The 72,089-nt window shown below is 37.5% G+C and overlaps 2 protein-coding genes across 2 annotated transcripts; both read right to left on the reverse strand.

The window, feature by feature from the left end:
- Positions 1 to 9,780: 9,780 nt before the first annotated feature.
- LOC106074312 (fibulin-1-like) lies at positions 9,781 to 16,007 on the reverse strand. The gene is made up of 2 exons (XM_056008755.1): positions 15,731 to 16,007; positions 9,781 to 13,132 (listed from the first exon to the last, which is right to left on the reverse strand). Exons 1-2 carry the CDS (start codon positions 15,789 to 15,791, stop codon positions 11,826 to 11,828), a joined length of 1,368 nt encoding a protein of 455 aa, XP_055864730.1. The 5' UTR covers positions 15,792 to 16,007; the 3' UTR covers positions 9,781 to 11,825.
- Positions 16,008 to 24,437: 8,430 nt separating this feature from the next.
- LOC106060778 (uncharacterized) lies at positions 24,438 to 36,691 on the reverse strand. The gene is made up of 6 exons (XM_056009003.1): positions 36,545 to 36,691; positions 34,692 to 34,767; positions 32,518 to 32,673; positions 31,441 to 31,575; positions 28,843 to 28,983; positions 24,438 to 25,533 (listed from the first exon to the last, which is right to left on the reverse strand). The coding sequence occupies exons 2-6, from the start codon at positions 34,720 to 34,722 to the stop codon at positions 25,457 to 25,459; spliced, it is 540 nt and encodes a 179-aa protein (XP_055864978.1). The 5' UTR covers positions 34,723 to 34,767; positions 36,545 to 36,691; the 3' UTR covers positions 24,438 to 25,456.
- Between the last annotated feature and the right edge of the window lie 35,398 nt (positions 36,692 to 72,089).

The raw sequence follows: 72,089 nt of genomic DNA on the forward strand, positions 1-72,089 counted from the left end.
TAAATAAATAAATATTAAAAATAAAATTTTGTTATGGAATATTTGATTAGACAAAAATTTCAAGATTTTTGTAAATTGACTTGGTCATCATATTCTGGATTGCGCTGCAGCCGACTCCACGATCACGCTGGAAAACCTGGATGTATTTTTTGAAACTATTTCCTTTATAGAAATGTGTTTTTATGAAATATTCTTTGTATTAGTAATATAAAATAATATGTTATGTGTTTTCTTTGAAATAAAAAAAAAATCAAATTATTAATTAATTGACCCAAAATAGTAGTACCATAAATTTAATAAATAAAAACATAGCCCCTACATATTAAAGGGTATACATTTTCTAATCCAAAATAAAATTTAAAAAAAAAAAATTATTAATTAATTGACCCAAAATAGTAGCACCATAAATTTAATAAATAAAAACATAGCCCCTACATATTAAAGGGTATACATTTTCTAATCCAAAATGAAATATAAAAAAATAAAAAATTATTAATTAATTGACCCAAAATAGTAGTACCATAAATTTAATAAATAAAGACATAGCCCCTACATATTAAAGGGTGTACATTTTCTAATCCAAAATGATATAAAAAAATTTATTAATTAATTGACCCAAAATAGTAGTACCATAAATTTAATAAATAAAAACATAGCCCCTACATATTAAAGGATATACATTTTCTAATCCAAAATGAAATTTAAAAAAATAAAAAATTATTAATTAATTGACCCAAAATAGTAGTACCATAAATTTAATAAATAAAAACATAGCCCCTACATATTAAAGGGTATACATTTTCTAATCCAAAATGAAATTTAAAAAAAAATTATTAATTAATTGACCCAAAATAGTAGTACCATAAATTTAATAAATAAAAACATAGCCCCTACACATTAAAGGGTATACATTTTCTAATCCAAAATGACTTTGACTTTAACAAACTCCTCCCTCAAATCTTAATGGTACAAGACGACAATTCGTAACCTAAAAATTTCACATAGGAAAATTTTTTTTTATAAATCAGGGATGGGCAAATTACGGTACGCGTTCCACATGCGGCCCGCCAGAGTGTTTTATGCGGCCTGCGGACACCTACAGAAATCAGGTGTACCCATAAATTATATATATAAAAATGCACATATTAAAAAAAAAGATAATTTTAAATATCAAAATAAATTATTGAAACTACTGATATGGATCATGTATGATGAAAAGGCTAAAGAAACATCGACTCCACATGTCATTCCAAGACAGGGGTTCTCAACCTGTGAGTCGCGACCCCCTTGGGGGTCGATTGACGATTTGCGAGGGGTCGCCTAAGACCATTGAAAATATGTATTGTTATTGTCTATTTTCTATTGATGTATGTGTGTGTGTTTTGGGGGGGGGGGGGGGTCGCGGCAGAGTGTGGGATTGTAAAAAGGGGTCGCCAAGCATAAAAGGTTGAGAACCGCTGTTCTAAAACGTTTAAAAGGTACACTCTTATTTGCATTATTTAGAGACATTCAGACATAGATATAAACTCAGGCCAGTACGTTGAAAGTTGAAAGTGTTGGATTAGTTTGGAACAAGATGTTTAGAATAACAATGAAGCCCGTGCTTTTGAACTGAGAAAAAAACTGTTTCTTTTTATAACAATAAACTCTAAACGGGAAAGTTTGCATAAAGCTGTATCAAATGTCTAACATATTATTCCACCACCACCCCAGTGATCAAACTCATAACAACTAGAGGCCCTAACTACAGGCACTTCCTAGATGTAATTGTAGGTTTTGGAAACTAAACATTCCGATGTTCGGTACCACAGTAGTACCCGCTGTCTTAATGTGGACAAGGTATAGAGAAGACTATGAGACCTCAAGGAAGAAATTGTTATGTGACGTAGCATAGAGCTATTGGTCTAAACAGCCCACATGTTGTGACGTTACCAGTCAGTGTTCAGGCCTTCTATAACTATTAGGGCTCGCCCTAAAAAATATCTAAATGTACTCCTGATAATAATGGAGGATAATTCCTTCTCTTAGTTGAACACGAAGAGAGAAGATGTTTCATGAATACATATTTAATGTTAAGTAGTAAATTGTAATAAAGATTACTGCCCTTAGTTCAGAAAACAAACATTTTAAAAAATCTATGCTCGGTGGCTGAACGGTAAAGCGCATAGGGGTTCTGAACCGGAGGTCCCGGGTTCGAATCCTTGTGAAGACTGGGATTTTTATTTCGGGATCCTTGGGCGCATCTGAAGGAGCTATGATTCTGACACTAGTTGGGGAAAAGTAGAGGCGGTTGGTCGTTGTGCTGGCCACATGACACCTTTGTTAACCGTAGACCACAGAATCAGATGACCTTGACATCATTTGCCCTATCGACCGCAAGGTCTGAAAGGGGAATTTTTTTACTTATGCTCAAACTTCGATAACAATAGTCAAGAGAAATTTGCAAAACAAACAAGCAGCGCAGTCTGCGACATTCGACTCCCCCAATCCACCGTCACTCTCCGACCAACACATTATTTTTTTTAGTAAGTTTAACTACGGTTAAACTATCCCTTCCACGGTCTCCCCCCCCCCCCAAAAAAAAAAGGGCTTAGGCAGAGGGGGGGGGGAGCTAGAGGCTGGATGCTACACAATTTAAAATACTGTGTCCAAAATCCCCTGCAATCTGTAAGAAAAATGTCCCGTTTATTTCCCCCTCCCCCTTCCATAATTTAGCCCCATCCTCTAGTTTTTTTTTTTCTTAAATAAAATTAAGAGATACAATAAAATACTTCCTTAGTCTATCCGTCTAAGCTCATTAGGAATTTAAAAAAAAAAGTCTTCGTCTAACCTTCTTTATAGCCCTTTGCAGTGCCGGATTTAAGGGAGGGCAAGTAAGGCTAGAGCCCCAGGGGCTTCCACAAGAAAGGGGCCTCCACAAAAGAGATTTAAAAAAAAAATATATCCGACTTTTGAGGGGTCAGAAACGGTTTACGAGCAGGATGTCATGTTGCCAGCAAGTGCCTTTACTTTCCCCAACGGCGAACTAAAAATCCCGAAATTTAAAATCCCAGACAAAATCCCAGTCTTCACCGAGTTTCGACCCAGGGCCCCAGGTTCGGAAGCCAAGCGCTTAACCGCTTCACAACCGCGCCCTCATTCACTCTAATATATACATCTTTAAAACTAAAATATGCTTATTAAATAATTTTTTAACGGAAAGTAATATATAAAATGTACAAGCGCTTTAGTTCTTTATTCTAAATGCTTTTAGACATAAGTAGTTTCATTCATAAGAGGATCTTTATTAACTCCTTCTCTCCTAACAGACGATACCAACGTTGATTCCACCAGAATGTGGTAAATAATTACGGAGAGAATGAGTTAAAGTATTTAAAATTTTGTAAGGGCCGTCACAAAAATTCTGCCCCGAGTTTCCACCTACTTAAATTAATATAAAACAAATACTAAACTACGCCAGTAAGAGAGATCCAAAGTATCCATAAGAGAATCATGCCAACTAACTCTGGATTGATGAGTTACGATTAAGAAAACCTTAATATCACTGTTAATTTAGTGAATTTTGTGAAATGTTTTTCACAACAGCCATGATCGAAAGTGAAGAGAGATAACATTAACTTCAGGTAAAGATTCTGTCAATAGTGTGAGTCTGCTACGAAAAGATTTAAAGCCTACTCTGAGGCAGAAAATGTGTTATTTTTTCAATTCCTTTGTCATCAATCAATCTGTAATTGTTGTGGGGTTGTGTTTTATAACTTTTGTCGGCCCCTGTTTCTCGCAATATTATCGCGGTAGTCTCCCTTGCTATATACATTACTTAAATCCAGTCTTATAGCTCCTAGACGTAGTGACTGCGAAACCACCCTAGTCTCGCTACCAGCAACGACTCTTTGTCGCGCAGTGACACCACCGCCACTCCAGAGGTAATTCCATCATAGGCGTGTTATGTAAAAAAAAAAAAAAATAACACTAGCACAAGAATAAATATACAGGCGATATTTGTGTGTGTGTGTGTGTGTGCGTGCGCGTGTGTGTGTGTATGCGCGTGTGTGTGTATGCGCGTGTGTGTGTATGCGTATATATGTGTGTGTGCGCGCGCGTGTGAGTGAGTGTGTGTGTGTGCGTGTGCGTGTGTGTTTACTAATTGTCACCTTGACAAATCTGATCTGTAGAGGTCCTCAGTAAAGAAGAGAGTTCTATAAATAGAGTAGTTAAGTATCCTGGAAGAATTACCTACTTGTTACTGACACGTCTTCAATTAGACTTCATACATGAGAAATATTAACGTCAATGGCACTTAATGTAGATCCAGTGGCGTAGCTAGGAATTTTTCCATCGTTTGGGGGGCCCAGGGGCTTGACCTTATTGGGGGCCCCTGCATTTTGCATAATATTTATTTTTTTATGTAAAAAAAACCCACTCTTTTGGGGGCCCCTCTCAAGTTGGAGCCCTGGGGGGGGGGGTAAATTCTCCCCCACCCTCCTCCCCCCACCCTAACTACGCCACTGTGTAGATTAACATATTGTTTAGGGTTTCTATGGAACTCACCAGATATCCGGTCACTGGAAGAACACTCCTGTATTGTAATCCAAATTAGTGAATGGGGTAATCTAAAGAAAGACTTAACACTAGAACAATAATCCAACGAATTCACATTTAGTCCAACAACTCCTCAAATCTCATGATGCGTTATCAAGCGGGAAGAAACATTCCCAGACAGTTCACGTGTGTCTGCACGAGTTATTCACGTGTTGGACGTAATTATCTTCTCTTTTGAAATGACGTCTGTAATTTATAAGATTTTAATTTTAAAAAAAAATCATTTCAGTACACTGACAAATCTGCATGTAGCTAGTAAAACCAAAAAACAATAAAGAAATGTATGATGTGGGACACAGCAGGTTGACAATATCACTTACAGCAGGGGTTCTCAACCTGTGGGTCGCGACCCCCTTGGGGGGTCGATTGACGATTTGCCAGGGGTCGCTTAAGACCATCGAAAATATGGATTGTTATTAACTACTCTTCTATTGCTGTATGTGTGTGTGTGTGTGGGAAGGGGGGGTCGCGTCATAGTGGTGGATTGTAAAAAAGGGGTCGCCGAGCTTAAATGGTTGAGAACCGCTGACTTACAGGATACAATTCTGGTGACAGTGAAGACAAACCATAACGACCACGTGACACCCAATATTCAGAACCAAACACTATTCATTTACCAGAGAACCGGGTATTCCAATTGTATAACCATAAGAGCTATGTGCTTGACAACTTTAATATGGCCATAAAGGCACGCGCATGCGCAGCCACAGAACATAAAAGCTCATTGGGGTGTGAAAGCGGAGGTCGAAACCGAAACATGTTTAACTTTTGGTGTCAGAAAGAAAATGAGGAAAATGTCGACAACTTTGCCTCTTATTGTAAAACTAGTCGACCTGCGGCATAGCATACGCCTCTATTTAGTGACGGGTGAATACAGAGAAGATTACTTGTTCTCTCCCCCCCCCCCCCTCCCCCTTTGCGCTCACTGTTGCCGCGTTACGTGGGGTAATTCTTGCCCGACTTCCAGAAAGAAAAGAGTTATCTTTCCATGACTATTTCATCGACAAATTTCCTTTGTTTTTCCTTTTTGATTTGCCTTACAATATGGGATAGAGGTTCAGCGGTGTCAATTATTGTAGCAGATCAGGGCGATTAACATCCACCTTTTTGTCAGTCAAAATAGCCGTATCCCATTATTATCATTATTATTATTATTATGTTAGAAACGAATGAGTAGTCATTCTTTGGCACTGCCAGGGTCGAGTTTCGTTACAAAAAAAAAACACAATTTATTTAAGTCCCTTTATCAGCTTCCACTAAAAATAATTTCTGGTGATGCGGCAGGTGTACAGCAGTACTGCCCTCTGTCAGGCAATGAGAATCTTCTTAGGTCTTGAAGGTATTTGTGATGTAGTTGTCATTATCAGGGCCGGCCTTAGGGCACTGCAACCTATGCTGCCTCAGTAGGCCCCGCACTTTCATAGGCCCCACGCTAACCCTAGTTGTAAATTATTATATTAAACCATTTTAACTTATAACAGGGTTTCCTTCGTCTCCTGATTTTTCCTGGAGCTCCTGGAAATCTCTTAAATTGCAAAGTATACGAAAAAGGTCATGAAAATCTCCTGAAATTATTAAAATATACTCAAAACTCAAAACATGTTCTGGAAAAATAGACGAAATTGTAATTTTGGGGTGTCATTCAATATGGAAAACGCCAATACTACTCACGATAAAAACGGCGTTGTCAGCTTTCATTTAATTAAAATAATAGGGCGAATTTTAACCAGAAAAGTTCCAATACTTAATTTACTGTAATAGTCAATGGTGTTTAAATATAGATCTAAATCTATCTCAATCAAAAAAATTTTAAAGCGATATTTTGTAGTGGATTGTAAATCTAAAAGTCAGATCTGAATGTTTATCAGCTTTATGTTGGAGATCTACCTTCTATTGTAGATGGCTCGTAAAGTTAATTTGATCGTGATTTTGTACTTAGACGAATTTATTTTCTAACAAAAAATCTTAATTTTCACTTATTAACCTTATCCCTACCCAGACTAGGCTCCGCGCAATCCGTTTCGCATAGGGCCCCACAACCTGTAGAACCGGCCCTGGTCATTATCACCTCGGTTGATATAAAGTAGGTATATTGTTAATTTAGATAGCTTCCGTAAAGGCTTAATCTCTAAGCCTAGGTTCCCATAGTTTCGTTGTTTTTCCAACTCAGTTTTTCTAAAATTTTGATATAAATTGTATCGTTTTTTTAATCAATGAACAGCAGATTATTATTATTATTATGTTATTATTATTATTATTATTATTGAAATTATTATTATTATTATAATTATTATTATTATTACTATTATTATAATCATTATAATAGAAATGAACTACTTCTCATTCCCTGTCACTGTAACGGCCGAGGTTCGTTAAAGGGAAACAAAATTCATTGCGTTATTTTATTTATTTTGAATGGCTTTTATATAACGCATCTTTCATGCGTATAGTAGGCTATTATTATTATATTAATAACTCACAGTCTATATATGGGCATGTACAGAATCAGATTCGTCAAATGTAAAATGAAACAACATTCATTGAGGTCTGAACAGTAAAAAAAAAAAAAAGTAAAGTTGCCCCTTTCAGACCTTGCGATCTATGGGGCAGATGATGTTAAAGGTCATCTATTTCAACGGTTGACGTGCAGGGTCTCATGTGGTCAGCACAACGACCAACCACCTTTACTTTCCCCGACTAAAGTCAAGTACCCATTAGAGTTGGGTGGACTCAGGGACGCCCTAAAAATCCGAAATTCAAAATCACAGCCTTCACCGAGATTCGAACCTAGGACCAGAAGTTCTGAAAACAAGCGCTTAACCACTCAGCCACCATAGCCTTAACAGCGTTCACTTTAACATTTTTGCTGACGATGTAGCAGGTCCGCAGCTGTAAAGCTGTAAATCTGTAAAGCTGTAAATCTGTAAAGTTATCTGACTGGTAACGAGAATCTTCCTATGTTAAGGGCCTCGAAGATGTCTTAAAGGTCAGTGGTCATCACTTCACCTACACCTATCCCTTATTCTAATCAACCGTTGGGGCGCCACACAAGATCTGTTGACCGTCTTTCTCCATTTCTCTCTGACTTTTGCCTTGGATAGCTGGCCGGTCCATTCTTTTGTGTTGTCAGCCCATCGCTATCTCTGTCTGCCTCTTCTTCTTCGTAAGTAGTCACAAGTTCTCGAGCGAACAAGATTTCATTGGAAGTCTTTCAGATACTTAAGTCTGCGGAATGCACGTTTACCACATTTTTCTAATCTTTAACCCTTAAGATGCGTGTGGTAGTTTAGCCTCTAAGCATGAACATTGTTACTTCAATTTTCATGTCTTCATTGTAAAACAGATCAGCACTTTAAGGGTTAATAAGAGAACACTTCTGTGTTTATTTTAGGGGCTCAGTAAACACAGCTGAAAGATCGAGTTAAAAATCAATTTAAAAATTTTCTAATCTCCGTCACGATCCGAACGCGAGCCCATCAGTGTTTAAAGGGAAACGCCGATGGTTTTTCAAATTTGAGTTATTGACATATTTGAATTCTGCGTAAAAAGTTGTAATAGTATACATTTTACCATTTTCTATTTAAATGATTATAAAAATTTATATTTAATAAATTAGACAGTAAATTCTTGACATATAAAAAAAAAACGGGGTTCTATGAGATTTTGTTTTAAGCTAGTTCATACGTCACTTCCCTAAACAATACTGAAAGAGAAACTAGATTTAACCAATCTTATCGCTTCATTCTTACAGGCTCTTGGGCATAGTGACGGCCTATTCAAGAGCTATGGTACAGTTATATATACATGTATAGATAGATTTAAAGGCATTAGGATAACCAACTCGAGAAATAAAGTAACATTTTCATCTAAGCCTCTCTCTCTGTCCCAAGAAGTAAATAGATCGTGTGTCTGACTGATTCGAACAAGCTGGTCAGTGTAAGGCTAGTCTAGACTACGTGTAGTCGGTCATGACAAGACAACCAAGCGATAGTGTTTGTTGTGTGTTGAGTGGTCAGGCGAGAAGATACACACTGCCGTGGTTAGTCAAGCATGTAAATCTCCTTTAACACGCATTTTTTTTCTTTGCTTACAAGATCCTAGATCTAACTGCTTAGACCAAGATATATTTCTTTTACGAGAATGTAAACTTTGCTGTATGGTCTCCCGTTATACAATAAGTCAAAAGATTAAATTAGTAGGCTAGTGTGACGTCACATAGAAACCCGGTGAAAGTCTGACTGTTTTGGATGCGCAGGAAAATTACGTCAGAAAAACATCAATTACTAAGTTATTATTGCAAATGAAAAAAAAAGAATAATATATTCATTATCTGTAAATCAAAACACATATTATATCAAAAATTGTCAAAACTATCGGAATTTCCTTTTAAGAAAAGTAGTTTCTGACCCTTTGCCACATATACCCGTAGCTTGGTTTTGTATCATTGTTACACGGAAAATAAAAACGAGTCCTTAAAAAAGTACTGACGATTTGAGTATGTATTTGGCATTTAGTTGTACAATACAAATCATGCATTATATATAGGTCTAACAGTTTTTAAACGAGTTGAACTCATTAAAAAGTCAGCGCAGAACAAGCCAAACGAAACAATGTATTGTCATTTTTAATGACTATTTCAGTCTGGAATTGACAGAAGCTATTGATTAGATTTATTGATTTTAATTTTTAACCTAAGAATATTTTTGGGTCATATCTGTTCTTCCTATCTTTTTCAGTATCTAAATAGCATTCACACTCTTTCTCTCTCTCTCTCTCTCTCTCTCTCTCTCTCTCTCTCTCTCTCTCTCTCTCTCTCTCTCTTTCTCTTTCTCTGGTCTCTCTTTTTCTATATATTTTTTCTCTAACAATGTTAAAATATTGACTTTCTTAGAATCAAAACCTTCTATTTTTATAAGAACTTGAATAGCTCAGTGGCTAACGCGTCGGCTTCGAGCTCAAATTCAGACTCTTGCAGATTTTTCCAGAAAAGTGGTTGAGCCATAGTGCACAGGACATGCTATGTGCACTAAACAAACAAACAAACAAACAAAAAGATCAAGCATTTACGAAATTGCACAAATTTATTATTTTTGTAGATCTAAAAAAAATATTTAAAAATTACATTATTGATTTAAAAAAACGATGTTATTTCAATCAATATAAAAGTTTCTTTTTAATACATTGTACTTATTTTAATATTTATGCATCTCAGTTGTTGGAATTAACACTGGGTTTACAACCCAACTGCCTATCGACATATACTGATTACTTACTAAAACAGGGGTTCTCAACCTGTGGATCGCGACCCCTTGTGGGTCGAATGACGATTTGCCAAGGGTCGCCTAAGACCATTGAAAATATGAATACATATGGTATTCTGCTATTATGTTGCGTCTTCCTTTTTTTATAGTCACATAAGTATGCAACATAAAAAAGGTGAATACAAAATAGAATACTAAATAGTGAAATTATGAAAGGCACCATTACTTAGGGTTGTTATTTTTACGTTTAGGGGTTGCCGCATAGTGGAGAATCACAAAAAGGGTTCGCTGACCTATAAAGGTTGAGAACCGCTGTACTAAAAGAAGACTTAAAGACTATCAGTAAGACGACACGTACTAACGAATATCACAAGAGAAGCAACTCTGTCTCTAACATCTCACGTCAACGTAAGAGCTTGAGAAGTTAAAATCTTTTGTTTTTTAAGGTCGAGATAAAAATACAGAGTTTTTTGGTAATTTAAAATAAAGGTCAGTGATTTAGTCTATATTTAACTTTGCCTCAGATAATTAAACAAAAGTATGGTAATACTAATACAATGCAATTTCAAAGCTTGGAAACCTCAGAAACAACTCAGGACAGCTCTTGTAAAGCTCAGCCTATACCTTTACCTATCCCTAAATCTGTTGGACCGTTATGACACCATGCATGATTTGTCGACCGTCTTTCTCCATTCCTCTCTGTCTTTTGCATTGAATAGGACCTCTTTCAATGGCCGGCCCGTCCATTCTTTTATATTGTCTTCCCATCGCTATCTCTGTCTGCCTCTTCTTCTTTTTCCTGGTACTGTTCTCTGAAGGAAGGTCTTTGCGAGCCTCGAGGACCTTGTAATATGGCCATTGGTTTTTAGATTGCGTTTTTTTTTTTTTTTTTACGATAGTTAGCAGGTCATCATAGGGTCCGATTGCTGCACTAACCCTATCTCTTGGTTTGCGATGCGGTCTTTAAATGTAAAGCCCAACAACAATAGCAAAAAAAAAAAAAAAGTTTTTTCAATGGATACTTGCACATATAGAACCAGAGAGAGATAAGAAGGCTGACACACTCGCCAGGTGTTGGAGAATAAATACGCAATTAGACATCTCACTGTATCGGAAAGAAATAAAGAAACTAATAGTGAATAGAATAGTCGAGATATTGACAAGCTCTCATCCGAATCACAAGTAAGACGAAACCTATTATGAACGATCCAGACTCGAACCAACGTCTAGTTGTTCACATCAGAAATGGACAACAGAATGAGACAACCAGGGCCGGCCTTAGGCCACTGTAACGTATATGGCCGCAGTGGGCACCGCACTTTCATTGGCCCCGCGCTAATTCTATTTGTAAATCATTGAATTAAACCATTATAAATTATAAATAATGACAAGGTTTACAAGGCCTCATGATTTTTCAGGGCCTCCTTAAAATCTACGAAAAAGTCCAATCTCCTGAAAGTATTTAAATCTCCTGAAAACTTGTAAAAAACTCTTCACAATATAGACTAAATTGTCATTTTGGAGTGCCAATCGTAAGCGCGACTAAAAAAATGGTATAGTAAGCTTTCATTTAATAACATTTATAACAAAGACGAATGTATTTTCTAATACGAAATCTTAATTTTGACATTTTGCTTATCCTTACCCCAGACTGGGCCCACGCAATACATTTTTCACAAGGCCCCGCAATAGTTAGGGCCGGCTTTGGAGAATGCCGACTATGTCCTTTTAAATCTGCATTCTTTATCAAGAAGCTTGATCAAGACAATGGTCCCAAAAGACACCTAAATAAGAAAAATTATATAAAAACTGCCTGATTTGGAAACCACTGCGCAATTATTTTCAGATGTGGGTCTAGTCATGTTAACCCACCTACATAATAATGAAATGACAAGAGATTAGACCTAATGTTATTATGAAGCCCACACGGTTCACGTAGAGAGGCTTTTGGATAGGGATTAGATTCTAATGCATAAAAAAGGTATAAAAAAGTGACGAAACAGCCAAAATAACCAATACAACCCAAAAGTATCCAAACAGGACCTTGCGAGAGACCTTTTTTGAGCAAGCTCGGGTTTTTCTCAAGGCAGCTCTGATCGTCTTGGTCTTGTTCACCGCTTTGTCTTTAATGGGGTTGGAACCCATGCACGTGGTGGCGTTGCTTGGACCGCATTCTCCATTAACATGGCAGCTCTTGTTGTCTATTGTGTTCAAGCTGTAGCCAGCTCTGCAGCTGCATTCGTAGGAGCCCTTGGTGTTGTGGCAGTCGTGGTCGCAGAGAGGATGACCCCGTGAGCAAGCCAAGCAAGTCGGGTCGACTTTGATCATCACTGAACTACATTCTCGGCTGCATCTGACCTCAGCTTCTTTGCATTCATCGATATCGTCACACGAGGTACGGTCCGTGAGATTCAGGCGGTAACCATGATGACACACGCAGATAAAGGATCCTCCAACGTTAGTGCAGTTGTGTTCACATGTGACGTTCTTACACTCGTCAACGTCATTGCAGGAGAAGTGGTCAGTGTCCAGGCGGTAGCCAGGGTAGCAACCACAAAAGTAGCCACCCTTTGTGTTGTTGCAGCTCTGAGAACAGTTATGAGCCCCTTCATCGCACTCGTTGACATCATTACATGTAACGTTGTCTGAAGATAATCTATATCCGTCATCGCACCAGCATTTGTAGCTGCCTTCGGTGTTGTTGCAACCCTGCGTACATTTGGATACATTGAGCTGACACTCGTCGACATCGACACAAGATAAGTTAGTGGTGTCAGCGGCGTACCCTTCCAAACATTCTCCACAGTTCAACGGCAAGCAGTTGGTACCGCCAGCAGGACACTCTGGGGGAGCCTTACACAGGAAATCCGTTGCCTCTAAGCAATCTCTGTAAACCAAACTCTCCAACGAGGAATTCTGCATAGCTGCACAGCACTCCGGCTTTAACCAATTCAAAGACATATTAGGAGCCAATATTTGAGCATCTAAATTGACGCTCTTTTTCCAGTAAAGCCTCTGCAACTTGGACACGTCCAGACCTTGATGACAATTAATCCTGATGATGAAATATTCATTTCTCTTGTAGGTTAGCAGCTCATTCAGTACTCTTTTATATTCCGCATCGTCGTCAAAGAATGCCAATTCAGTTGCGAATCTGGCACAAAGATTCTGGGCATCTCGCTTGTTGGCAGTGGCTTGTGATAGGCAGTAGATACTATCGTTAATGTGTAGCTTGGTGTATTTCAAAAGTGGCGTGGTGTTTAAAATCTGGCCTGTGAAAAACGAAACAAAAACATGTAAAATGATTAAGTTTTAATGTTGTTTGTGGTTTTTTTGTTGTTTTTTTTTTTGGGGGGGGGGGGGGGGGTTCGATTCCTGCCATTAGCTCAAAATTTCGTCAATCTTAAATCAACAAGAATAACATTTAAAATACTTAAAAAAAAAAAAGACAATACCTCCTTTATGCAAACTTATAGAGCCATTGTTTTTCTCTTTAAAAATTCACCATTTTATAACCCCGCTACTTGGACGCTGACTGCAGAGCTAGAGAGGAGGATCCTAGCAATGGAATTGAGATGCTACAGAAGCAGGGCCGGCCCTAACTATTGCGAATCAAATTGCGCGGGGCCCAGTCTGGGCGGGGAAAAGCATAATGTCAAAATTAAGATTTATTAAATTAGAAATAGCAATCATCTTTGCAATAGATTTTATTAAACGGAAGCTGACGATGACTTTTTTTTTTTATTATTGCGTTTGGGATGGTACCTCAAAATGACAATTTTGTCCATTTTTCAGGAGATTTTTAGGAGTTTTCATGAGATTTCCAGGACTTTTTCGTACAATTTGCAATTTCAGGAGATTTCCATTAGGTCCTGGAAAATGAAGAGGCCGCGGAAACAATGTAATCATATATAATTAATAATAGTTTCTGTAATGAAACAACAAATACTAGTCTACCAATACCATGGCTTTTATCGACCAAATTAGACCACAGTAAACAGTGAATGAATCCAGCGCGTCTCGCATACCACTGATGCAGTACTATACACACACACTGGACATGAAACACACACACTGGGCATGATCTTCTGACACGCTGGACGCACGCAGAAAATCAACTCAGTTACACTACAGTTTCATAATTTACTATTAGAATTAGCGCGGGGCCAACTGCGGCCGCATAGGTTGCAGTGGCCTAAGGCTAGAAGGATCCTAGGTATCATATTCAAATACCGCATCACAAACCAAGAGATTAGAGACAGGGTTACTGCAGCGATTGGACCCCATGATGACCTTCAAACTATAGTATAAAAGGCAAGTTAAAATCTATGGCCATATTACATGATCTTTGGGCTAACAAAGACTTTCCTTCGGGGAACAGTACCAGGAGAAAGAAGAGGCAGACAGAGAAAGCCATGGGAAGACAACATAAAAGAATGGACGGGCCTGATAATGAAAGAGGTTCTTATGCAAAAAACAGAGAGGAATGGAGAAAGACGGTCGACGAGTCTTGCATGGTGCCCCAACGGTCCAAAAGACTAAGGGATCGTAAAGATAAAGGCTACCTTTTGTTGTTCGCTTAAGAATGTTTGCATACATTTCGTTAGCTACCTCTGTTTCTTTGTTACAGTTGGCTTTTATTCGACAACATTGTCAAAAAATTGAAAATAATAAGTAACCCATTAGCCCTTAAAGCAGGGGTTCTCAACCTGTGAATCGCGACCCCTTTGGGGGTGGATTGACGTTATGCCAGGGGTCGCCTAAGACCATCGAAAATATGGATTGTATTTGTCTACTCTTCTATTCCTGTGTGTGTGTGTAGGGGGGGGTGTCGCGGCAAAGTGAGGAATTGTAAAAAGGGGTCGCCGAGCTTAAAAGGTTGAGAACCGCTGCCTTAAAGCTTTACAGGAATTTTTTTTTCCCATTAATTATCAATCTCTATGAGTTAAACCATAACATTTCTGCAGGACTAAAAAGTGCGCAAAAAAACATAAATATAACTCATAAATATAACTCAAAAATATAACTCATAAAAACGCAGAGCCGCGGTGGATGAGTGGTAAAGCGCTTGGCTTCCGAATCGAGGTGTCCCGGGTTCGAATCCGGGTGAAAACTGGGATTTTGAATTTAGGGATCTTTATGGCACCTTTGAACCCACTCAGATCTGGGTATTTGACAAGCCGGTTGGTAGTTGTGATGGCCACATGGCACCCTCGTTAACCTTAGGCCACAGAAAAAGAGGACCTTTACATCCTCAGCTCCATAGATCATTAGGTCTGTAAGTGGAAACTTTTACTTCATTACAACCTTGCTAATCAACACTTCCCTTTCTGTACTCCGGATTCACCAAAAGCTTGCTATTTAAGGATTTGCATCCATCAGGGCCGGCCTTAGATAATCGGAGGCCCTAGGCGAAGTGAATTTGATGGCCCCAAGTGAAAGAAATAGAAAAATAATAATAAACATCGAAAAATAATTTCACAATTTATTTTAAACCAAGTGACTCAAACTACAATACTTGGGACGAGTGTCCCTAATTCTTCACTAAAAAATTGTTTAGCGCCCTCTGTGAGGCCCCAGGCGGCTGCCTAGTTTGCCTATGCTTAAAGCCGGCCCTGCCTTCATGTATGGAAAATCTCTTTTGAGAACATCATATCCGCCGTATTAAACTTGCTATTTCTTTTGTTAAACTTTGAACAGAAAATAAACTCTAGATAGGTTTTAACTCTTTCTCTCCGTAATTATTTACCACATTCTGGTGAAATCAACGCTGGTATCGTCAGTTAGGAGAGAAGGAGTTAAGTCATTATAATATGAATATATAACAGTTAAATAATCTATGTCACCTCACACTGAATAATTGATTTTACCTTCAGTCCGAAAAAGCACTTGAATCATCAAAATCAAAACTCCAAAAATATTCATCATCATTGTTACTGAAATTAAGTTGAATATGTGATGCCAGATTTCCAAATGAAATGGAAAGTTTTGTAATGAGCAAATCCTGGAATGTCATTTAAAATAGAAGCTTCATTCCAAGTGGACAATAACTTTCTGTATGTCGGGATAAAACATCCCAAAACAAAAACAAAATAACGTGTGTAGTTCCGTCAAAAAACTGTCTGTCCTTTTTAAATAGCAGATAGATCTACACATTACAATACAATAGGTGAGTCTGTGCAGTGATAGGGAAACACTGACTAGCCTTTGTCACCATGCAGCAAGCTTATGAAGTCCTAATTCATTAAATATTTAAATGTTTTCCTAAGCTTTGTTAGCGAATGGTAGCAGATCTAAGGGGATCTGATGTTTGTTTGTTTTTGTGACCATAGCAACGCAGTGGATTCTCCTTGTCTTACAGAGTCTTATGGAAAATGACAATGGAGATTTGAAAGCGAAAAAAAAATTAACTTTTTATGTGTGACGTTATTTTTTGAAAATTACCATCACACATACTTAACATTCAGTTATTATTCAAAGAAGTCTATCAAAGGTTGGAATTTCCTGCTATGGTACTTCCCAAATAGACACAATGTTTAATATTAGCGGTACTAAGACATCAGGAGACAACCACGAGAAAAAAATCAGGTGAGAAGCCCCTTAGGAGGTAGGAGTATCAGCTGTGACATTCCCTTCTGAAATGCGAAGCATTCCTTTGGACCTCATCAGCAAGGTCGTGGGAGGTACCATGACACATTGGCTACCCATGAGCCCTTTATCTAAAGCCCAGAAATGCACACTGAAGAGGAACCTCTGGTGCTGCCGCAAAGCGGCTAAAACACCTCGGGAGGCAACAGTATTCTGCCCCCATCTCAAGAAGAAATCTAAACCAGTGACTCATCTAAGCACATCCAGTGTCTTCCGAGACAGTTGGAGCCATATATGAAAATGTCTGGTTCTGAGACTGATTTATTTGAAGGAGGTTAGTGCATCACTTCTGTTTTATATTGCCGCTGAGGCCAAATTTTTTTTTTGGCAAGCGTTGGCAAAGAAGCGTCTTGTTTTAAACCTGGTGGTGTCACGTATGGGGGTAGTGCTGTGTGTGTTTTGGCCTACCCAAATCGCCCCTGTCCAGTGCAGGACGAGCGGTCAACCGTGACCAGTGACAGTACATGCCAGTTCAGCAAAGACCAGTGTTGTAAATCTTACCCACGCAAGTCACGGCGAATTTTATCAACAAGAGGTCAAGCGACGTTCCATCTGGTTCTAGAAGGCCTATGGACCCTATATAAGAGCGAGTGTTTCAGAGTCAAGACACTTCACATTACCTCGCAATGTGACCATTAGGAGGCGCAGTGTGTGAAGTCAGTCAAGAGCAAAGACTAGGTTTTTGCCAACTGTACAGTAATCGCGATGTATTTGAAATTAAACTGTTACTGATACTTTGGGGCCCCGAGTTGTGAGGTTCCTTAAGTTCGTTGTGTCGTGTGGTGCAGCTTGAAGAGAGCCTGGATAGTGCAGAACGTGACAGTATTGACAAAACTGAAAGTCTACAGTGCTGTAGTCCTCTCTATGCCCTTCTATATGCTTTAGAGTCCTGGACATTATATTACCGCCTCATCATTCTATATGCTTCAGAGTCCTGGACATTATATTACCGCCTCATCATTCTATATGCTTCAGAGTCCTGGACATTATATTACTGCCTCGTCATTCTATATGCTTCAGAGTCCTGGACATTATATTACCGCCTCATCATTCTATATGCTTCAGAGTCCTGGACATTATATTACCGACTCATCATTCTATGTGCTTCAGAGCCTCATCAAAAGCTTAACTCCTACTTACTACGCTGTCTAAAAAAATTCATTAGGTGAATTGGTTTGACCACATACCAAATGTTGAAATCCTTTAGATGAATAGTATCCACGCCACAGCAAAAAGATCCCAATTATGACGGGCGGAGCATATTAAAATCTCCTCCCCAAACGACTTTTTAAAATGGGAAACTGTGTGTCGGAAAGCGTTCTTTCGGAGAGGAGGGGTGGGGGGGGGGAGTCAAAACTATTGCTACAAAGACACCCTTAAGAGCTCCACCATGGAGAGTGAGACTGACTTTCTGAACGCTAGCTCTCGATAGCTTCGTGAGTGTCGTGAAATATGTGGAAAGAAGAGTGGTCAGCATGATAGAGCGAAGGGGAAACAAAAAGAGGGCTGAGAACAGGAGAACAGGAAAAGATTTATCTGCAGCTGACCCAAATCATCCATGCCAGGATGGCTGCCTGGTCGTGCGGTTTGCGCGCTGGACTGTCGTTCAGATTTATCGATGGTCCAGGGTTCAAACCCTGCCCGCTCCCATCCCCCGTCGTCCTGCGGGAGGTTTGGACTAGGAAGTAATTATCTTCAACTCTGAAGGAACATCCCAAACATGTAAAACAAAACATTTTACAAAACATGTCATATATGAGGCCTGTTTTTTTTTAAAGCGAGGATTGGACTTTACAGTCATTCTCGAGTTCATAGAATATGAGAAATGTATTTATAGGGAATTAGCAACCACGAATGAGGAGCTACACTAGTGTTCAAAGCAATGACTTTTAGCATTAACACTAAGCAGCTTTGACCTAACCAATTTGGGGAAAAAATACATCTTTGACATAAACATCTTATCTTATCTTATCATTCACGGCTGGGAAGCACTAGCTCTCAATCACTCCAGGCGTGAAGCTGTGAGTCTCGGAGTCTCTAGATTTGAAGCAAGAAAGGTGGCCAGGGTCAAAATGCGCCGAACCAACAAAAAGCTGAGAGAAAATGCAGGACTATCTGAAACTGACAAAACCTACCCATGCCACGTATGCGGCCGGCTTTTTAAAGCGAGGATTGGACTTTACAGCCATCTTCGAGTCCATAGGAAATGAGAAATGTGCTCATCTTCGATAACGAAGGGGGCGCTATATATCTTATTTTCTAATTTAAAAAAAAATAAATTACAGACTTTCCTTTAAAAGTAAAGACTTAAACGTATCCTACTTTGATATAACTCATCTCTGACAAAACACATCTTCGACGTTATGTTTCAAATAACATCTAAAATATTGCCAACAAAAATTAGGAGATCTGTGATGCGTTGATACATAAGTCAGTCAGTGGTATTTTACAAATCTATATTTAGAAGGGCCCTCATTGACAGACTGACTGACTGACCTATCTCCCACTTGCCTTGGGATAACAATAACAAACATCTTCAACAGCAACAAGCAACTCCAAAATCGGCTACAAACACCGCAAACACCAGCAACAAACACCTTCAACGGCAGCAACAAGCAACGCCAAAATCAGCTACAAGCATCGCCAACAGCAGCAACAAACACCTTCAACAGCAGCAACAAGCAACGCCGCTACAAACACTGCCAACAGCAGCAACAAACACCTTTAACAGCAGCAACAAGCAACGCCGCTACAAACACCGCCAACAGCAGCAACAAACACCTTCAACAGCAGCAACAAGCAACGCCACTACAAACACCTTAACCAGCACAGCAAACCACTTGCACGACAAAAAAGCCAAACGCAAAAAATAAATACATAAATAAATAAAAAAACAACGGCAGTATAGTATTCTAATACCTATCACAATTGGACAAAGAAATGTCCCAGACGAAAGTGGTTCTTCAACAAAAGCTTTGTTGTTGAACAAGGAGCTGCTACCAAAGGGAAGGCTCTAGATCTAGATAAAGAAAAATAAGATAGTTACTGAAATTAACAAGCTTGTATTGTAATTAATGCAACGAACTGAGACTTGCTGAGTGAATACGAAGGAAATGAAAGGACGAGAGACACATTATTCTGCATGTAAGAGAGGGTTCAATAGTCCAGCTTCTTAAAAGTGGCGTTATTTTTTTCTCGTAGGTTTTTTGTTTTGTTGTTGTCTCTGTTAAGGGTTGTAGCTTCTTCTTTGATTCTCTCTCACTCTCTCTATATCTCTCCCCCTCTCTCTCTCCCTCCCTCTATCTCTCCCTTTCTCTCTCTCTCTGTCCCTCTCCCTCCCTCTCTCTCGCTCTCTCTCTCTCGCTCTCTCTCTCTCCAGCTCTCTCTACCTCTCTCTCGCTCTCTCTCTCGCTCTCTCTCTCTCTCACTCTCTCTCCCTTTCTCTCTCCCTATCTCTATCTCCCTCTCTCTCCCTCTCTCTCCCTTTCTCTCTCTCCCTCTCTCTCGCTCTCCCTCTCCTTTTTTCTCTCTCTCCCTCTCTCGCTTTCTCCCCCTCTCTCGCTTTCTCCCCCCTCTCTCTCCCTCTCTCTCGCTCTCCCTCTCTCTCTCCCTTTCTCTCTCGCTCTCCCTCTCGCTATCCCTTTCTCTCTCGCTCTCTCTCGCTCTCCCTCTCTCTCTCCCTCTCTCTCTCGCTCTCTCCCTCTCTCTCTCCCTCTCTCTCGCTCTACCTCTCTCTCTCCCTTTCTCTCTCGCACTATCTCTCTCTCCCTCTCTCCCTCCTTCCCTCACAGTCCCGTTCTCTGATTTTTTTTTCAGCTAGACTAATCAAAAGTCTTTTTTAGGGTGGGTCTAGGCCTCGGCTGACTAGAATGTTACACTAAGCCAGTGATGCCCAACCTAATTCGACCTGCGGGCAGTTGTAATTTCCAACACTCGTCTCGCGGGCCACATCACCGAAAAGCTACAAAAACGATTTACCACTACTTTCATGTGATATTTATTATTTTTTAATATAACTTAATTTCTCTACTTAAAATGTTAGCAACAGTTTAGGTACCTTTAAACCCGATTCATTTTCTTGTCTTTTTTGGTGAATATTCCCATCGATCCTCCGATGTATAGTTGTAGTGAATCAATCTTTTTTATTCCTGGTTCAAACTAAGGGTGTCGCCATATTTATTTTATAATGCCGTTGTTTTTTTTTAAACTTTCTTCATTAAAACAAAGATGTTGGCTTATTATCCTTTTCCACAAAAAAAGTAAAGATCCGCCCACTTTTCCTGATAGATTCTACATTCAGAGTCCTTGTTCACGTTAAAGGTCATGGTACCAATCCCATTCTCCACTTTATGCCAACGTTTTGGCGGACCAGATGGAACCACGTCGCGGGCCGGATCTGGCCCGCGGGCCGTATTTTGGGCATCACTGCACTAAGCAGATGGTAGCGCTACTGGGTGTGTCTGAGTTCCTCAGTCTGAGACAAAGGCCGTGTATGTTATTACTATCTCAACATTATGTGAAAACACTTCATCTTTTGCTAGTTACATTTCCTTATCTTTTTTTTTTACCTATCCCTTAGTCTGTTAGACCGTTGGGGCACCATTCAAGATTCGTCGACCGTCTTTCTCCATTCCTCTCTGTCTTTTGCCGTAGTTAGAATCTCTTTCAATGGCAGGCCCGACCATTCTTTTATGTTGTCTTCCCATCGCTTTCTCTGACTGCCTCGCCTTCTTTTTCCTGGTACTGTCAGGTTTTATTTATTTATGTATTTTTGCGTTGGCTTTTTGTCGTGCAAGTGGTTTGCTGTGCTGGGGTATTTGCTGCTGGTGTTGAAGTATAACATGAGTTGCTTTGACTTGGCTCCTTATACTCCTTAGGGGGTTACTTAAATATTTCTATTACAAACAATTATTACTTGACACAGTTTAACTCCAGATATCCACTCAATTACAATCACTTATTACTAAATAAACTTCAGCTCTTGATAATGACATTAACTTTAATATTCAATAAAGCGCAATGACATCGTCTCTTATTAAATAGTAATACACAAAAACACCAGTCCAGGAAGCGACTGTCCAAACTTCCTGGACCGGGAGCAAGACCTCACTCACTTAACACAGTCTCTCGCACATTCAACGAAGACTAAATCATTCAGTACATAACACGTGCAACACTATTCACATTCACAACAAGGGGATATAACTATCATACCAAAATATCAAAGTAACATATTCATTCTCGCCATCTCTCCCCCCCCCCCCCCCGACAGGTACTGCTCACTGAAGGAAGGTCTTTGCGAGCCCCGAAGATCTTATAATATGGCCATAAATTTAAAGCTTGCGTATTTTTTCGATAGTTAGCAGGTCCAATCGCTGTACTAACCCTGTCTCTAATCTCTTGGTTTGTGATGCGGTCTTTGAATGTGATACTTAGGATCCTTCTGTAGCATCTGTTGATGTTACACTTCATTGTACATTTCAACGCTTGTATTAACTCTTTCTCTCCGTAATTATTTACCACATTCTGGTGGAATCAACGTTGGTATCGTCAGTTTGGAGAGAAAGAGTTAACTCATGTCGTCTGCTTGGGTACACGTTTTTTTCTCCCACTTCCAAGCTTCTGATCAAGATGAAACGTTTGAAGAATTATTCATTCCCAATCACAACACATGAATCTATCCAAAAATTAATCAATAAGTTAAACACCTAGTCTAAATCTATAAAGTTTGTTTTACATAGGAGATGTTTAAGCTAAAGAGAAGCGTTGCCACGAAAGGAATTAGGTCCTCTGCTAAAAATTATAAAGTAACTATAAAACCTTAAGTAGCTCAATGGCTAACACGTCGGCACTCCATCGAGGAGGCTCCAGACCTCGAGTTCAAATTTAGACTCAAGAAACTTTTTTAAAATAGCTTTTTGAAAAGACAGCTTGGAAACCTTCTCCCACATTCCTCCCCCCCCCCTCGCTTTTTGCCTTCCCTGGTTTATAAAAGTGATTGTACAACTGAGCATTCTATAAACCTGAGACTTGCGTTAAAACCAAAAAACAACAATTAATCAAACTATTTCCAATGGCATACATTTGTGATTGTTAGTCTAGATCTAGAATACAAACTAGTTTCACTAAACATAAGCGAGATTTTTACAAAGCGTATAACAACTGAGTTTGTCTCTCAATCTGTCTGGTGAAAACGTTTGTACACGGTATGTCTCCCGCACCGAATCTCGGATCGATTTGAAATTTTGCACTATTATTTCTTGCACCTGACCAAACACGAATCAAGATTGTTATAACCCTGCATTGCGCACCGCCATCCAGGCTAGTGCAGAAGGTGCGCACTTCTAGAAACCGGACTAGGAAGGATGTTTACATTAAGAAGAGAGAACCATTTCCGCCCAAGTCTAGAGCCGAAGTGAAGAGACTGTGCTAAAGGAAGATGTTGTTTTTATGTATTTGTGATGTCCTGTGAATAAACATCCTTGTCTCGTTGAGTCGTCTCACTTAAGTTATTACAATATTAAAAACAAATAATCAATATGTTAATTAACTATTGGTAATAATGAGAAAGAAATCGTTCTAAAAACAATGTGATGGTATAAGATGCCCCTTTGAGAAGGTTTGAGCCCTAAGTGAACAATGTTTTTTATGTATGTAAAAAGAGCGATCACGGTAACATTCACCCAGATAACTCCTTTTCCCCTCCCTGTCTCAACTAGTCCAGACAAGTGATAGTATCATGGCACATAGAGAAATCTAAAAACATGAAATAGCGCTAAACAAAAACAAATGGTAAAAATAGTTCCTATCTCACAGATTTATTATTGTTAATCTAGATCTATTACAAATTTAACTACATGACAGATCCAAACTAACTGATACAATAGCACTTAAAGCTTTGATTTTTTTTTAGATATTTATTGTATACGTGTCTTTGAGTCCGAAGATAATGAGAGGGGGCAGTATTTCACGTGGCTATTCCTTCCTAGCTGTAACCTACATATTTTGCCACATCCAACGCATACATAACCATTGTCTGCCGGTGTGTGAATGAAAGTTGCAAATGAAAGGTGTAATGCTGGGTTCTTGCCTCCTAAAGTACTCTTGACACGTGACAAGACAAATACTATAAACTGACTGAAGTCTGTTTCAGCAGACAAATATAAAGTTTATTTTACAACACAATAATAATAATACTGCACTCCTTGTTAGTGCTACAAGTCAAGAAATAATAATCCGCATAACAGCGGTATCAAATGTATCCAATATATGTCAGTTACAAATCACGTCCGCATCTCAGCGGGTAACACTGTGCAGAAATATAGATTAACTAATACATGTCTCAAAAGACCACTGGCAACAAGTGCCCCCAAGTTACTTTCTAACTGAGATTCCTACAGACTTTTCTAAGTCGCTACTGTCCATCCCGGACCAAAGTATACTTGACCACTCGGTCCAAAGAATACCTCTTGACTTTTCTAACTTGACTTAACTTGACTGCTTGACTTGACTGACTGAACTCAAAGTCAACTTTATTCATTCTACTTCCTGTTTTCTACATCAGGAATTCCACGTGTCTTTTAAACTCTTAACATGACGTGAACTTTAAACCATGCAATGTCAACTAAGACTTTACACGGTGGTCGATTCAGATTCTCTTTTCGCATACATCTGTCCTCGGCAGTAGATTTTCTTTTGGTCTCAAATATGTATCCCGCAGCCTTTGTAAAAGATCTCCAGCTGTCTCGTTCCGACGCCGCCTTTAACTAGGTGGTTTCGTCTAGGTTAGTTAAAGCAAGTTGGCACCCAAGATGGTCTTTAAAGCATCGAACCCCATATGGCTCAGCTTTTTAACCGCTTTTTGGCATAAGAATAATACCAAACATACCCTCAAACAATATAAAAAACAAGAAAAAACAAAAACATATATATTGATAATTAAATTACCTTTTATTTTGCATAAATCAACTATAATTTTTTAATTTTTAATTTATTATATCAACACTACACACTTGTGGTAGAGATAGGCACACACTCTGTTCTTAGCTACTACAACCAACTAAATGATAAATACAGTTAAATGAATTTAGCACAGGAAAAAGTGGCACTGGATAAATGCACATGGAGAGTTGGAGAGAGCATATAAGAAGTGTCCCGGATTGCAGGTAACAGACAGTAGCATAAAGAAGGGTGAAAGTGCCGTAGCGCCTGGTGATTACATATACCCAACCCGTGACCGCAGTTGTGCATCAGGGATTTCCACAGAGATCTTTAACCCAACTGACTTAGACCACAGTGTGTAAACAATGTATAAAGAAAATGCTTTAATACCGTGGTATCTATGGTGTTAAGAGACTCCACAGGATCAGATTTAGAAAGGAAAAAAAAGCCTCAAAATTATTGTTTTCCGTCTAGAGACATGTTTTGTTTTATACTGCTTTTGTCTATGTTTTTGTTCATTGTTACATCATGCGAACTGTTCTGATTGCTTGATCCTTTACGGAATCCTAGTTTTGTCTCTTTTTCAGAATTGTAAGGTTTCGCCACTATATTTTATTTTATTGCTTTGAGTGCACTAAAATCGAATTTCATAATCTATATTTTAGAACAAATAACTCTTTCTTCCCAAGTGTCACTAGAACGCGAAACGGTTGAATTAGCCAGGGAAAAAAAATATCAATACGAAAGATGACGTAACAACTGAATGTCTTCGTTTACGGAAGGAACTTCCGTCGTTTAAAGGACATGTAACATTTAAAAGACGGATGCAAATCGTCTTTAATAATTGATCATCGCCATTTAAAATTCTTTTCATTTCTGTTTGTACGTTTGGCATAATTGTCGCTGTCATGGTTCATTGTACGCCTAGCCTAAAGTACACAATCAGTACACACATACTCTCTCTCTCTCTCTCTCTCTCTCTCAAACACACACACACATTGCGTTTTCTAGACAATAACTCGTCCGGTTGTAGTCTGACACTCAACTTTGAAAAACGGCAAGTTCTGTTGGCAGGCTGAATTGACTGAAGAGAGACAAATGAAAAAAAAAGAAATTTAGAAAAAAAGTTCATTTTCGTTTTTTGATAATTAGTCAATATAATCAGTCAATATAATCAGTCAATATAATCAATAAATATAATCAGTCAATATAATCAATAAATATATAATCAATAAATATAATCAATAAATATAATCAATAAATATAATCAGTCAATATAATCAGTCAATATAATCAGTCAATATAATCAATAAATATATAATCAATAAATATAATCAATAAATATAATCAGTCAATATAATCAGTCAATATAATCAGTCAATATAATTAGTCAATATAATCAGTCAATATAATCAATACATATAATCAATACATATAATCAGTCAATAAAATCAGTCAATAAAATCAGTCAATATAATCAGTCAATATAATCAGTCAATATAATCAGTCAATATAATCAATACATATAATCAATACATATAATCAATACATATAATCAGTCAATAAATCAGTCAATAAAATCAGTCAATAAAATCAGTCAATATAATCAGTCAATATAATCAATAAATATAATCAGTCAATATAATCAATGCATATAATCAATACATATAATCAGTCAATAAAATCAGTCAATAAAATCAGTCAATATAATCAGTCAATATAATCAGTCAATATAATCAGTCAATATAATCAGTCAATATAATCAATACATATAATCAGTCAATAAAATCAGTCAATAAAATCAGTCAATATAATCAGTCAATATAATCAATAAATATAATCAGTCAATATAATCAATAAATATAATCAGTCAATATAATCAGCCAATATAATCAGTCAATATAATCAGTCAATATAATCAATAAATATAATCAGTCAATATAATCAGTCAATATAATCAATAAATAAATCAGTCAATATAATCAGTCAATATAATCAGTCAATATAATCATCCCTCTGTTTACATTTCAATCTTCAATATCATGCCCCAGTGTTTAAAAAAGTGCAAATAAATTACTTGAAGGCTCTACTAATGTATAGTTGATTATTTCCCTTATTCCGTACACCGAATACACCAAAAAGCTTGCTACTTATGAGCAGAGGCGTAGCTAGCCATGGGCGAGCGGTGCGGGCCGCACGGGGCATCAAGTGGTGAGGGGCATCAAACTGAGCACAAACGTTCTCAGTAAAAACAACACATTGTACATGCATGACCAAAGACAAAACTAATGTGTTTGAAATGCTCGCTGCAATTGACAAAAAACGAATGTCGTCTAGAGCGAAAGATGCTTCAAATGTTTGTCGCAGTTTCTTTAGAAGTCTTTAAACATCTGAAACTTTGACATGTTTGAAATCTTGGAGTTTTGTAAAAAGATATCAGCTAAAGATGATTTATTTCCTAATATTGTCTTTATTTGTATATTTCTGACAAGTGCGGTAACTGTGGCTAAATGCGATACAATTCTTGATAGTTTTGCGAGCAACTAAGCACGAAACATATATTTGAAGAATCTTTTGATTTTTTTTTCGCCAATCAGCAATACTTAAACCATGAAAACACATTAGTTCAGAAAAAAACGTCTATTCGCTGTTTTATTTAGTTGTTTTTTTTTATTAGGGCAGGAGCATCATTAGGAGCTGCCGCACTGGGCATCATTCACCCTAGCTACGCCACTGCTTATGAGTTTGTCTCAATTTTAAGAACATCTCTAGTAACATCTAGAACATCCTCCCCTGGATGAGTTACTGGGAAGTCTGGAACATCGTGAATTTTTCATGTGAAATGCAAAAGAATGCTAGTAAAGTAGAGTACTCCTTTCAGACCTTACGATCTTTACGGCAGATGATGATGTTTTTCGAACCAAAGATAACGACGATGTTTTTGAAGTAAAGGTCATCTATTTCTGTGGCCCACTGTTAACGTTAGTTTCATGTGGCCAGCGACCCCACCGCCTTTTACTTATCCCCAACTAACGTCAGGTACCCATTACAGCTGGGTGGACTCATGGGGCGCACTTAATATTCCGAAATTGAAAATCCCAATCTACACCAGGATTCGAACCTGGGACATCCCCTTGGTTTGGAAGCCAATCGCTTAACCACTTAGGCAGACAATGGATATTTCTGCTTTAGATTATGTTGAAACATGTGTTTTTGTTTGTAATGTTATCACAGCGCCTTGAGCCTATATTTTGCTTGTTAACCACGCTTTATAAACTTAAATACATTATTATTATTATTACTATTATTATTATTATTATGTTAGAAATGAACGAGTAGTCATTCTCTGGCGCTGCCAGGGTCGAGTTTCGCTAAAGAGAAACACATATCATCGTAGCCCCTTTAACAGTTTCCACTGAGGAATTTTCTGGTGATGTGGCAGGTCTGCAGCAGTACCGCCCTCTGACAGGCAACGAAGATGTTCCTTGGAATGTTAAGAGCCTTGAAGGTGTCTGTGAGGTCAGTTGTTATTATCCCCTCGGTTGATATAACAATGGGGTATATTGTTATTTTGGACAATTTCCATAGACGCTTAATCTCCAGCTTAATCTCCAAGCCTAGGTTCCCATACTTTCTTTGTTTTTCTATCTAACCTGGGAGATGTTTATCATCACAATTGTTTACACGGAAGAACGATTTGATGTCTATAATCATTTCTCTCGGTCCATTTGATCCTTTTGGCTCCTCTTGTTCTACCACCAACAGCACCTCTTAATGGTGTGGGGTGCGAAGACTGACCTCTTGTGTTTGGTCATGAGGTTGTGAATTACCTTCAGTGAATACTCGACTCATTGGTGAATTATTATTATTATTATTATTAGATCACAGCTAGGTGTTTGTAACCCTTTGAACAGTGCTGGATCTACCAATAAGCAACCTAAGCTCGAGTTAATGACCCCTAGTTTAATGACCCCTGGTTTAATGACCCCTAGTTTAATGACCCCTAGTTTAATGACCCCTAGTTTAATGACCCCTGGTTTAATGACCCCTAGTTTAATGACCCCTAGTTTAATGACCCCTAGTTTAATGACCCCTAGTTTAATTACCCCTAGTTTAATGACCCCTGGTTTAATGACCCCTGGTTTAATGACCCCTAGTTGCATATTCCATGAACATTTTCAATCATTTTGAAGAAAACGCAAATGAAAAAACTGACTTGTGTTGATTACAAGGGTCCTATATCTCAAATAGTCTAGGGCCTTATAAAGTTTGAATCCGGCCCTGCAAATCAATTAATTTTGTTCCAAATAAACACAAAGCAACTCCTCTGGTTAACCTGTTAATCCAGATTAAAGTACGTCACAGATGGCTGTGTTATTTCAAAGTGTTTTACCTGTACACGATGGTTCATAGGTGCTGACCAGGGTCTTGAGGTACCGGGTCAACTGACGCCCTATCTCTGCGCACTGGTCACTTCGAAGCAAAGGGCCATTTTGTCGGCTGTTTAATCTTAGGGTCACACTCTTGCCAAGATCTGTTTTCATATAAAACGGTCAATTTTTATTTTAAAAAAAGATACATTTTCATAAATAATTTTATTTTTGCGACATTTAAAATATATGAGTTTTATTTTTTTTTTATGGATAATTACTTTAAAATATTATTTGACATATATGTACTAAGGGCCGGATTTACGAGAAGGCAATTGGGGCTAGAGATCTGGGGCCTCTACAAGAAAAGGGGCCTTTACAAAAGAGATATATCCGATTTTCGACGGGTCAGAAACTTCTAAGGTTTTTTTTTTCTAGCACTTTTCTTTACATTTTTACGATTGGCAAACATTTCTTTAAGCAGTAAACGCTTGAAGCATGCTCTGAATAAGTAAATACATCTTTGAATTGACAACAGTACGTCTATCAAGGGCCTTACCACCCACAAACTCAAAAATATGCAATTTTTTAAAACTAAAATATGAATATCAAAACTTTTTTAAAAAAGAAAGTGATACTAAATTTACACAGAAGAACAACAACAGAAGTATAACATGCTTTAAGAAATAAGGATTTATAAGTGGATTTTTTCTAAAACTTCAAAAAAATGTAGGTGCCCCCAGAAAAAAATATTGCCTTGGGGCCTACACATACCTAAATCCGGCCCTGGGTTTACTTATAAAAAATTCTATTTTCTGTGACTACAAATTCATCAAGGTAAGGCGTGAGTCAAAAGCCAAGATCATAATAGCTCTTGTATTTTGTGAAACAAAATTGCATCGGTTATAGCTTTGTAACAGGGGCGGACTGGGTGTCGAAATCGGCCCGAGCATTTCTATACAATCCGGCCCACAAATTCTGTATCGTATGATAGGCATTCATTTCTAACTGTCCTCAAAATCATTAAGTTAAGTTTGATATTGTATCGATATGCATGCATACAGTGAACTCTATATAAGAAATATAGGCCTGATGATGTTTTTAAATCGCTAAATGTGTATAGGCTGCAGGTTGCAGAAATGAGTGTGGGACAACATATTGCTGACTAACAATACTAAAGCCTTAGCCTACCGGACCTGTATGATGAGCACTTTGCTATACGGAAGTGAAACATGGTCAATCATGGCAGGACAAAAAAAAGCTAAATGTCTTCCACCTCCGGTGCCTAAGGCGTATTTTTAAAATAAGGTGGCAAGATAAGATAACCAATGAGGAAGTGCTACGAAAAGCAGGGTGCCAGGACTTCCGCTGTGTTATCAGCAGCAGACGCCGTGGCTGGCTTGGCCACGTTCGTAGAATGCCAGTAAGTCGACTTTCACAAGACATTCTGTATGGCGATCTAATAGAAGGCAGGAGAGCCGCAGGTCGCCCACTTTTACGTTATACGGATGTATGCAAACGCGACATGAAGCTCTTCAAAATCGACACTATCAGCTGGGAAAAAGTAGCACTGGATAGATCCACATGGAGAGAGAGCATAAAGGAAGGGTCTGGAATTGCAGATGCTATACACAACAGCAGCAGAAAGAAGGGTGAAAATACCACGGGGCGCCTGGTGATTACATATGCCCAGCATGCGATCGCAGCTGTGTATCAAGGATTGGCCTCTCTAATCACACAAGAAGTTGCAAAGGGAAAAGATCGTATCTCGAGACGTAAAATGCCACTGTCTACGGATAAAGGTTATTACATTATTTCGTAAAATAGATTAACATATTACTACCCTTAAAGTCTGTGAAAGATTTGTTTTTAAATAAGAAGCTTATAAGGCCTTTTTATAATATAATATTATAAAACCTTTAACAATATGATATGTGCCATAGTAGCATCGATGATCCATTTTTGTGGCCCTACCGGCCCAACGGGCATTTGCCCAAATGCCCATATAGCCAGTCACCTAACCCTAGTTTGTAACTCAAAACACCTCAACTTACTAGACTGGTAAAAGCGTGTTTAATTCTTAATATAGAACTTACAATAAATTTGAAAACAGTTCTTGATTAAACCAAACTTAACGTAATTTTTATTAACAATATACACAGATTTAATTTGAAAGTACATATATGTAAGATTACAAATGAAATGATAATTTTAACTAACTTAATACAAATACATGTCTTTTCTGTCTGACGTCTCTTGATAATCTACTATTCAACTTTAACCCAAGGCCTTTTTTAAACACACCTCCTTGTGGTTTCATCAGAAACTCCCCAGCCTATACAACCAAAACCATCCGCTCAATTTTCTCATGGTTGCATCATTAACACGCATATAAACTGGGCATCATTAAATTTCTCTAAGCCTTTTATGAGCACATTTATAAGTAATTTCATATTAATGCGAATTCGGTTCTGTTGGCTCTGATATTCCTGAAACTATAAATGCACCATAAGAATTTAAGTCATTGACTAAATGCATGACGCGTAGGACGTAATCATCTTCTTTTTTGAAGTAACGTCTGTATTATATAAGATAAGAAGATAAGAAGACGATAGACTTACTTGTGTTGGGAAATTGAATGTTGGTCTGGCGGGTAGATACCGACTGGATGCCAGAAGAATCTTTGGAGGGCCTGCCGTTGCATTTGACGTCATTCATAGCGACGCAGTTGCCCAAGTCCTCATCAAAATAGCTGCCTGTTCAAAGTTTGATCGATTTGTAATAAAATATTGATTGATTTAACACTTAATGTACATTTCATGTGGCTCAATAGTACACCACATTGTGACATTGTTGTAATGAATGTAATCATGTGAATGAGAGAGAGAGAGAGAGAGAGAAATAGAAAAATAGTAAAATAAAAAATAGATAGATAGATAGATAGATAGATAGATAGATAGATAGATAGATAGATAGATAGGTAGGTAGGTAGGTAGGTGGATAGATAGATAGATAGATAGATAGATAGATAGATAGATAGATAGATAGATAGATAGATAGATAGTTCACCGTGGTTCGATGATGACCACTTTGTCATCCAGGGGGCTGATACTTTGCACTGGGGTTTTATGCCTCCTCATGTGGCTGGTGAGACCTATGTGAGCCCGGAATGTTCGGCCGCACACTGGGCAGGTTATTCCAGCTGGAGCTAGTGTCGTTTGCCTTGCTTTTCTTCTCTGGCGTTTTTCTTCTGCCAGCGTTGTTCTTTTTTCCTCAGCAACCTGTGTGCCAGTTTTCACAGCGCGACGCCATGATGCTCTGTCATGTGCCTCTGTCTCCCAGGTGCCTGGATCTATGCTGAACACCTTCAGAGAAGCTTTGAGGGTGTCCATGAAGCGCTTTCTTTGACCACCTTGCGAGCGCTTTCCTTCGCTTAGTTGGAAGAGGAACTATCCTCGTCTTAGATAGATAGATAGATAGATAGATAGATAGATAGATAGATAGATAGATAGATAGATAGATAGATAGATAGATAGATAGATAGATGGATGGATGGATGGATGGATGGATGGATGGATGGATTAGATAGATAGATAGATAGATAGATAGATAGATAGATAGATAGATAGATAGATAGATAGATAGATAGATAGATAGATAGATTGCAGGGTTAAAATTGTTTTAAAATCAACACTTACCTGGAGCGCAGTGCATGACGTAAGGAGAACTAAGGCCAGTAGCGCACTGGTAGTAACTCCCACAGTCATACGGGTTAACGTAGAGACCTTCTTTCGGACACACGAACCCGCCGGTGTCACTTTGACCTAGCGTCACACCCAACACACAACACAGGACTGCAGATACATTGAATACACATTTTATAGCCTCTTCTTTTTGCATGGGGCTCTGGGAGTCATGAGATCGAGAAAATAAAATCTCAAATAACTCTGACAAGCCCGAAGCTAAACAGAGAAGTCGGATTTGTTATTTAAAGAGTTTGTAATGGTTCGTTACGTATGCCATTTTGTAAATAATTAAATGACATCAGAATTCCTAGTTAGAAATAGGTTAGACAACTCTTTCAGTTCAGCCTTGATCTTAATTCTCATAGATTATCCCACTTTAAAATTCACACTTGACTTGACACGCAAAATACACACACAAATAATACTTTTTTAAAAGCTTATATCTAGTATAGTTGTATCAATTAATTTGGATCGGTCATGTAATTAAATTTGCAACAGTTCTAGACTAAGAATAATAAATCTTAGCGATTAGAAATATTTGTATCGATTTTGTTTTTTGTTTAGCGAAATTTTTTGGGCTTTCTCATTACGCTATGATCCTATCACTTATCTCAGGGGTTCTCAACCTGTGGATCGCGACCCCCTTGGGGGTCGATTGACGATTTGCCAGGGGTCGCCTAAGACCATCGAAAATATGGATTGTTTTTGTCTATTCTTCTTTTGCTGTGTGTGGGGGGAGAGGGGGGGGGGTCGCACCGAGTGGGGGATTCTAAAAAGGGGTCGCCGAGCTTAAAAGGCTGAGAACCGCTGATTTATCTGGACAAGTTGGAAAGGGGTTGGGGGGGGGGGAGAAAGTTGATATAAGCTTTGTAAAAAGTAATTAAAACTTCCTTAGCCAAGAATTGTTGTCAGGCTCAACCTAAAGGTGAAAATCTAGGTGTTTTTCATAGTAGTGGTATCCCGGGCATGCTACCCTGCCTCATAGTGACGCCCGGGTGGTAACGATCGTAGGAGGAAACGATTAGGTTAAAGGGTAGCAAAACAAGACTCCCGTGGGGGTGCCTAAGGGGGTGCGAGAGCATCCTCATTGCACTGCGCGGAGTTGTAAAAAAGCTGCCACAACCTTGTCACAATCCAGGCGCTGTTCCTCAAGGGCTAGCCAGGAAAACCAGTGACTTGGCAGAATTTAAGTCATTGGTTAATATGCATGACTAAATGCATGGCGCGTAGGACGTAATCATCTTCTTTTTTGAAGTAACGTCTGTATTACATAAGATAAGATAAGATAAGGTGCCGTTACATAAATGGCGTGTCCCGCACAGTTAGCCTGTTATTGTTACACGCATCTACTTAAAATGTGAGCGACATTGTAGCTAGCTAACCACCAAATCATTTCCTGGTCTCTTTTTTCATCCTTCAATCTCTATGCGTACTGGCGCAGTTAATCAATCTTGTATTCACGGCTCAAACCAAATATTTCGGACATATTTGTATTATAAAGCCCTCTAAATGTGGCTGTTTTTTTTAACACAGCCAAACTTTCTTTACAAATCAAATATGTTGCTTTATGTCGGATCATGTTCCAAAATAAAGATCCGCTAATTTTTTTCTGTTAGATTGTAAAGTCAGAGTCCACTTGTAGTTTTTTTCGGGTCTCCCATTTCATAGCGTACAAATGTTAAAGGTCATGGGACCAATCCATCAGAGAAAAAAGGGAGTCCCTAACGTAGGTAAAGATACACTTTTCAACTTTAACCCTTAAAACGCGTGGTGGTAGTTTAGCCTCTAAACATCAGAATTGTGTATAAACTCTAAGGGTTAAGAAAATGGGAGGGGGATGTTTTACACTTTATTTCGGTTTACCTGATAGAACCACGTCGCTGGCCGGATCTGGCCCGCGGGTCATATTTTGGTCATCACTACTATAAGAAGTACAAAGTATACATAAATAATAATTGTATAGAAGTGTTAAAAATGCTGCATTACTATGGTAGGGTTTCCAAAGATAATTACTTTTAAATAAATAAAATAATATTACATCATTCCATGATACAACGACTTATATGGAAAGCCTATTAAATAATTTCCCTAATTGTATATAGGTTATGTTATTGCCATTGCATTACCTAAGTAAGAAAGGAAACCCATTGCGACCATAGCAGTCTATGTTTTGAGAACCGCTGCCACTGTGCTGCCGGAAGCCTGAAATAGAAACCCAAATTTCAATAGTTCTCACCATAATGAAACAAAGTCATTTATTTATCAAAATTTTGTCATTATGTAATAGCCAGCATTAAGCGTAAAGTATTAAGAGTGGAAACAAGGTGTCAGAGCTGGGTTTTTTTTTTCTTTTTTCAACGAGAGAGAAAAATGTGAGATTGTTTGTAAAATGTTCTACATGTTTCGGATGTTCCTTCAGAGCTGAAGATAATTTACTTTCTAGTCCAAACCTCTCGCAGGGCGACGGGGGGTGGGAGCGGGGAGGGTTTGAACCCGGGACCATCGATAAATCCGAACGACAGTCCAGCGCGCAAACCGCACGACTCAGGCAGTCACACAAGAGAGATAAGACTGCTTGTGTTTGAGAAATGTATTTTTTTTTAAATTCTGTTTACTACTCAACCAACTCGCCTCTTAGACTTCTTGAAGCAGAGTTGCGTTAATCATACTAAAGTCTGCAACAGAACGAACTAACTTAAACCGGAAGTAACTTGTCCCATCTGACGTAAGAATGACTGCTACACTCTAGAATCGCATCGGGAAAAAAAAACGTCTTGAAATGTCTTCTTTGAAAGAAGGTTTTCAATCATCCATGTTGCAGACGCCGCTGGGGGGAAAACAGTGTGAAAAGTTCCAAATCTAATCGGATGATAAGACCACGTGACTTAATTTAATGATTTAATTGGTTTGACTTAGGTTATAGTGTCCGTTTTACTAGATCAATATTCAAATACGAACCTATAGTGAAGTGCATCGTGTTAAGAAAGAAATAGAAAAACTAAACAAGGTTACAAAAGAGAGTTTGTGTGGAAACACAAACTCAAAATCGGCCCCCGAAGTGGTCCACCCAGGCAGGCTTCAATATTTTCAGAAAGAAAATCCGAATGAAATTATATCATAGACAAATGACAGATAAGAATGGAAAAAGTAGGTTGACAGATCTTGTGTAGTGCCCCAACGGTCCAGCAGATCAAAGGATAGGTGAAAGTGAATGTAAAGTTAGATGTGAACCTGGCCTAACTAGTTCCCCTTTCAGACCTTGTGGTCTATAGGGCAGATGATATAAAGTTCATCTGTTTTTGTGGATTACGGTTAACGAGGGTGTCATGTAGCCAGCACAACGACCAACCAACTTTACTTTTTTGTCAGGTACCCATTAGAGCTGGGTGAACTCAGAGGCGCCCAAATATTCCGAAGTTGAAAACCCCAGTCTTCACCAGGGTTCGAACCCGTGTCGTGCCACCGCGCCTCCCCTGGCCTAACTGATGTCTTATAATTGATCTAGTTGTTTTGAAAAAGCCGAATCTCTTATTCGAATCCTCAGAAAAACAAAAACATTTCCGTAAAAAATGTAAAAAAAAACACTCATTTGGGGGCCCCCTCATGTGGAGGCCCGGGGGATTTTTCAAATGCTCTCCCTACGACCCCCCCTCCAACCCTTGCTACGCCTCTGATTATACATAGGATTTTTCTGTAGCATCTATGGGGAAGATGCTGTAAACCTCCTGAAAATGAAAAACTCCTGTCTTCATCAGGGTGAAACCTCGAGACTCGTTGATTTGAACCCTCTTTACAACTTGTATTATTACTTTTTGAAATTGATATTTTTAATTGTCTTTTAATTAAATATTTTACCCAGATTTTCGAAACAAATATTAGGATATATGTAAAAATGTTTTTAAAAACAACACCACAATTCCAGCCTATGTTGACAAATAGTTGTGATTATAAAGTATAATGTAAAACAAAATATACTCACCCCAAATGACTTCAATATTTCCTCAAGCAATGACAGTGAAGTCTGCCACTTCCTTTTAAATAAACTTTTCCACATTATCCACCGAGTACATTCCACCTCCTCTCACCGTAACCAAAGAGATTAACTCTGGGATTAACAAACTGCTCATAGCATAGCAGACGATATTGAGCATTTTTACTTCCGGTCTTTTTGGTTTCTCCAAGCTCGCACGTGACCTTACGTTCCAACCAATTATCTTCGAACGCAGACGTCTTGACGGTATCCGACACTTTTGATGACATTTGAACAAGGGCGTAGCCAGTCCACACGAGAAGTGGGTGAGGAATTTTCACATTTTAGTTCGGTTTCTAACGATAGGTAAACAGTGAAAAACATGTTTGCTTTACTCCGGAGTTGTGTTTGTCAACAGGCGAAACAAAACAAAAAAAACAAAATGACTAACATTGTTTGCCCCAAACGTCATTCAACCTTGTCTAGACACAAGCTTTGACTTACTAAAGCACACAACACAACCCTAACATGCCCGGTCGTGCGGTATGCGTCTCGATGGTTGAGGGTTTATAACTTGCCCGCTGCCTTCCCCCATAGTCCTGCGGGAGGTTTGGACTAGGGCGTAGCTTATCTTCAACTCTGAAGGAACGTGTAAACCATTTAAAAACTCTTGATCTTTGACATCCGATTAGGCTTTACACGTCACTACTAATAACGTTTAGACCAGTGATGCCCAACCTAATTTAGACCTGCGGGCCATTTTAATTTCTGACACTCGTGTCGCGGGCCACATGAACGAAATTTTACACATAGAAAAAAAAAAGAAATTTACCTGAATTTGAAACTATTAGATTAGAAAAACTGTGGAGCTAGTACTTACATTAAGGAATTGGATATCTGGAGTGATTTTTTTTTTCTGTACTCATAAAAAACAACAACATTGTAGCTAGCTTTGACATCGACTCATTTTCATGTTTCTTTTTGGTAAATATTTCCAACAATCTTCTACTAGGCTTAGTCTAACAATCTTTTTATTCGCGGCTCAAACCAAGAATATTTGTTTCATAATGACGTTTATATTTTGTTCTTTTTGGAAACAGCCCACACTTTTTTAATAGATCAAAGATGTTGGCTTATTATCATGATCCACAAAAAAAAGTTAAGATCCGTTCTCTTTTTCAGGTAGATTCTCATTTCACAAACACACTAATGTTAAAGGTGATGGTACAAATCAATTAAAGAAAAATTAAGGGCCCTAACTTAGGTAAAGATACATAAGTCAGCTTTTTTTATTTTTTCGATGGGCTTGTCTACACTTTGTGCCGACATTTCGGATGGCCGGATGGAACCACGTTGCGGGCCGGATCTGGCCCGCTGACCGTATTTTGGGCATCAATGGTTTCGGGGAAAGGAAGAGGGGGGGAGGGAGGGTATACAATTTATACAACTTCAACTAATTGATGTTTAAGTTAATTATATATGGCTACTAACTGTCAATAATTAGGTAGGTGTATCCATTGTACAGAATACAGGAAGTATTGATAGGCTGTGGAGATCTATTACTAGCTAGGTGTATCAATTGTATAGAATATAGGAAGTATTGATAGGCTGTGGAGATCTATAACTAACTAGATGTATCAATTGTATAAAATATAGGAAGTATTGATAGGCTGTGGAGATCTATAACTAGCTAGATGTATCAATTGTATAAAATATAGGAAGTATTGATAGGCTGTGGAGATCTATAGCTAGCTAGGTGTATCCATTGTACAGAATATAGGAAGTATTGATAGACTGTGGAGATCTATAACTAGCTAGGTGTATCCATTGTACAGAATATAGAAAGTAATGATAGGCTGTGGAGATCTATAACTAGCTAGGTGTATCCATTGTACAGAATATAGGAAGTATTGATAGGCTGTGGAGATCTATAACTAGCTAGGTGTATCCATTGTACAGAATATAGGAAATTTTGATAGGCTGTGGAGATCTATAACTAGCTAGGTGTATCCATTGTACAGAATATAGAAAGTATTGATAGGCTGTGGAGATCTATAACTAGCTAGGTGTATCCATTGTACAGAATATAGGAAGTATTGATATGCTGTGGAGATCTATAACTATCTAGGTGTATCGATTATACAGAATATAGGAAGTATTGATAGGCTGTGGAGATCTATCAGTAGCTAGGTGTATCCATTGTACAGAATATAGAAAGTATTGATAGGCTGTGGAGATCTATAACTAGCTAGGTGTATCCATTGTACAGAATAGAGAAAGTATTGATAGGCTGTTGAGATCTTAACTAGCTAGTTGTATCCATTGTACAGAATGTAGGAAGTATTGATAGGTTGTGGAGATCTATAACTAACTCAATGTATCCATTGTACAGAATATAGGAAATATGGATAGGCTGTGGAGATCTATAACTAACTCGGTGTATCCATTGTACAGAATGTAGGAAGTATTGATAGGCTGTGGAGATCTATAACTAACTCGGTGTATCCATTGTACAGAATATAGGAAGTATTGATAGGCTGTGGAGATCTATAACTAGCTAGGTGTATCCATTGTACAGAATGTAGGAAGTATTGATTGTGGAGATCTATAAGTAGCTAGGTGTATCCATTGTACAGAATGTAGGAAGTATTTATAGGCTATGGAGATCTATAATTAGCTAGTTGTATCCATTGTACAGAATATAGAAAGTACTGATTGTGGAGATCTATAAGTAGCTAGGTGTATCCATTGTACAGAATGTAGGAAGTATTGATTGTGGAGATCTATAAGTAGCTAGGTGTATCCATTGTACAGAATGTAGGAAGTATTTATAGGCTATGGAGATCTATAATTAGCTAGTTGTATCCATTGTACAGAATATAGAAAGTACTGATTGTGGAGATCTATAAGTAGCTAGGTGTATCCATTGTACAGAATGTAGGAAGTATTGATTGTGGAGATCTATAAGTAGCTAGGTGTATCCATTGTACAGAATGTAGGAAGTATTTATAGGCTATGGAGATCTATAATTAGCTAGTTGTATCCATTGTACAGAATATAGAAAGTACTGATTGTGGAGATCTATAAGTAGCTAGGTGTATCCATTGTACAGAATATAGGAAGTATGGATAGGCTGTAAAGATCTATAACTAGCTAGATGTATCCACTGTACAGAATGTAGGAAGTATTGATTGTGGAGATCTATAACTAGTTAAGTGTATCCATCGTACAGAATAAAGGAAGTATTGATTATGGAGATCAATAACTAGCTAGGTGTATCCATTGTACAGAACGTAGGAAGTATGGATTGTGGAGATCAATAACTAGCTAGGTGTATCCATTGTACAGAATGTAGGAAGTATGGATTGTGGAGATCAATAACTAGCTAGGTGTATCCATTGTACAGAATGTAGGAAGTATTGATTGTGGAGATCAATAACTAGCTAGGTGTATCCATTGTACAGAATGTAGGAAGTATTGATTGTGGAGATCTATAACTAGCTAGGTGTATCCATTGTACAGAATGTAGGAAGTATTGATTGTGGAGATCTATAACTAGCTAGGTGTATCCATTGTACAGAATGTAGGAAGTATTGATTGTGGAGATCTATAACTAGCTAGGTGTATCCATTGCACAGAATGTAGGAAGTATTGATAGACTGTGGAGATCTATAACTAGCTAGGTGTATCCATCGTACAGAATGTAGGAAGTATTGATAGGCTGTGGAGATCTATAACTAGCTAGGTGTATCCATTGTACAGAATATAGGAAGTATTGATAGGCTGTGGAGATCTATAACTAGCTTGATGTATCCATTGTACAGAATGTAGGAAGTATTGATAGGCTGTGGAGATCTATAACTAGCTAGATGTATCCATTGTACAGAATGTAGGAAGTATTGATTGTAGAGATCTATAACTAGCTTGATGTATCCATTGCACAGAATGTAGGAAGTATTGATAGACTGTGGAGATCTATAACTAGCTAGGTGTATCCATCGTACAGAATGTAGGAAGTATTGATAGGCTGTGGAGATCTATAACTAGCTTGATGTATCCATTGTACAGAATGTAGGAAGTATTGATAGGCTGTGGAGATCTATAACTAGCTAGATGTATCAATTGTACAGAATGAAGGAAGTATTGATAGGCTGTGGAGATCTATAACTAGCTTGATGTATCCATTGTACAGAATGTAGGAAGTATTGATAGGCTGTGGAGATCTATAACTAGCTAGATGTATCCATTGTACAGAATGTAGGAAGTATTGATTGTAGAGATCTATAACTAGCTAGATGTATCCATTGTACAGAATATAGGAAGTATTGATAGGCTGTGGAGATCTATAACTAGCTAGGTGTATCCATTGTACAGAATAAAAGAAGTATGGATAGGCTGTGGAGATCTATAACTAGCTAGGTGTATCCATTGTACAGAATATAGGAAGTATTGATAGACTGTGGAGATCTATCAGTAGCTAGGTGTATCCATTGTACAGAATATAGAAAGTATTGATAGGCTGTGGAGATCTATAACTAACTCGGTGTATCCATTGTACAGAATATAGGAAGTATGGATAGGCTGTGGAGATCTATAACTAACTAGGTGTATCCATTGTACAGAATATAGGAAGTATGGATAGGCTGTGGAGATCTAAAACTAACTAGGTGTATCCATTGTACAGAATGTAGGAAGTATTTATAGGCTGTGGAGATCTATAACTAGCTAGGTGTATCCATTGTAAAGAATACAGGAAGTATTGATTATGGAGATCAATAACTAGCTAGATGTATCCACTGTACAGAATGTAGGAAGTATTGATTGTGGAGATCTATAACTAGCTAGATGTATCCACTGTACAGAATGTAGGAAGTATTGATTGTGGAGATCTATAACTAGTTAGGTATATCCATCGTACAGAATGTAGGAAGTATTGATCGTGGAGATCTATAACTAGCTAGGTGTATCCATTGTACAGAATGTAGGAAGTATTGATTGTGGAGATCTATAACTAGCTAGGTGTATCCATTGCACAGAATGTAGGAAGTATTGATAGACTGTGAAGATCTATAACTAGCTAGGTGTATACATCATACAGAATGTAGGAAGTATTGCTAGGCTGTGGAGATCTATAACTAGCTAGGTGTATCCATTGTACAGAATGTAGGAAGTATTGATTGTGGAGATCTATAAGTAGCTAGGTGTATCCATTGTACAGAATGTAGGAAGTATTTATAGGTTGTGGAGATCTATAATTAGCTAGTTGTATCCATTGTACAGAATATAGAAAGTACTGATTGTGGAGATCTATAAGTAGCTAGGTGTATCCATTGTACAGAATGTAGGAAGTACTGATTGTGGAGATCTATAACTAGATAGGTGTATTCATTGTACAGAATATAGGAAATATGGATAGGCTGTGGAGATCTATAACTAGCTAGGTGTATCCATTGTAAAGAATATAGGAAGTATTGATTGTGGAGATCTATAACTAGCTAGATGTATCCACTGTACAGAATGTAGGAAGTACTGATTGTGGAGATCTATAACTAGCTAGGTGTATCCATCGTACAGAATATAGGAAATATTGATTGTGGAGATCAATAACTAGCTAAGTGTATCCATTGTACAGAATGTAGGAAGTATTGATAGACTGTGGAGATCTATAACTAGCTAGGTGTATCCATTATACAGAATGTAGGAAGTATTGATAGACTGTGGAGATCTATAACTAGCTAGGTGTATCCATTGTACAGAATAGAGAAAGTATTGATAGGCTGTTGAGATCTTAACTAGCTAGTTGTATCCATTGTACAGAATGTAGGAAGTATTGATAGGTTGTGGAGATCTATAACTAACTCGGTGTATCCATTGTACAGAATATAGGAAATATGGATAGGCTGTGGAGATCTATAACTAACTCGGTGTATCCATTGTACAGAATGTAGGAAGTATTGATAGGCTGTGGAGATCTATAACTAACTCGGTGTATCCATTGTACAGAATATAGGAAGTATTGATAGGCTGTGGAGATCTATAACTAGCTAGGTGTATCCATTGTACAGAATGTAGGAAGTATTGATAGGCTGTGGAGATCTATAAGTAGCTAGGTGTATCCATTGTACAGAATGTAAAAAGTATTTATAGGCTATGGAGATCTATAATTAGCTAGTTGTATCCATTGTACAGAATATAGAAAGTACTGATTGTGGAGATCTATAAGTAGCTAGGTGTATCCATTGTACAGAATGTAGGAAGTATTGAATGTGGAGATCTATAAGTAGCTAGGTGTATCCATTGTACAGAATGTAGGAAGTATTTATAGGCTATGGAGATCTATAATTAGCTAGTTGTATCCATTGTACAGAATATAGAAAATACTGATTGTGGAGATCTATAAGTAGCTAGGTGTATCCATTGTACAGAATATAGGAAGTATGGATAGGCTGTAAAGATCTATAACTAGCTAGATGTATCCACTGTACAGAATGTAGGAAGTATTGATTGTGGAGATCTATAACTAGTTAAGTGTATCCATCGTACAGAATAAAGGAAGTATTGATTATGGAGATCAATAACTAGCTAGGTGTATCCATTGTACAGAACGTAGGAAGTATGGATTGTGGAGATCAATAACTAGCTAGGTGTATCCATTGTACAGAATGTAGGAAGTATGGATTGTGGAGATCAATAACTAGCTAGGTGTATCCATTGTACAGAATGTAGGAAGTATTGATTGTGGAGATCAATAACTAGCTAGGTGTATCCATTGTACAGAATGTAGGAAGTATCGATTGTGGAGATCTATAACTAGCTAGGTGTATCCATTGTACAGAATGTAGGAAGTATTGATTGTGGAGATCTATAACTAGCTAGGTGTATCCATTGTACAGAATGTAGGAAGTATTGATTGTGGAGATCTATAACTAGCTAGGTGTATCCATTGCACAGAATGTAGGAAGTATTGATAGACTGTGGAGATCTATAACTAGCTAGGTGTATCCATCGTACAGAATGTAGGAAGTATTGATAGGCTGTGGAGATCTATAACTAGCTAGGTGTATCCATTGTACAGAATATAGGAAGTATTGATAGGCTGTGGAGATCTATAACTAGCTTGATGTATCCATTGTACAGAATGTAGGAAGTATTGATAGGCTGTGGAGATCTATAACTAGCTAGATGTATCCATTGTACAGAATGTAGGAAGTATTGATTGTAGAGATCTATAACTAGCTTGATGTATCCATTGCACAGAATGTAGGAAGTATTGATAGACTGTGGAAATCTATAACTAGCTAGGTGTATCCATTGTACAGAATATAGGAAGTATTGATAGGCTGTGGAGATCTATAACTAGCTAGGTGTATCCATTGTACAGAATGTAGGAAGTATTGATTGTGGAGATCTATAAGTAGCTAGGTGTATCCATTGTACAGAATGTAGGAAGTATTTATAGGCTATGGAGATCTATAATTAGCTAGTTGTATCCATTGTACAGAATATAGAAAGTACTGATTGTGGAGATCTATAAGTAGCTAGGTGTATCCATTGTACAGAATGTAGGAAGTATTGATTGTGGAGATCTATAAGTAGCTAGGTGTATCCATTGTACAGAATGTAGGAAGTATTTATAGGCTATGGAGATCTATAATTAGCTAGTTGTATCCATTGTACAGAATATAGAAAGTACTGATTGTGGAGATCTATAAGTAGCTAGGTGTATCCATTGTACAGAATATAGGAAGTATGGATAGGCTGTAAAGATCTATAACTAGCTAGATGTATCCACTGTACAGAATGTAGGAAGTATTGATTGTGGAGATCTATAACTAGTTAAGTGTATCCATCGTACAGAATAAAGGAAGTATTGATTATGGAGATCAATAACTAGCTAGGTGTATCCATTGTACAGAACGTAGGAAGTATGGATTGTGGAGATCAATAACTAGCTAGGTGTATCCATTGTACTGAATGTAGGAAGTATGGATTGTGGAGATCAATAACTAGCTAGGTGTATCCATTGTACAGAATGTAGGAAGTATTGATTGTGGAGATCAATAACTAGCTAGGTGTATCCATTGTACAGAATGTAGGAAGTATTGATTGTGGAGATCTATAACTAGCTAGGTGTATCCATTGTACAGAATGTAGGAAGTATTGATTGTGGAGATCTATAACTAGCTAGGTGTATCCATTGTACAGAATGTAGGAAGTATTGATTGTGGAGATCTATAACTAGCTAGGTGTATCCATTGCACAGAATGTAGGAAGTATTGATAGACTGTGGAGATCTATAACTAGCTAGGTGTATCCATCGTACAGAATGTAGGAAGTATTGATAGGCTGTGGAGATCTATAACTAGCTAGGTGTATCCATTGTACAGAATATAGGAAGTATTGATAGGCTGTGGAGATCTATAACTAGCTTGATGTATCCATTGTACAGAATGTAGGAAGTATTGATAGGCTGTGGAGATCTATAACTAGCTAGATGTATCCATTGTACAGAATGTAGGAAGTATTGATTGTAGAGATCTATAACTAGCTTGATGTATCCATTGCACAGAATGTAGGAAGTATTGATAGACTGTGGAGATCTATAACTAGCTAGGTGTATCCATCGTACAGAATGTAGGAAGTATTGATAGGCTGTGGAGATCTATAACTAGCTTGATGTATCCATTGTACAGAATGTAGGAAGTATTGATAGGCTGTGGAGATCTATAACTAGCTAGATGTATCAATTGTACAGAATGAAGGAAGTATTGATAGGCTGTGGAGATCTATAACTAGCTAGGTGTATCCATTGTACAGAATATAGGAAGTATTGATAGGCTGTGGAGATCTATAACTAGCTAGGTGTATCCATTGTACAGAATATAGGAAGTATGGATACGCTGTGGAGATCTATAACTAGCTAGGTGTATCCATTGTACTGAATGTAGGAAGTATTGATAGGCTGTGGAGATCTATAACTAGCTAGGTGTATCCATTGTACAGAATGTAGGAAGTATGGATAGGCTGTGGAGATCTATTACTAGCTAGGTGTATCCATTGTACAGAATATAGGAAGTATTGATAGGCTGTGGAAATCTATCAGTAGCTAGGTGTATCCATTGTACAGAATATAGAAAGTATTGATAGGCTGTGGAGATCTATAACTAACTCGGTGTATCCATTGTACAGAATATAGGAAGTATGGATAGGCTGTGGAGATCTATAACTAACTAGGTGTATCCATTGTACAGAATATAGGAAGTATGGATTGTGGAGATCTATAACTAGCTAGGTGTATCCATTGTATAGAATGTAGGAAGTATTGATAGGCTGTGGAGATCTATAACTAGCTAGGTGTATCCATTGTACAGAATATAGGAAGTATGGATTGTGGAGATCTATAACTAGCTAGGTGTATCCATTGTACAGAATATAGGAAGTATGGATTGTGGAGATCTATAACTAGCTAGGTGTATCCATTGTATAGAATGTAGGAAGTATTGATAGGCTGTGGAGATCTATAACTAGCTAGGTGTATCCATTGTACAGAATATAGGAAGTATGGATTGTGGAGATCTATAACTAGCTAGGTGTATCCATTGTACAGAATATAGGAAGTATTGATAGGCTGTGGAAATCTATAACTAGCTAGGTGTATCCATTGTATAGAATGTAGGAAGTATGGATAGGCTGTGGAGATCTATAACTAGCTAGGTGTATCCATTGTACAGAATATAGGAAGTATTGCTAGGCTGTGGAGATCTATAATAGCTAGGTGTATCCATTGAATAGAATGTAGGAAGTATGGATAGTGGAGATCTATAACTAGCTAGGTGTATCCATTGTATAGAATGTAGGAAGTATTGATTGTGGAGATCAATAACTAGCTAGGTGTATCCATTGTACAGAATGTAGGAAGTATTGATTGTGGAGATCAATAACTAGCTAGGTGTATCCATTGTACAGAATGTAGGAAGTATGGATTGTGGAGATCTATAACTAGCTAGGTGTATCCATTGTACAGAATATAGTAAGTATTGATAGGCTGTGGAGATCTATAACTAGCTAGGTGTATCCATTGTATAGAATGTAGGAAGTATAGATAGGCTGTGGAGATCAATAACTAGCTAGGTGTATCCATTGTACAGAATGTAGGAAGTATTGATAGGCTGTGGAGATCTATAACTATCTAGGTGTATCCATTGCACAGAATATAGGAAGTATAGATAGGCTGTGGAGATCTATAACTAGCTAGGTGTATCCATTGTACAGAATATAGGAAGTATTGATAGGCTGTGGAGATCTATAACTAGCTAGGTGTATCCATTGTACAGAATATAGGAAGTATGGATACGCTGTGGAGATCTATAACTAGCTAGGTGTATCCATTGTAATGAATGTAGGAAGTATTGATAGGCTGTGGAGATCTATAACTAGCTAGGTGTATCCATTGTACAGAATGTAGGAAGTATTGATAGGCTGATGAGATCTATTACTAGCTAGGTGTATCCATAGTACAGAATGTAGGAAGTATTGATAGGCTGTGGAGATGTATAACTATCTAGGTGTATCCATTGTACAGAATATAGGAAGTATTGATTGTGGAGATCTATAACTAGCTAGGTATATCCATTGTACAGAATGTAGGAAGTATTGCTAGGCTGTGAAGATCTATAACTAGCTAGGTGTATCCATTGTACAGAATATAGGAAGTATGGATTGTGGAGATCTATAACTAGCTAGGTGTATCCATTGTACAGAATATAGGAAGTATTGCTAGGCTGTGGAGATCTATAATAGCTAGGTGTATCCATTGAATAGAATGTAGGAAGTATGGATAGTGGAGATCTATAACTAGCTAGGTGTATCCATTGTATAGAATGTAGGAAGTATTGATAGGCTGTGGAGATCTATAACTAGCTAGGTGTATCCATTGTACAGAATATAGGAAGTATGGATTGTGGAGATCTATAACTAGCTAGGTGTATCCATTGTACAGAATATAGGAAGTATGGATTGTGGAGATCTATAACTAGCTAGGTGTATCCATTGTATAGAATGTAGGAAGTATTGATAGGCTGTGGAGATCTATAACTAGCTAGGTGTATCCATTGTACAGAATATAGGAAGTATGGATTGTGGAGATCTATAACTAGCTAGGTGTATCCATTGTACAGAATATAGGAAGTATTGCTAGGCTGTGGAGATCTATAATAGCTAGGTGTATCCATTGAATAGAATGTAGGAAGTATGGATAGTGGAGATCTATAACTAGCTAGGTGTATCCATTGTACAGAATATAGGAAGTATTGATAGGCTGTGGAGATCTATAACTAGCTAGGTGTATCCATTGTACAGAATATAGGAAGTATGGATAGGCTGTGGAGATCTATAACTAGCTAGGTGTATCCATTGTACTGAATGTAGGAAGTATTGATAGGCTGTGGAGATCTATAACTAGCTAGGTGTAACCATTATACAGAATGTAGGAAGTATTGATAGGCTGAGGAGATCTATAACTAGCTAGGTGTATCCATTGTACAGAATGTAGGAAGTATTGATAGGCTGTGGAGATCTATAACTAGCTAGGTGTATCCATAGTACAGAATGTAGGAAGTATTGATAGGCAGTGGAGATGTATAACTAGCTAGGTGTATCCATTGTACAGAATATAGGAAGTATTGATTGTGGAGATCTACAACTAGCTAGGTATATCCATTGTACAGAATGTAGGAAGTATTGATAGGCTATGGAGATCTATAACTAGCTAGGTGTATCCATTGTACAGAATATAGGAAGTATTGCTAGGCTGTGGAGATCTATAACTAGCTAGGTGTATCCATTGTACAGAATAAAGGAAGTATTGATAGACTGTGGAGATCTATAACTAGCTAGGTGTATCCATTGTACAGAATGTAGGAAGTATTGATAAGCTGTGGAGATTTATAACTAGTTAGGTGTATCCATTGTACAGAATATAGGAAGTATCGATAGGTTGTGGAGATCTATAACTAGCTAGGTGTATCCATTGTATAGAATATAGGAAGTACTGATTGTAGAGATCTATAACTAGCTAGGTGTATCAATTGTACAGAATGTAGGAAGTATTGATTGTGGAGATCTATAACTAGCTAGGTGTATCCATTGTACAGAATATAGGAAGTATGGATAGGCTGTGGAGATCTATAACTAGCTAGGTGTATCCATTGTATAGAATATAGGAAGTACTGATTGTGGAGATCTATAACTAGCTAGGTGTATCCATTGTACAGAATGTAGGAAGTATTGATAGGCTGTGGAGATCTATAACTAGCTAGGTGTATCCATTGTACAGAATATAGGAAGTTTTGATAGGCTGTGGAGATCTATAACTATCTAGGTGTATCGATTGTACAGAATATAGGAAGTATTGATAGGCTGTTGAGATCTATCAGTAGCTAGGTGTATCCATTGTACAGAATATAGAAAGAATTGATAGGCTGTGGAGATTTATAACTAGCTAGGTGTATCCATTGTACAGAATATAGAAAGTATTGATAGGCTGTTGAGATCTTAACTAGCTAGGTGTATCCATTGTACAGAATGTAGGAAGTATTGATAGGCTGTGGAGATCTATAACTAACTCGGTGTATCCATTGTACAGAATATAGGAAGTATGGAAAGGCTGTGGAGATCTATAACTAACTCGGTGTATCCATTGTACAGAATATAGGAAGTATGGATAGGCTGTGGAGATCTATAACTAACTAGGTGTATCCATTGTACAGAATGTAGGAAGTATTGATAGGCTGTGGAGATCTATAACTAGCTAGGTGTATCCATTGTACAGAATGTAGGAAGTATTGATAGGCTGTGGAGATCTATAACTAACTCGGTGTATCCATTGTACAGAATGTAGGAAGTATTTGCTAGGCTGTGGAGATCTCTAACTAGCTAGGTGTATCCATCGTACAAAATATAGGAAATATTGATTGTGGAGATCAATAACTAGCTAAGTGTATCCATTGTACAGAATGTAGGAAGTATGGAATGTGGAGATTTATAACTAGCTAGGTGTATCCATTGTACAGAATGAAGAAAGTATGGATTGTGGAGATCAAGAACTAGCTAGGTGTATCCATTGTACAGAATGTAGGAAGTATGGATTGTGGAGATCTATAACTAGCTAGGTGTATCCATTGTATAGAATATAGGAAGTATTGCTAGACTGTGGAGATCTATAACTAGCTAGGTGTATCCATTGTACAGAATATAGGAAGTATAGATTGTGGAGATCTATAACTAGCAAGGTGTATCCATTGTATAGAATGTAGGAAGTATTGATAGGCTGTGGAGATCTATAACTAGCTAGGTGTATCCATTGTACAGAATATAGGAAGTATGGATTGTGGAGATCTATAACTAGCTAGGTGTATCCATTGTACAGAATATAGGAAGTATTGCTAGGCTGTGGAGATCTATAATAGCTAGGTGTATCCATTGAATAAAATGTAGGAAGTATGGATAGTGGAGATCTATAACTAGCTAGGTGTATCCATTGTATAGAATGTAGGAAGTATTGATTGTGGAGATCAATAACTAGCTAGGTGTATCCATTGTACAGAATGTAGGAAGTATTGATTGTGGAGATCAATAACTAGCTAGGTGTATCCATTGTACAGAATGTAGGAAGTATGGATTGTGGAGATCTATAACTAGCTAGGTGTATCCATTGTACAGAATATAGTAAGTATTGATAGGCTGTGGAGATCTATAACTAGCTAGGTGTATCCATTGTATAGAATGTAGGAAGTATAGATAGGCTGTGGAGATCAATAACTAGCTAGGTGTATCCATTGTACAGAATGTAGGAAGTATTGATAGGCTGTGGAGATCTATAACTATCTAGGTGTATCCATTGCACAGAATATAGGAAGTATAGATAGGCTGTGGAGATCTATAACTAGCTAGGTGTATCCATTGTACAGAATATAGGAAGTATTGATAGGCTGTGGAGATCTATAACTAGCTAGGTGTATCCATTGTACAGAATATAGGAAGTATGGATACGCTGTGGAGATCTATAACTAGCTAGGTGTATCCATTGTACTGAATGTAGGAAGTATTGATAGGCTGTGGAGATCTATAACTAGCTAGGTGTATCCATTGTACAGAATGTAGGAAGTATTGATAGGCTGAGGAGATCTATTACTAGCTAGGTGTATCCATAGTACAGAATGTAGGAAGTATTGATAGGCTGTGGAGATGTATAACTATCTAGGTGTATCCATTGTACAGAATATAGGAAGTATTGATTGTGGAGATCTATAACTAGCTAGGTATATCCATTGTACAGAATGTAGGAAGTATTGCTAGGCTGTGAAGATCTATAACTAGCTAGGTGTATCCATTGTACAGAATATAGGAAGTATGGATTGTGGAGATCTATAACTAGCTAGGTGTATCCATTGTATAGAATGTAGGAAGTATTGATAGGCTGTGGAGATCTATAACTAGCTAGGTGTATCCATTGTACAGAATATAGGAAGTATGGATTGTGGAGATCTATAACTAGCTAGGTGTATCCATTGTACAGAATATAGGAAGTATGGATTGTGGAGATCTATAACTAGCTAGGTGTATCCATTGTATAGAATGTAGGAAGTATTGATAGGCTGTGGAGATCTATAACTAGCTAGGTGTATCCATTGTACAGAATATAGGAAGTATGGATTGTGGAGATCTATAACTAGCTAGGTGTATCCATTGTACAGAATATAGGAAGTATTGCTAGGCTGTGGAGATCTATAATAGCTAGGTGTATCCATTGAATAGAATGTAGGAAGTATGGATAGTGGAGATCTATAACTAGCTAGGTGTATCCATTGTACAGAATATAGGAAGTATTGATAGGCTGTGGAGATCTATAACTAGCTAGGTGTATCCATTGTACAGAATATAGGAAGTATGGATAGGCTGTGGAGATCTATAACTAGCTAGGTGTATCCATTGTACTGAATGTAGGAAGTATTGATAGGCTGTGGAGATCTATAACTAGCTAGGTGTAACCATTATACAGAATGTAGGAAGTATTGATAGGCTGAGGAGATCTATAACTAGCTAGGTGTATCCATTGTACAGAATGTAGGAAGTATTGATAGGCTGTGGAGATCTATAACTAGCTAGGTGTATCCATAGTACAGAATGTAGGAAGTATTGATAGGCAGTGGAGATGTATAACTAGCTAGGTGTATCCATTGTACAGAATATAGGAAGTATTGATTGTGGAGATCTACAACTAGCTAGGTATATCCATTGTACAGAATGTAGGAAGTATTGATAGGCTATGGAGATCTATAACTAGCTAGGTGTATCCATTGTACAGAATATAGGAAGTATTGCTAGGCTGTGGAGATCTATAACTAGCTAGGTGTATCCATTGTACAGAAAAAAGGAAGTATTGATAGACTGTGGAGATCTATAACTAGCTAGGTGTATCCATTGTACAGAATGTAGGAAGTATTGATAGGCTGTGGAGATTTATAACTAGTTAGGTGTATCCATTGTACAGAATATAGGAAGTATCGATAGGTTGTGGAGATCTATAACTAGCTAGGTGTATCCATTGTATAGAATATAGGAAGTACTGATTGTAGAGATCTATAACTAGCTTGGTGTATCAATTGTACAGAATGTAGGAAGTATTGATTGTGGAGATCTATAACTAGCTAGGTGTATCCATTGTACAGAATATAGGAAGTATGGATAGGCTGTGGAGATCTATAACTAGCTAGGTGTATCCATTGTATAGAATATAGGAAGTACTGATTGTGGAGATCTATAACTAGCTAGGTGTATCCATTGTACAGAATGTAGGAAGTATTGATAGGCTGTGGAGATCTATAACTAGCTAGGTGTATCCATTGAACAGAATGTAGGAAATATGGATAGTGGAGATCTATAACTAGCTAGGTGTATCCATTGTATAGAATGTAGGAAGTATTGATTGTGGAGATCAATAACTAGCTAGGTGTATCCATTGTATAGAATGTAGAAAGTATGGATTGTGGAGATCTATCACTAGCTAGGTGTATCCATTGTACAGAAAGTAGGAAGTATGGATTGTGGAGATCAATAACTAGCTAGGTGTATCCATTGTACATATTATAGTAAGTATGTATAGGCTGTGGAGATCTATGACTAGCTAGGTGTATCCATCGTACAGAATATAGGAAGTATTGATTGTGGAGATCAATAACTAGCTAGGTGTATCCATTGTACAGAATGTAGAAAGTATGGATTGTGGAGATCTATAACTAGCTAGGTGTATCCATTGTACAGAATGTAGGAAGTATGGATTGTGGAGATCAATAACTAGCTAGGTGTATCCATTGTACAGAATATAGGAAGTATGGATTGTGGAGATCTATAACTAGCTAGGTGTATCCATTGTATAGAATGTAGGAAGTATTGATAGGCTGTGGAGATCTATAATTAGCTAGGTGTATCCATTGTACAGAATATAGGAAGTATGGATTGTGAAGATCTATAACTAGCTAGGTGTATCCATTGTACAGATAATAGGATGTATTGCTAGGCTGTGGAGATCTATAACTAGCTAGGTGTATCCATTGAACAGAATGTAGGAAGTATGGATAGTGGAGATCTATAACTAGCTAGGTGTATCCATTGTATAGAATGTAGGAAGTATTGATTGTGGAGATCAATAACTAGCTAGGTGTATCCATTGTACAGAATGTAGGAAGTATTCATTGTGGAGATCAATAACTAGCTAGGTGTATCTATTGTACAGAATGTAGGAAGTATTAATTGTGGAGATCTATAACTAGCTAGGTGTATCCATTGTACAGAATATAGGAAGTATTGATAGGCTGTGGAGATCTATAACTAGCTAGGTGTATCCATTGTATAGAATGTAGGAAGTATGGATAGGCTGTGGAGATCTATAACTAGCTAGGTGTATCCATTGTACAGAATGTAGGAAGTATTGATAGGCTGTGGAGATCTATAACTAGCTAGGTGTATCCATTGTACAGAATATAGGAAGTATGGATAGGCTGTGGAGATCTATAACTAGCTAGGTGTATCCATTGTACAGAATGTAGGAAGTATTGATAGGCTAAGGAGATCTATAACTAGCTAGGTGTATCCATTGTACAGAATGTAGGAAGTATTGATAGGCTGTGGAGATCTATAACTAGCTAGGTGTATCCATAGTACAGAATGTAGGAAGTATTGATAGGCTGTGGAGATCTATAACTAGCTATGTGTATCCATTGTACAGAATATAGGAAGTATTGATTGTGGAGATCTATAACTAGCTAGGTATATCCATTGTACAGAATGTAGGAAGTATTGATAGGCTGTGGAGATCTATAACTAGCTAGGTGTATCCTTTGTACAGAATAAAGGAAGTATGGATAGGCTGTGGAGATCTATAACTAGCTAGGTGTATCCATTGTACTGAATGTAGGATGTATTGATAGGCTGTGGAGATCTATAACTAGTTAGGTGTATCCATTGTACAGAATGTAGGAAGTATTGATAGGCTGTGGAGATCTATAACTAGCTAGGTGTATCCATTGTACAGAATATAGGAAGTATTGATAGGTTGTGGAGATCTATAACTAGCTAGGTGTATCCATTGTATAAAATATAGGAAGTACTGATTGTGGAGATCTATAACTAGCTAGGTGTATCCATTGTACAGAATGTAGGAAGTATTGATAGGCTGTGGAGATCTATAACTAGCTAGGTGTATCCATTGAACAGAATGTAGGAAATATGGATAGTGGAGATCTATAACTAGCTAGTTATATCCATTGTATAGAATGTAGGAAGTATTGATTGTGGAGATCAATAACTAGCTAGGTGTATCCATTGTATAGAATGTAGAAAGTATGGATTGTGGAGATCTATCACTAGCTAGGTGTATCCATTGTACAGAAAGTAGGAAGTATGGATTGTGGAGATCAATAACTAGCTAGGTGTATCCATTGTACAGAATATAGTAAGTATGTATAGGCTGTGGAGATCTATGACTAGCTAGGTGTATCCATCGTACAGAATATAGGAAGTATTGATTGTGGAGATCAATAACTAGCTAGGTGTATCCATTGTACAGAATGTAGAAAGTATGGATTGTGGAGATCTATAACTAGCTAGGTGTATCCATTGTACAGAATGTAGGAAGTATGGATTGTGGAGATCAATAACTAGCTAGGTGTATCCATTGTACAGAATATAGGAAGTATGGATTGTGGAGATCTATAACTAGCTAGGTGTATCCATTGTATAGAATGTAGGAAGTATTGATAGGCTGTGGAGATCTATAACTAGCTAGGTGTATCCATTGTACAGAATATAGGAAGTATGGATTGTGAAGATCTATAACTAGCTAGGTGTATCCATTGTACAGAATATAGGATGTATTGCTAGGCTGTGGAGATCTATAACTAGCTAGGTGTATCCATTGAACAGAATGTAGGAAGTATGGATAGTGGAGATCTATAACTAGCTAGGTGTATCCATTGTATAGAATGTAGGAAGTATTGATTGTGGAGATCAATAACTAGCTAGGTGTATCCATTGTACAGAATGTAGGAAGTATTGATTGTGGAGATCAATAACTAGCTAGGTGTATCTATTGTACAGAATGTAGGAAGTATTAATTGTGGAGATCTATAACTAGCTAGGTGTATCCATTGTACAGAATATAGGAAGTATTGATAGGCTGTGGAAATCTATAACTAGCTAGGTGTATCCATTGTATAGAATGTAGGAAGTATGGATAGGCTGTGGAGATCTATAACTAGCTAGGTGTATCCATTGTACAGAATGTAGGAAGTATTGATAGGCTGTGGAGATCTATAACTAGCTAGGTGTATCCATTGTACAGAATATAGGAAGTATGGATAGGCTGTGGAGATCTATAACTAGCTAGGTGTATCAATTGTACAGAAAGTAGGAAGTATTGATAGGCTAAGGAGATCTATAACTAGCTAGGTGTATCCATAGTACAGAATGTAGGAAGTATTGATAGGCTGTGGAGATCTATAACTAGCTAGGTGTATCCTTTGTACAGAATGTAGGAAGTATTGATAGGCTGTGGAGATCTATAACTAGCTAGGTGTATCCTTTGTACAAAATAAAGGAAGTATGGATAGGCTGTGGAGATCTATAACTAGCTAGGTGTATCCATTGTACTGAATGTAGGATGTATTGATAGGCTGTGGAGATCTATAACTAGTTAGGTGTATCCATTGTACAGAATGTAGGAAGTATTGATAGGCTGTGGAGATCTATAACTAGCTAGGTGTATCCATTGTACAGAATATAGAAAGTATTGATAGGTTGTGTAGATCTATAACTAGCTAGGTGTATCCATTGTATAGAATATAGGAAGTACTGATTGTGGAGATCTATAACTAGCTAGTTGTATCCATTGTACAGAATGTAGGAAGTATTGATTGTGGAGATCTATAACTAGCTAGGTGTATCCATTGTACAGAATATAGGAAGTATGGATAGGCTGTGGAGATCTATAACTAGCTAGGTGTTTCCATTGTATAGAATATAGGAAGTACTGATTGTGGAGATCTATAACTAGCTAGGCGTATCCATTGTACAGAATGTAGGAAGTATTGATTGTGGAGATCTATAACTAGCTAAGTGTATCCATTGTATAGAATATAGGAAGTATAAATAGGCTGTGGAGATCTATAACTAGCTAGGTGTATCCAATGTTCAGAATATAGGAAGTATGGATTGTGGAGATCTATAACTAGCTAGGTGTATCCATTGTACAGAATATAGGAAGTATTGCTAGGCTGTGGAGATCTATAACTAGCTAGGTGTATCCATTGTACAGAATACAGGACATATGGATAGGCTGTGGAGATCAATAACTAGCTAGGTGTATCCATTGTACAGAATGTAGGAAGTATTGATTGTAAAGATCAATAACTAGCTAGGTGTATCAATTGTACAGAATGTAGGAAGTACTGATTGTGGAGATCTATAACTAGATAGGTGTATCCATTGTACAGAATATAGGAAATATGGATAGGCTGTGGGGATCTATAACTAGCTAGGTGTATCCATTGTACAGAATATAGGAAATATGGATAGACTGTGGAGATCTATAACTAGCTAGGTGTATCCATTGTACAGAATGTAAGAAGTATTGATTGTGGAGATCTATAACTAGATAGGTGTATCCATTGTACAGAATATAGGAAGTATGTATAGGCTGTGGAGATCTATAACTAGCTAGGTGTATCCATTGTAAAGAATATAGGAAGTATTGATTGTGGAGATCTATAACTAGCTAGATGTATCCACTGAACAGAATGTAGGAAATACTGATTATGGAGATCTATAACTAGCTAGGTGTATCCATCGTACAGAATATAGGAAGTATTGATTGTGGAGATCAATAACTAGCTAGGTGTATCAATTGTACAGAATGTAGGAAGTATGGATTGTGGAGATCAATAACTAGCTAGGTGTATCCATTGTACAGAATGTAGGAAGTATGGATTGTGGAGATCTATAACTAGCTAGGTGTATCCATTGTATAGAATATAGGAAGTATTGCTAGGCTGTGGAGATCTATAACTAGCTAGGTGTATCCATTGTACAGAATATAGGAAGTATGGATTGTGGAGATCTATAACTAGCTAGGTGTATCCATTGTATTGAATGTAGGAAGTATTGATAGGCTGTGGAGATCTATAACTAGCTAGGTGTATCCATTGTACAGAATATAGGAAGTATGGATTGTGGAGATCTATAACTAGCTAGGTGTATCCATTGTACAGAATATAGGAAGTATTGCTAGGCTGTGGAGATCTATAACTAGCTAGGTGTATCCATTGAACAGAATGTAGGAAGTATGGATAGTGGAGATCTATAACTAGCTAGTTGTATCCATTGTATAGAATGTAGGAAGTATTGATTGTGGAGATCAATACCTAGCTAGGTGTATCCATTGTACAGAATGTAGGAAATATTGATTGTGGAGATCAATAACTAGCTAGGTGTATCCATTGTACAGAATGTAGGAAGTACTGATTGTGGAGATCTATAACTAGATAGGTGTATCCATTGTACAGAATATAGGAAATATGGATAGGCTGTGGAGATCTATAACTAGCTAGGTGTATCCATTGTACAGAATATAGGAAGTATTGATAGGCTGTGGAGATCTATAACTAACTAGGTGTATCCATTGTATAGAATGTAGGAAGTATGGATAGGCTGTGGAGATCTATAACTAGCTAGGTGTATCCATTGTACAGAATGTAGGTGGTATTGATAGGCTGTGGAGATCTATAACTAGCTAGGTGTATCCATTGTACAGAATATAGGAAATATGGATAGGCTGTGGAGATCTATAACTAGCTAGGTGTATCCATTGTACAGAATGTAGGAAGTATTGATAGGCTGAGGAGATCTATAACTAGCTAGGTGTATCCATTGTACAGAATGTAGGAAGTATTGATAGGCTGTGGAGATCTATAACTAGCTAGGTGTATCCATAGTACAGAATGTAGGAAGTATTGATAGGCTGTGGAGATCTATATCTAGCTAGGTGTATCCATTGTACAAAATATAGGAAGTATTGATTGTGGAGATCTATAACTAGCTAGGTATATCCATTGTACAGAATGTAGGAAGTATTGATAGGCTGTGGAGATCTATAACTAGCTAGGTGTATCCTTTGTACAGAATAAAGGAAGTATGGATAGGCTGTGGAGATCTATAACTAGCTAGGTGTATCCATTGTTTAGAATGTAGGAAGTATTGATAGACTGTGGAGATCTATAACTAGCTAGGTGTATCCATTGTACAGAATGTAGGAAGTATTGATAGGCTGTGGAGATCTATAACTAGTTAGGTGTATCCATTGTACAGAATGTAGGAATTATTGATAGGCTGTGGAGATCTATAACTAGTTAGGTGTATCCATTGTACAGAATATAGGAAGTATTGATAGGTTGTCGAGATCTATAACTAGCTAGGTGTATCCATTGTATAGAATATAGGAAGTACCTATTGTGGAGATCTATAACTTGCTAGGTGTATCCATTGTACAGAATGTAGGAAGTATTGATTGTGGAGATCTATAACTAGCTAGGTGTATCCATTGTACAGAATATAGGAAGTATGGATAGGCTGTGGAGATCTATAACTAGCTAGGTGTTTCCATTGTATAGAATATAGGATGTACTGATTGTGGAGATCTATAACTAGCTAGTTGTATCCATTGTAATAAATGTAGGAAGTATTGATTGTGGAGATCTATAACTAGCTAGGTGTATCCATTGTACAGAATATAGGAAGTATGGATAGGCTGTGGAGATCTATAACTAGCTAGGTGTATCCATTGTATAGAATATAGGAAGTACTGATTGTGGAGATCTATAACTAGCTAGGTGTATCCATTGTACAGAATGTAGGAAGTATTGATTGTGGAGATCTATAACTAGCTAAGTGTATCCATTGTATAGAATATAGGAAGTATAAATAGGCTGTGGAGATCTATAACTAGCTAGGTGTATCCAATGTACAGAATATAGGAAGTATGGATTGTGGAGATCTATAACTAGCTAGGTGTATCCATTGTACAGAATATAGGAAGTATTGCTAGGCTGTGGAGATCTATAACTAGCTAGGTGTATCCATTGAACAGAATGTAGGAAGTATGGATAGTGGAGATCTATAACTAGCTAGGTGTATCCATTGTATAGTATGTAGGAAGTATTGATTGTGGAGATCAATAACTAGCTAGGTGTATCCATTGTACAGAATGTAGGAAGTATTGATTGTGGAGATCAATAACTAGCTAGGTGTATCCATTGTACAGAATGTAGGAAGTACTGATTGTGGAGATCTATAACTAGATAGGTGTATCCATTGTACAGAATATAGGAAATATGGATAGGCTGTGGGGATCTATAACTAGCTAGTTGTATCCATTGTACAGAATATAGGAAATATGGATAGACTGTGGAGATCTATAACTAGCTAGGTGTATCCATTGTACAGAATGTAAGAAGTATTGATTGTGGAGATCTATAACTAGATAGGTGTATCCATTGTACAGAATATAGGAAGTATGTATAGGCTGTGGAGATCTATAACTAGCTAGGTGTATCCATTGTAAAGAATATAGGAAGTATTGATTGTGGAGATCTATAACTAGCTAGATGTATTCACTGAACAGAATGTAGGAAGTACTGATTATGGAGATCTATAACTAGCTAGGTGTATCCATCGTACAGAATATAGGAAGTATTGATTGTGGAGATCAATAACTAGCTAAGTGTATCCATTGTACAGAATGTAGGAAGTATGGATTGTGGAGATCTATAACTAGCTAGGTGTATCAATTGTACAGAATGTAGGAAGTATGGATTGTGGAGATCAATAACTAGCTAGGTGTATCCATTGTACAGAATGTAGGAAGTATGGATTGTGGAGATCTATAACTAGCTAGGTGTATCCATTGTATAGAATATAGGAAGTATTGCTAGGCTGTGGAGATCTATAACTAGCTAGGTGTATCCATTGTACAGAATATAGGAAGTATGGATTGTGGAGATCTATAACTAGCTAGGTGTATCCATTGTATAGAATGTAGGAAGTATTGATAGGCTGTGGAGATCTATAACTAGCTAGGTGTATCCATTGTACAGAATATAGGAAGTATGGATTGTGGAGATCTATAACTAGCTAGGTGTATCCATTGTACAGAATATAGGAAGTATTGCTAGGCTGTGGAGATCTATAACTAGCTAGGTGTATCCATTGAACAGAATGTAGGAAGTATGGATAGTGGAGATCTATAACTAGCTAGTTGTATCCATTGTATAGAATGTAGGAAGTATTGATTGTGGAGATCAATACCTAGCTAGGTGTATCCATTGTACAGAATGTAGGAAATATTGATTGTGGAGATCAATAACTAGCTAGGTGTATCCATTGTACAGAATGTAGGAAGTACTGATTGTGGAGATCTATAACTAGATAGGTGTATCCATTGTACAGAATATAGGAAATATGGATAGGCTGTGGAGATCTATAACTAGCTAGGTGTATCCATTGTACAGAATATAGGAAGTATTGATAGGCTGTGGAGATCTATAACTAACTAGGTGTATCCATTGTATAGAATGTAGGAAGTATGGATAGGCTGTGGAGATCTATAACTAGCTAGGTGTATCCATTGTACAGAATGTAGGAAGTATTGATTGTGGAGATCTATAACTAGCTAGGTGTAACCATTGTACAAAATATAGGAAGTATGGATAGGCTGTGGAGATCTATAACTAGCTTGGTGTATCCATTGTACAGAATGTAGGAAGTATTGATTGTGGAGATCTATAACTAGCTAGGTGTATCCATTGTACAGAATATAGGAAGTATGGATAGGCTGTGGAGATCTATAACTAGCTAGGTTTATACATTGTACAGAATGTAGGAAGTATGGATTGTGGAGATCTATAACTAGCTAGTTGTATCCATTGTACAGAATGTAGGAAGTATTGATAGGCTGAGGAGATCTATTACTAGCTAGGTGTATCCATAGTACAGAATGTAGGAAGTATTGATAGGCTGTGGAGATGTATAACTATCTAGGTGTATCCATTGTACAGAATATAGGAAGTATTGATTGTGGAGATCTATAACTAGCTAGGTATATCCATTGTACAGAATGTAGGAAGTATTGCTAGGCTGTGAAGATCTATAACTAGCTAGGTGTATCCATTGTACAGAATATAGGAAGTATGGATTGTGGAGATCTATAACTAGCTAGGTGTATCCATTGTATAGAATGTAGGAAGTATTGATAGGCTGTGGAGATCTATAACTAGCTAGGTGTATCCATTGTACAGAATATAGGAAGTATGGATTGTGGAGATCTATAACTAGCTAGGTGTATCCATTGTACAGAATATAGGAAGTATGGATTGTGGAGATCTATAACTAGCTAGGTGTATCCATTGTATAGAATGTAGGAAGTATTGATAGGCTGTGGAGATCTATAACTAGCTAGGTGTATCCATTGTACAGAATATAGGAAGTATGGATTGTGGAGATCTATAACTAGCTAGGTGTATCCATTGTACAGAATATAGGAAGTATTGCTAGGCTGTGGAGAACTATAATAGCTAGGTGTATCCATTGAATAGAATGTAGGAAGTATGGATAGTGGAGATCTATAACTAGCTAGGTGTATCCATTGTACAGAATATAGGAAGTATTGATAGGCTGTGGAGATCTATAACTAGCTAGGTGTATCCATTGTACAGAATATAGGAAGTATGGATAGGCTGTGGAGATCTATAACTAGCTAGGTGTATCCATTGTACTGAATGTAGGAAGTATTGATAGGCTGTGGAGATCTATAACTAGCTAGGTGTAACCATTATACAGAATGTAGGAAGTATTGATAGGCTGAGGAGATCTATAACTAGCTAGGTGTATCCATTGTACAGAATGTAGGAAGTATTGATAGGCTGTGGAGATCTATAACTAGCTAGGTGTATCCATAGTACAGAATGTAGGAAGTATTGATAGGCAGTGGAGGTGTATAACTAGCTAGGTGTATCCATTGTACAGAATATAGGAAGTATTGATTGTGGAGATCTACAACTAGCTAGGTATATCCATTGTACAGAATGTAGGAAGTATTGATAGGCTATGGAGATCTATAACTAGCTAGGTGTATCCATTGTACAGAATATAGGAAGTATTGCTAGGCTGTGGAGATCTATAACTAGCTAGGTGTATCCATTGTACAGAAAAAAGGAAGTATTGATAGACTGTGGAGATCTATAACTAGCTAGGTGTATCCATTGTACAGAATGTAGGAAGTATTGATAGGCTGTGGAGATTTATAACTAGTTAGGTGTATCCATTGTACAGAATATAGGAAGTATCGATAGGTTGTGGAGATCTATAACTAGCTAGGTGTATCCATTGTATAGAATATAGGAAGTACTGATTGTAGAGATCTATAACTAGCTAGGTGTATCAATTGTACAGAATGTAGGAAGTATTGATTGTGGAGATCTATAACTAGCTAGGTGTATCCATTGTACAGAATATAGGAAGTATGGATAGGCTGTGGAGATCTATAACTAGCTAGGTGTATCCATTGTATAGAATATAGGAAGTACTGATTGTGGAGATCTATAACTAGCTAGGTGTATCCATTGTACAGAATGTAGGAAGTATTGATAGGCTGTGGAGATCTATAACTAGCTAGGTGTATCCATTGAACAGAATGTAGGAAATATGGATAGTGGAGATCTATAACTAGCTAGGTGTATCCATTGTATAGAATGTAGGAAGTATTGATTGTGGAGATCAATAACTAGCTAGGTGTATCCATTGTATAGAATGTAGAAAGTATGGATTGTGGAGATCTATCACTAGCTAGGTGTATCCATTGTACAGAAAGTAGGAAGTATGGATTGTGGAGATCAATAACTAGCTAGGTGTATCCATTGTACATATTATAGTAAGTATGTATAGGCTGTGGAGATCTATGACTAGCTAGGTGTATCCATCGTACAGAATATAGGAAGTATTGATTGTGGAGATCAATAACTAGCTAGGTGTATCCATTGTACAGAATGTAGAAAGTATGGATTGTGGAGATCTATAACTAGCTAGGTGTATCCATTGTACAGAATGTAGGAAGTATGGATTGTGGAGATCAATAACTAGCTAGGTGTATCCATTGTACAGAATATAGGAAGTATGGATAGGCTGTGGAGATCTATAACTAGCTAGGTTTATACATTGTACAGAATGTAGGAAGTATGGATTGTGGAGATCTATAACTAGCTAGTTGTATCCATTGTACAGAATGTAGGAAGTATTGATAGGCTGAGGAGATCTATTACTAGCTAGGTGTATCCATAGTACAGAATGTAGGAAGTATTGATAGGCTGTGGAGATGTATAACTATCTAGGTGTATCCATTGTACAGAATATAGGAAGTATTGATTGTGGAGATCTATAACTAGCTAGGTATATCCATTGTACAGAATGTAGGAAGTATTGCTAGGCTGTGAAGATCTATAACTAGCTAGGTGTATCCATTGTACAGAATATAGGAAGTATGGATTGTGGAGATCTATAACTAGCTAGGTGTATCCATTGTATAGAATGTAGGAAGTATTGATAGGCTGTGGAGATCTATAACTAGCTAGGTGTATCCATTGTACAGAATATAGGAAGTATGGATTGTGGAGATCTATAACTAGCTAGGTGTATCCATTGTACAGAATATAGGAAGTATGGATTGTGGAGATCTATAACTAGCTAGGTGTATCCATTGTATAGAATGTAGGAAGTATTGATAGGCTGTGGAGATCTATAACTAGCTAGGTGTATCCATTGTACAGAATATAGGAAGTATGGATTGTGGAGATCTATAACTAGCTAGGTGTATCCATTGTACAGAATATAGGAAGTATTGCTAGGCTGTGGAGATCTATAATAGCTAGGTGTATCCATTGAATAGAATGTAGGAAGTATGGATAGTGGAGATCTATAACTAGCTAGGTGTATCCATTGTACAGAATATAGGAAGTATTGATAGGCTGTGGAGATCTATAACTAGCTAGGTGTATCCATTGTACAGAATATAGGAAGTATGGATAGGCTGTGGAGATCTATAACTAGCTAGGTGTATCCATTGTACTGAATGTAGGAAGTATTGATAGGCTGTGGAGATCTATAACTAGCTAGGTGTAACCATTATACAGAATGTAGGAAGTATTGATAGGCTGAGGAGATCTATAACTAGCTAGGTGTATCCATTGTACAGAATGTAGGAAGTATTGATAGGCTGTGGAGATCTATAACTAGCTAGGTGTATCCATAGTACAGAATGTAGGAAGTATTGATAGGCAGTGGAGGTGTATAACTAGCTAGGTGTATCCATTGTACAGAATATAGGAAGTATTGATTGTGGAGATCTACAACTAGCTAGGTATATCCATTGTACAGAATGTAGGAAGTATTGATAGGCTATGGAGATCTATAACTAGCTAGGTGTATCCATTGTACAGAATATAGGAAGTATTGCTAGGCTGTGGAGATCTATAACTAGCTAGGTGTATCCATTGTACAGAAAAAAGGAAGTATTGATAGACTGTGGAGATCTATAACTAGCTAGGTGTATCCATTGTACAGAATGTAGGAAGTATTGATAGGCTGTGGAGATTTATAACTAGTTAGGTGTATCCATTGTACAGAATATAGGAAGTATCGATAGGTTGTGGAGATCTATAACTAGCTAGGTGTATCCATTGTATAGAATATAGGAAGTACTGATTGTAGAGATCTATAACTAGCTAGGTGTATCAATTGTACAGAATGTAGGAAGTATTGATTGTGGAGATCTATAACTAGCTAGGTGTATCCATTGTACAGAATATAGGAAGTATGGATAGGCTGTGGAGATCTATAACTAGCTAGGTGTATCCATTGTATAGAATATAGGAAGTACTGATTGTGGAGATCTATAACTAGCTAGGTGTATCCATTGTACAGAATGTAGGAAGTATTGATAGGCTGTGGAGATCTATAACTAGCTAGGTGTATCCATTGAACAGAATGTAGGAAATATGGATAGTGGAGATCTATAACTAGCTAGGTGTATCCATTGTATAGAATGTAGGAAGTATTGATTGTGGAGATCAATAACTAGCTAGGTGTATCCATTGTATAGAATGTAGAAAGTATGGATTGTGGAGATCTATCACTAGCTAGGTGTATCCATTGTACAGAAAGTAGGAAGTATGGATTGTGGAGATCAATAACTAGCTAGGTGTATCCATTGTACATATTATAGTAAGTATGTATAGGCTGTGGAGATCTATGACTAGCTAGGTGTATCCATCGTACAGAATATAGGAAGTATTGATTGTGGAGATCAATAACTAGCTAGGTGTATCCATTGTACAGAATGTAGAAAGTATGGATTGTGGAGATCTATAACTAGCTAGGTGTATCCATTGTACAGAATGTAGGAAGTATGGATTGTGGAGATCAATAACTAGCTAGGTGTATCCATTGTACAGAATATAGGAAGTATGGATTGTGGAGATCTATAACTAGCTAGGTGTATCCATTGTATAGAATGTAGGAAGTATTGATAGGCTGTGGAGATCTATAATTAGCTAGGTGTATCCATTGTACAGAATATAGGAAGTATGGATTGTGAAGATCTATAACTAGCTAGGTGTATCCATTGTACAGAATATAGGATGTATTGCTAGGCTGTGGAGATCTATAACTAGCTAGGTGTATCCATTGAACAGAATGTAGGAAGTATGGATAGTGGAGATCTATAACTAGCTAGGTGTATCCATTGTATAGAATGTAGGATGTATTGATTGTGGAGATCAATAACTAGCTAGGTGTATCCATTGTACAGAATGTAGGAAGTATTCATTGTGGAGATCAATAACTAGCTAGGTGTATCTATTGTACAGAATGTAGGAAGTATTAATTGTGGAGATCTATAACTAGCTAGGTGTATCCATTGTACAGAATATAGGAAGTATTGATAGGCTGTGGAGATCTATAACTAGCTAGGTGTATCCATTGTATAGAATGTAGGAAGTATGGATAGGCTGTGGAGATCTATAACTAGCTAGGTGTATCCATTGTACAGAATGTAGGAAGTATTGATAGGCTGTGGAGATCTATAACTAGCTAGGTGTATCCATTGTACAGAATATAGGAAGTATGGATAGGCTGTGGAGATCTATAACTAGCTAGGTGTATCCATTGTACAGAATGTAGGAAGTATTGATAGGCTAAGGAGATCTATAACTAGCTAGGTGTATCCATTGTACAGAATGTAGGAAGTATTGATAGGCTGTGGAGATCTATAACTAGCTAGGTGTATCCATAGTACAGAATGTAGGAAGTATTGATAGGCTGTGGAGATCTATAACTAGCTATGTGTATCCATTGTACAGAATATAGGAAGTATTGATTGTGGAGATCTATAACTAGCTAGGTATATCCATTGTACAGAATGTAGGAAGTATTGATAGGCTGTGGAGATCTATAACTAGCTAGGTGTATCCTTTGTACAGAATAAAGGAAGTATGGATAGGCTGTGGAGATCTATAACTAGCTAGGTGTATCCATTGTACTGAATGTAGGATGTATTGATAGGCTGTGGAGATCTATAACAAGTTAGGTGTATCCATTGTACAGAATGTAGGAAGTATTGATAGGCTGTGGAGATCTATAACTAGCTAGGTGTATCCATTGTACAGAATATAGGAAGTATTGATAGGTTGTGGAGATCTATAACTAGCTAGGTGTATCCATTGTATAAAATATAGGAAGTACTGATTGTGGAGATCTATAACTAGCTAGGTGTATCCATTGTACAGAATGTAGGAAGTATTGATAGGCTGTGGAGATCTATAACTAGCTAGGTGTATCCATTGAACAGAATGTAGGAAATATGGATAGTGGAGATCTATAACTAGCTAGTTATATCCATTGTATAGAATGTAGGAAGTATTGATTGTGGAGATCAATAACTAGCTAGGTGTATCCATTGTATAGAATGTAGAAAGTATGGATTGTGGAGATCTATCACTAGCTAGGTGTATCCATTGTACAGAAAGTAGGAAGTATGGATTGTGGAGATCAATAACTAGCTAGGTGTATCCATTGTACAGAATATAGTAAGTATGTATAGGCTGTGGAGATCTATGACTAGCTAGGTGTATCCATCGTACAGAATATAGGAAGTATTGATTGTGGAGATCAATAACTAGCTAGGTGTATCCATTGTACAGAATGTAGAAAGTATGGATTGTAGAGATCTATAACTAGCTAGGTGTATCCATTGTACAGAATGTAGGAAGTATGGATTGTGGAGATCAATAACTAGCTAGGTGTATCCATTGTACAGAATATAGGAAGTATGGATTGTGGAGATCTATAACTAGCTAGGTGTATCCATTGTATAGAATGTAGGAAGTATTGATAGGCTGTGGAGATCTATAACTAGCTAGGTGTATCCATTGTACAGAATATAGGAAGTATGGATTGTGAAGATCTATAACTAGCTAGGTGTATCCATTGTACAGAATATAGGATGTATTGCTAGGCTGTGGAGATCTATAACTAGCTAGGTGTATCCATTGAACAGAATGTAGGAAGTATGGATAGTGGAGATCTATAACTAGCTAGGTGTATCCATTGTATAGAATGTAGGAAGTATTGATTGTGGAGATCAATAACTAGCTAGGTGTATCCATTGTACAGAATGTAGGAAGTATTGATTGTGGAGATCAATAACTAGCTAGGTGTATCTATTGTACAGAATGTAGGAAGTATTAATTGTGGAGATCTATAACTAGCTAGGTGTATCCATTGTACAGAATATAGGAAGTATTGATAGGCTGTGGAAATCTATAACTAGCTAGGTGTATCCATTGTATAGAATGTAGGAAGTATGGATAGGCTGTGGAGATCTATAACTAGCTAGGTGTATCCATTGTACAGAATGTAGGAAGTATTGATAGGCTGTGGAGATCTATAACTAGCTAGGTGTATCCATTGTACAGAATATAGGAAATATGGATAGTGGAGATCTATAACTAGCTAGGTGTATCCATTGTATAGAATGTAGGAAGTATTGATTGTGGAGATCAATAACTAGCTAGGTGTATCCATTGTATAGAATGTAGAAAGTATGGATTGTGGAGATCTATCACTAGCTAGGTGTATCCATTGTACAGAAAGTAGGAAGTATGGATTGTGGAGATCAATAACTAGCTAGGTGTATCCATTGTACATATTATAGTAAGTATGTATAGGCTGTGGAGATCTATGACTAGCTAGGTGTATCCATCGTACAGAATATAGGAAGTATTGATTGTGGAGATCAATAACTAGCTAGGTGTATCCATTGTACAGAATGTAGAAAGTATGGATTGTGGAGATCTATAACTAGCTAGGTGTATCCATTGTACAGAATGTAGGAAGTATGGATTGTGGAGATCAATAACTAGCTAGGTGTATCCATTGTACAGAATATAGGAAGTATGGATTGTGGAGATCTATAACTAGCTAGGTGTATCCATTGTATAGAATGTAGGAAGTATTGATAGGCTGTGGAGATCTATAATTAGCTAGGTGTATCCATTGTACAGAATATAGGAAGTATGGATTGTGAAGATCTATAACTAGCTAGGTGTATCCATTGTACAGAATATAGGATGTATTGCTAGGCTGTGGAGATCTATAACTAGCTAGGTGTATCCATTGAACAGAATGTAGGAAGTATGGATAGTGGAGATCTATAACTAGCTAGGTGTATCCATTGTATAGAATGTAGGAAGTATTGATTGTGGAGATCAATAACTAGCTAGGTGTATCCATTGTACAGAATGTAGGAAGTATTCATTGTGGAGATCAATAACTAGCTAGGTGTATCTATTGTACAGAATGTAGGAAGTATTAATTGTGGAGATCTATAACTAGCTAGGTGTATCCATTGTACAGAATATAGGAAGTATTGATAGGCTGTGGAGATCTATAACTAGCTAGGTGTATCCATTGTATAGAATGTAGGAAGTATGGATAGGCTGTGGAGATCTATAACTAGCTAGGTGTATCCATTGTACAGAATGTAGGAAGTATTGATAGGCTGTGGAGATCTATAACTAGCTAGGTGTATCCATTGTACAGAATATAGGAAGTATGGATAGGCTGTGGAGATCTATAACTAGCTAGGTGTATCCATTGTACAGAATGTAGGAAGTATTGATAGGCTAAGGAGATCTATAACTAGCTAGGTGTATCCATTGTACAGAATGTAGGAAGTATTGATAGGCTGTGGAGATCTATAACTAGCTAGGTGTATCCATAGTACAGAATGTAGGAAGTATTGATAGGCTGTGGAGATCTATAACTAGCTATGTGTATCCATTGTACAGAATATAGGAAGTATTGATTGTGGAGATCTATAACTAGCTAGGTATATCCATTGTACAGAATGTAGGAAGTATTGATAGGCTGTGGAGATCTATAACTAGCTAGGTGTATCCTTTGTACAGAATAAAGGAAGTATGGATAGGCTGTGGAGATCTATAACTAGCTAGGTGTATCCATTGTACTGAATGTAGGATGTATTGATAGGCTGTGGAGATCTATAACTAGTTAGGTGTATCCATTGTACAGAATGTAGGAAGTATTGATAGGCTGTGGAGATCTATAACTAGCTAGGTGTATCCATTGTACAGAATATAGGAAGTATTGATAGGTTGTGGAGATCTATAACTAGCTAGGTGTATCCATTGTATAAAATATAGGAAGTACTGATTGTGGAGATCTATAACTAGCTAGGTGTATCCATTGTACAGAATGTAGGAAGTATTGATAGGCTGTGGAGATCTATAACTAGCTAGGTGTATCCATTGAACAGAATGTAGGAAATATGGATAGTGGAGATCTATAACTAGCTAGTTATATCCATTGTATAGAATGTAGGAAGTATTGATTGTGGAGATCAATAACTAGCTAGGTGTATCCATTGTATAGAATGTAGAAAGTATGGATTGTGGAGATCTATCACTAGCTAGGTGTATCCATTGTACAGAAAGTAGGAAGTATGGATTGTGGAGATCAATAACTAGCTAGGTGTATCCATTGTACAGAATATAGTAAGTATGTATAGGCTGTGGAGATCTATGACTAGCTAGGTGTATCCATCGTACAGAATATAGGAAGTATTGATTGTGGAGATCAATAACTAGCTAGGTGTATCCATTGTACAGAATGTAGAAAGTATGGATTGTGGAGATCTATAACTAGCTAGGTGTATCCATTGTACAGAATGTAGGAAGTATGGATTGTGGAGATCAATAACTAGCTAGGTTTATCCATTGTACAGAATATAGGAAGTATGGATTGTGGAGATCTATAACTAGCTAGGTGTATCCATTGTATAGAATGTAGGAAGTATTGATAGGCTGTGGAGATCTATAACTAGCTAGGTGTATCCATTGTACAGAATATAGGAAGTATGGATTGTGAAGATCTATAACTAGCTAGGTGTATCCATTGTACAGAATATAGGATGTATTGCTAGGCTGTGGAGATCTATAACTAGCTAGGTGTATCCATTGAACAGAATGTAGGAAGTATGGATAGTGGAGATCTATAACTAGCTAGGTGTATCCATTGTATAGAATGTAGGAAGTATTGATTGTGGAGATCAATAACTAGCTAGGTGTATCCATTGTACAGAATGTAGGAAGTATTGATTGTGGAGATCAATAACTAGCTAGGTGTATCTATTGTACAGAATGTAGGAAGTATTAATTGTGGAGATCTATAACTAGCTAGGTGTATCCATTGTACAGAATATAGGAAGTATTGATAGGCTGTGGAAATCTATAACTAGCTAGGTGTATCCATTGTATAGAATGTAGGAAGTATGGATAGGCTGTGGAGATCTATAACTAGCTAGGTGTATCCATTGTACAGAATGTAGGAAGTATTGATAGGCTGTGGAGATCTATAACTAGCTAGGTGTATCCATTGTACAGAATATAGGAAGTATGGATAGGCTGTGGAGATCTATAACTAGCTAGGTGTATCAATTGTACAGAAAGTAGGAAGTATTGATAGGCTAAGGAGATCTATAACTAGCTAGGTGTATCCATAGTACAGAATGTAGGAAGTATTGATAGGCTGTGGAGATCTATAACTAGCTAGGTGTATCCTTTGTACAGAATGTAGGAAGTATTGATAGGCTGTGGAGATCTATAACTAGCTAGGTGTATCCTTTGTACAAAATAAAGGAAGTATGGATAGGCTGTGGAGATCTATAACTAGCTAGGTGTATCCATTGTACTGAATGTAGGATGTATTGATAGGCTGTGGAGATCTATAACTAGTTAGGTGTATCCATTGTACAGAATGTAGGAAGTATTGATAGGCTGTGGAGATCTATAACTAGCTAGGTGTATCCATTGTACAGAATATAGAAAGTATTGATAGGTTGTGTAGATCTATAACTAGCTAGGTGTATCCATTGTATAGAATATAGGAAGTACTGATTGTGGAGATCTATAACTAGCTAGTTGTATCCATTGTACAGAATGTAGGAAGTATTGATTGTGGAGATCTATAACTAGCTAGGTGTATCCATTGTACAGAATATAGGAAGTATGGATAGGCTGTGGAGATCTATAACTAGCTAGGTGTTTCCATTGTATAGAATATAGGAAGTACTGATTGTGGAGATCTATAACTAGCTAGGCGTATCCATTGTACAGAATGTAGGAAGTATTGATTGTGGAGATCTATAACTAGCTAAGTGTATCCATTGTATAGAATATAGGAAGTATAAATAGGCTGTGGAGATCTATAACTAGCTAGGTGTATCCAATGTTCAGAATATAGGAAGTATGGATTGTGGAGATCTATAACTAGCTAGGTGTATCCATTGTACAGAATATAGGAAGTATTGCTAGGCTGTGGA

This window comes from Biomphalaria glabrata, chromosome 13 (genome assembly GCF_947242115.1).
Source record: "Biomphalaria glabrata chromosome 13, xgBioGlab47.1, whole genome shotgun sequence".
NCBI lineage: Eukaryota > Metazoa > Mollusca > Gastropoda > Planorbidae > Biomphalaria > Biomphalaria glabrata.

Excerpts from the sequence above, each read along its gene's own strand:
- LOC106074312 (XM_056008755.1), bottom strand. The coding sequence starts at position 15,791 with ATGATGATGAATATTTTTGGAGTTTTGATTTTGATGATTCAAGTGCTT. Across the intron at positions 13,133-15,730 it reads AGTGCTTTTTCGGACTGAAG|GCCAGATTTTAAACACCACG; the intron begins GTAAAATCAATT and ends CGTTTTTCACAG.
- LOC106060778 (XM_056009003.1), bottom strand. The coding sequence starts at position 34,722 with ATGGTCGCAATGGGTTTCCTTTCTTACTTAG. Across the intron at positions 31,576-32,517 it reads CGTCATGCACTGCGCTCCAG|GCAGCTATTTTGATGAGGAC; the intron begins GTAAGTGTTGAT and ends AACTTTGAACAG. Across the intron at positions 25,534-28,842 it reads CTATGAACCATCGTGTACAG|TCAATTCAGCCTGCCAACAG; the intron begins GTAAAACACTTT and ends GTCTCTCTTCAG.